Genomic DNA, 70,985 nt, shown 5'->3' with positions numbered 1-70,985 from the left:
ACTGCGCACCGACCTCTAACTCTGAGCCAAACCAACAACTAACCCGATTAGGAACTAATTCCAAACTCTCACTCATTAGGTCTAGGGGTAGACCACTAACCAACCCATTAATAACCTGAAACCTATTGGGCTCACCCAAAGCCCACTCTCAAAACTAAATGGCAAGCCCAACTCAAGGGCCTAAGCACAAATATATATATGTATATATATATATATATATATATATATATATATATATATATATTCCTCTGGTCCAATACTCTATTGCAACAAGCCAAAACTCCAGGCCCAACACTCAAGGCCCAAAATGAGACTTAGCCCAAAAGTCCACAGTGAGGTTACGCGGGGCGTACCTCCCTTGGTACGCTCAGCATACTCACAATCCAGGTTGGCCATCGGGGACACTGGCACAGTACGAGGAGCGTAAAAGAATTACGCTCAGCGTACTCCCCAGATTCACTCTTTCTACTCACTTGGTCTTAATCGGTTAAGACATTACCTCAAACCCCAGATCTGGACTCCCTAATGGCTCTTACTCCATAAATTTAGTGACTTTAAGCCTTTGCATGGCTGGAAAGGTCACAAACACCCAAAACATTCACTCCCTTAACTCAAAAAGCTCATAACTCATGCATGGCTTGGTTCCAACGACCAAGATTGGATTTTTATGACATTACACTACTAATCACACTCAAAGGGGTTGATCATAGACTCTGGAGCTCACTATCTCATAAATTCTCCACCTTTTGGGACAAAAACCCTAAAAATACTCTAATATGATGCTCAAAACAAAAGAGTGAGAAAGGTTGAAGCTTTATACCTCTATATGAAGCTTCCAACTCAGATATGCTCAGATCCAAGGCCTGGACTTCTCATCCTTCATCTCCAAAGCTCCTTCTTTACTCCAAGAACACACCAAAATCACTTAAGGCTCTCAAATGCACTCACAAGCTCCATGAATGAAGGATTAGGGTTTTAGAGGGTTTATTGACTGAGGATGGTGGCCAGGAATGAGGCCATCTCATTCTATATATAGGGACACATTCAAAGTTAGGGTTTCCACTCTGTGCCTAGTACACCCAGCGTACCTTCTTGTACGCCCAACGTACTAGGTGGCTCCGCTTGAAAATCACGCACATGAGTACGCTAAGCATACACATATGTACGCCCATCGCACTCAGCTGCCATCTTTCTCAAATAAGGGACTTATCCTGTCACAACTTCAAACTTCCATCGCTTCCTCGATATAACCCCGATTCCCATGAACCTCATACCTAAGGAAAGGTGACGAGATGCCCTATGTTTCTAGCAACTCGTCGCAACCCCGAGACCTCCTCATGCCCAGTTTGCAGCCCACGAACCCTAATCATGGACGATCCAAAACAGGATGTTACAAATTACTACATGGAACATAACCTCTTGTCTAGTTTTCGTATCCAAGCATTCTTTGAGGAATTGGGAAGTAATATGCTTATTTGGTGTCATAATTAGTGTTTAAATGAATTGTTAATGTCCACTGAATTGTTGAGTTGTGGTATTAAGTTATATTTAAAGTTTAAAGCTTTCATAACACTTTTTCCTCATAAAAATGGTTTTGACATGTGTTGGTATATGTAGAATCAAATGAATTAGTCTAATGAAGATTTAATTCATTTTTGGAGGTTAAGTTCTCATTGATAGTTTATTATTCGGACGCCCTTAATGAATTAAGGACATGTTTTGAGAAATGGATTTACTTGTAGGGTTTAAACTTATTCTTTAGTGTTATGAGTATAATTTCCTCTTTGTTTCTCATTGAAATTATTGTGAATATACATCCCTTATTATTGGTATTAGGTTTTGAAACTGTTTAACATATACTTAATTGCTAGGTGTCCATATTTGAATTATTTGTGCATTCATGAAACTATATTTTCATAAATGCTTTTAGTTTATATAGAGCTAAAATGCTTATTTTGAGAAAAGAGATTTTGCCATCCTGCTTGTTTCATACATGTATATCATGTTAGGATGGGTGTGACTTTGTGGTCTCAGGTGCCCAAATGGATAATTGTTGTTGCTTATTATTTGTTTGTGAGTAGATTTTTATATAATCCTCATGAGCACGAGTAGAGGCTCACTACCCCTCGTGTGGCCTACGTTGGATTGCCCCTAGTGTCTGGTTTGTTGGTGTAAGGGCGACTCGGTAATTTCATATGGCGTACGTTCTTCACAGCTGACCATCATTATTTCGTTGTCAAATGTGAGTACAAAAGTTGGATGTTCGTCATGAGTTTTTCGCATCCGACAATTGTTGTGAGTTGGACTTTGAGATTGACATGGGTTAGGATAAATGCATGCATTGCATTATCCATTTGGATTGTTTCTTCCTACAAAATATATATATATATATATATATATATATATATATATATATATATATATATATATATATATATATATATATGGAAAAGTATCAAGTTTTATACACTTATTTGTTGATCAGATTTATCGTTTCTAAGTGTTTTGTAACTCGTATAAGTATTATGGGATCTATATGATCTTGTTTGGATTTTGATATTCGAGAAGCTTCTACTTGATGTATATTTACCTTATATTGTTTGTTCATTTGTGAAGTTTATATGAGATTTGTCAAAAATGACAATGTACTTTGACTAATGTAATATTTTACCCCCAAGCTTACTTTTGATGTTGATTTTCTTGTTTTGAAAAGGTACAGGTGTTTACATTGGTGTATAAACCATAATTTTCATTCATACACCGTCCATAATGTCTAACCCTGGGATCATACTCACTAGGATCCACATAGCGTAACCCACTTGTTGATAAATTGTGGCAAGTTAGTAGATATTGTTAGAAGCTTAGGATGCCCATAAACTTGGATGTTTAGAAGAATTTTGGTTTGGATGTCTTCTTAAACCTTTGTTTTGATATATGTTGTAGCACTCTCGCATGAAATGTCGTATTACACCACTAAATGTTTTGGGAAATTTTAATTGGGACCGCTATTCGCGTTTCAACTCTATAAAATATTTTGAATTATACTTTGGGATGGTTTTCCCTCAAACTAAAACTCTGATATTATTTTAAAAGATTTTATTAAAGGCTATTTCAAATAGGCCCTTTGCGATGGGTGTTACAAAATCATAAAGATACTATACGTATCCTATATAGCTTAAGAGGATTTTCGTTGATTTGTCGCAATGAGCACGTTTATAGGATATGTATAGTATCCTATACATATCTAATGGAGCACGTTTTATAGGCCACATGATGTATCTAATGGAGCTCTATTTGATAATAATAACCTCTGGTAAAACTTCATTTTCCAACGTGTCGTTATATTTGGTAGGTTGTAGTTATGAGTTATATTTCGTTGCTTAATGACAATCTTTCATCTTCCATCTCCCATTGTAACCGATCTTCTTGCATGTATAAATAAGATATCATATAGTTGTTACATGAATATAGTTGTCATTTATGTTACCTTTATTGTTGAATTTTCAAGTATTATGTATTAATACGGTGGCTTAGGTGTGAAGAATGACAATGAAATGAGTTTCAACTTTTTAAAAAATGATCAAGTGAATGTCAAGTTGTTCTATAATACATAATTTAAATGTCAACACAGTTAAATAGTTTCAAAGAACGTTATAAGAGCTATGATACTTATAAAAACACATACTAAATACACTTTACTAAAAACAATTTTACTTGGTTTCTTTTTTTATATCTAATTACCACTCAAATTTTTATTACTACAAATCTATTATATTATAGATACTAATTATCGGCTATTTGACACGTTAACCCGAATGTCATATCAAAAGTATAACATACTTGGGTAATCGGATTTTTGTTTATTTGATTAAGTATAACATACTTGTGGGTGGAGATTATAGTGGTAAAAATTAAAAGGATGTAAGTTGTGAAACCTAAAACCTTTGGTATATTGAGCAAGGAAGGGTGAAATGTGTAATAACCACAAAATATGGGAAAGTATATGCAAAAAAAGTATTGAAATAGAACAATGTTTGAAAAAGTATTGAAATAGAACAATGATGGAACAGGAAGGGACCAAATTGACAATTAAACATACTTGTGGGTGGATATTGTAATGGTAAAAATTAAAGAGATGTAAGCTGTGAAACCACTCAAATTCTAAAATTTACTATCGAAACTTGTCATGCGCTTTAATATATATATATATATATATATATATATATATATATATATATATATATATATATATATATATATACACACACACTAGGCGAATGCCCGCGCATTGCGCAGAAGCATCTATATAACTGAAATATTTACATGTTTTTTTAAAATATAACAATAATGTTATTGTTAAATTTGATATAATAAATCATATACTAAGGAGATATAATATATTGATTATTTTGAAGAGTAAATTACACGAATGGTCCCTATGGTTTGGGTGATTTGCGTGCTTGGTCCCTAACTTATTTTTTTAACTCAAAAGGACACTGCTATTTGTTTTTGTTATGCGCTTTGTCCATACTGTTTGTTTTTGTTATGCGTTTGGTCTCTGTCTTACCTAAAAAGACTATTATTTTAATAGGGAAAAATTATAGGGTATGTAATGTAAGGTGAATGGGTGGGTTTGGGGTGTGTTTATTTAAATAAATTAGAAAATCAAGGGAAAAAATAGTCTTTTTAGATAACACTGGGACCAAGTGCGTAACAAAAACAAATAGTAGGAACCTTCCGAGTTAAAAAAAAGTCAGGGACAAAACATGCAAATTACTCTAAACCATAGGGACCATTCATATAATTTACTCTATTTTGAATTATATGATAATATATGCATCTATTAAAACTGCATAATCTCAATCTTTTGAATGACCTCTACCCAAGGGTTACTCATGAATAAAATAAAATATAATATATAGTTTAATGTTATTTATAACTGTAGTTATTATTAATTAATTTTTTAAAATTTATTTGTTTAACTTTTTAATTTCTATCATTGTAATTATCTAAAACAGCAAACAAATTTTTTTTTTTGTTTTTAAAGGTAAAAATATAATCATTTATATAGAATTATTTTTAACTATTGTTATTGTAAGTTATTTTTATCTAATTATTTGAAAACTTTTAACGTTTATAAAAATATTTTTAGGAAATATTTTAGTTAAATTGATATTAAAATTTAGTTTTTACATTTAGCACTACAATTTATCATTTTTAACTATTCACAAAATATTCTTTGGGTTTTTTAAGTGTAACTGAAATTTATATTGAAGTTGACCCTATAATGTTATATTTAAATTAACAATTTAAGTATTTTGTCAATACATGTTCAAAAGTTATGGCTTTAAATTGATAATGGTTTACATACAACAACATATTAAATCAAATAAATTAAGTATAATATGTTAAAAGTTAAAGACATAACTTTATAAGTAGAAGTAAAAATATTATTTTAATATTGAAATTTAATTTATTTATAATCACAGTTTAGGTTTGATACTTATTTAACCGTATTAATCAACTTATAACCATTATTAGAAATACACTACAATTTATCACTTTTAACTATTTACAAAATATTCTTTCGATTGTTTAAGTTGAACAAAAATTTATATTTAAGTTTATCCTGTAAAGTTATATTTAAATTAACAATTTAAGTATTTTATACAAATTGTTCAAAAGTTGTAGCTTTAAAATGATAATGGTTCACATACAACAACATATTAGACTTAATAAATTAAATATAATATGTTAAAAGTTAAAAACATAACTTTATAAATAGAAGAAAATATATTCTTTTAATATTGAAATTTAGTTTATATATGATTACACTTTAGGTTTTATATTTATTTAACCTTATTACCCAACTTATAATCATTATTAGAAAGAAACTGAAAAGTCATGGGAGTTTCAAATGAATGTGGTGAAAGAAAAAATGCTAGCTTTATAAGTATACTAGGCGAATGCCCGCGCGTTGCGCAGAAACATCTATATAGCTGAAATCTGTACAAATATATGTTTTTCTAAATATGACAATTATGTTGTTAAATTTGATATAATAATTTGTATACTAAATTGATATAACATATTGATTATTTTGATTTATATGATAATATATAAATCTATTAAAACTGCATAATCGCAATATTTTGAATGACCTCTACCCGTGAGTTGCTCATGAATAAAATTTAATATAGTATATGGTTTAATGTTATTTATAGTTATTGTTATTGTTAATTAATTTTTTAAAATTTATTTATTTAACGTTTTAATTTCTATTATTGTAATTATTTATATATATTATTTTTAAATATTGTTATTGTAAGTTATTTTAAACTACTTATTTTAAAACTTTTAATGATTATAAAAATATCTTTAGGAAATATTTTAGTTAAATTGATATTACAATTTAGTTTTTGCATTTAGCACTACAATTTATCACTTTTAACTATTCACAAAATATTTCTTGGGCTTTTTAAGGTGAACTGAAATTTATATTGAAGTTGACATTATAATGTTATATTTAAATTAATAATTTAAGTATTTTGTCAAAACTGTTCAAAAATTATAGGTTTATACTGATAATGGTTTACATAAAACAACATATTAAATTTAATAAATTAAGTATAATATGTTAAAAGTTAAAGACATAGCTTTATAAGTAGAAGTAAAAATATTATGTTAATATTGAAATTTAGTTTATTTATGATTACACTTTAGGTTTGATACTTATTTAGTCTTATTAACCAACTTATAATCATTATTAAAAAGACACTATAATTTATCATTTTTAACTATTTACAAAATAATTTTTCGGTTGTTTAAGTTAAACTAAAATTTATGTTTAAGTTGATCTTGTATGGTTGTATTTAAATTAACAATTTAAGTATTTTATACAAAATTTTCAACAGTTGTAGCTTTAAAATGATAATGGTTTACATACAACAACATGTTAAACCTAATAAATTAAGTATAATATGTTAAAAGTTAAAAACATAACTTTATAAGTATAAGAAAATATATTCTTTTAATATTGAAATTTAGTTTATATATGATTACATTTTAGGTTTGATATTTATTTAACCTCATTAACCAAATTATAAGAAAGAATTTGAAAAGTCATGAAGGTTTCAAATGAATGTGGTGAAAGAGAAAATGTTTCATTTATAAGTATATATATATATATATATATATATATATATATATATATATATATATATTAAAACGCATTTTATATAATATATAGTAACATTATCTTTTTTTCTCCATACACAACAATTGATGTTTTAAAATTTTGTATTGTACAACTATATAATATATAAATTGTTATGTATGATAAAAAACTGTTGTGTACAAATCACTTCCCTTTTATATTACACTACTAGGTGTGAGACCCATGTATTACATGAGTTTATTTAAAAAAAATTAAATATAAAATTTTAACAATTTGAAAACTTTAAATTTATAAGAAAAATAAGAAATTTTTTGAATTATTAAAATTAATAAGACTTTAATGCATTAGATACATTGCATATATAAACCATTTTCTAATAAATACCTTACATATATATTACCTTATATATTAAATGTGGATTTTAATTTAATAAAATCAAAAATACAATAAAATGACAAGTGGAAAATAGAAAAATTTAAAATTTCTAGAAAATGCCATGTGTCCAAATGAATGAGAAGAGTACATGTGGCAAAGTCATTTTCATTTATTAGGGTAGATTCTTAACATCACATGTTATTTGAAAATGATGTTGATTGAATTAAATTACACCAAAAAGGATTTTCGGCTGAAGAATGCCCTATGAGTATAACTTTTACCAAACCGACAATAATGGAAAAGGCTGATTTTGTAAAGCATTTTTTTTCTTGTGAACAGAAAATAAAGAGACAATAGTGGAAGGACCATTCCTGCAACTTACCTCTCGAATGTGTTTACGTGGCAGAAAACCCCCAATTTCCATCGAAAGGCGCGTCTACAAAAACATAAAAACCACATAAACAATGCCTTTAAGCTGATGCAGAAAGAACAGTTCATCGTCTTTGGTCAATCGCAAACACAAGCGCGTGACTCTTCCCAAATTCACAATCCCCCACTAACGCTTCATCAGCAAGAGAGCAGAGTTCGGATCGATTACTCCCTTCTGAATCGTTGTTTGATTTTCGGTTCCCCAAGAACTCCAAACCCTAATTTTTAATTTTTTTTCTAATGTTCTAATTTTCTATTTTATTTTAATTTTTTTAAATTTTTTTTGATTTTCTTTTCCCTCTTTCGTTCCAGATTAGGTAGATCATCATACCCGTTGAAAACCCTAGTTCCGTACCGATTTTGATCTCTGTTTTCCATTGAATCGAACGATTTTGTCCCAGATCTGATGTTATGGTCGGATTTTTTGGAATTCTAGGGCTTGAATTTAGAAGGTTTGAAATTCTAGTGTTTGATTAAATCATAATCCCGTTTCTTCGTCGGTTTGAACCCTAGCCTCGTTGATCGGATTCGATTTCTTCGTTTCTGAAGAAATCGGATTTAAATTTTTCTGAATTTTCTTTTTCGATTGCGATTTTTGTTATAGCGTTCTCCGGGGCGGCCGGCGGGGGTGTTCGTATATGTATGGCTTCAGGGATATTAGATGCGGACAAGATAAGCAAAGGAAAGAGTAAGTGGGGAGAGGGTAATAAAGTCTACACGAGAAGATTCAAAAGGATCGCGAAGAACACCACCGCCGCTGCCCCCTCCTCCCCAACCACAACCGACACCGTCGCCGCTACATCTCCGCCTACTACCAGAACCAACACATCCAATCCAACTTCTCCACCCACTGCCTCAAACAACGAGCAAAATCTAGCTACTGAAGACGCGAATTCGGAACATCAACATACTCTATCGCCGGTAGTAGAGGTATCAGATGATCATTCGGTTCAAATTGCCGCTTCCCCAAATCAGCCCACCGGGAACGGTGTGATAAAACCGGTTGTTGTTATTGTCGGCGATCGGGTTAGGATTAATTTAAAAGCGGCGAAGGCTAAGAATGAGATTATCGAGCTTAGAGAGAAGCTGAGAGCCGAGCTTAATCAAGTCCGACGTGTATCTCAGAAACTTGAAGATAAAGAAGCTGAGCTAACCACCTTCTCCGCTGTTCTTGCTGTTCCTGCCGACGTTGAAGCTTACAGTCATTCACAGTATTCAGGTAATGATATCATCGAGAGGAGAGCTTTGCTCAGAGTGAATTCAGAAATGGGTACTGATTTTGTGGACAGGAGAGCCTTGATGAGACTGAATTCTGATATGGGTTCGGCTCCCAATACCGACATGAGGCCTTTTAGGCAACTCAATGTATCAGTTGTGGATAACAACCATGGAGTCGGTGAGTTTGTTGAAAAAGAAAAAAGGACACCAAAGGCTAATCAGTATTACAGGAATTCAGATTTCCTTCTTGGAAAAGACAGATTACCACCTGAAACCAACAAGAGGCAGAAAGCTAATGGTGGAAGAAAACACAGCAAGGAATCAGATTATTCTTCTGGACATGAAAGACACAGGAATCAAATGTTCAAGAACTGCAACAATTTGCTTCAGAGGCTGATGAAGCACAAACATGGTTGGGTGTTTAACGAACCTGTTAATGCAAAGCTTCTTGGACTCCATGATTACCATGACATAATCAAACACCCGATGGATTTTGGCACAATTAAGAGTCGACTTGCTCAAAACTTCTACAAGTCTCCCATGGAGTTTGCAGAGGATGTGAGGCTGACTTTTTACAACGCCATGACATATAATCCAAAAGGACAAGATGTACATGTTATGGCAGAACAATTATCAAATATTTTTGAAGAAAGGTGGTCAGTGATTGAATCTGAATCAAACCCAGATTGGAGATATGGAATGATTTATGATGCAAACACTCCAACTCCAACAAGTAGAACACCCACTTCAAGAAAAGCTCCTCATTTTGCACATGCTCCATCAAGAACACTGTACAGGTCAGAATCCATGTCTTTACCTTTCATGAATCGTCCAAAACCCAAAATTGCCCCTCCAAGTAGGACACCAGCACCCAAGAAACCCAAAGCTAAAGATCCCAACAAGAGGAACATGACATATGAAGAGAAGCAAAAACTGAGTACAAATCTTCAAAGCCTACCTTCCGAAAAGCTCGACAACATTGTCCAAATCATCAAAAAGAAGAACACTTCACTTTCTCAACATGATGATGAGATTGAAGTTGATATCGATAGTGTTGATATAGAAACTCTATGGGAACTCGATCGGTTTGTCACAAATTACAAGAAGAGTTTGAGTAAACACAGAAGGAGAGCTGAACTTGCTCAACAAGCTAATCGAACTGTGTTACAAGTAAGATTATATCATTATACTACTGTCTCTTTTTCTTTTTATCCTCCAAATTTTACATTTTAAGATGTAAATGCAGAACCCGAACCCTATGACATCCACTATGGAGGCCCCAAAAGAAAATAATAAAACAAGTAAGATTATCTTTATCTATCTAAGAATGAATGATGTTATTGATTTGATATTAAATTGTGAATGTTTGTTAATGGTGTTGAAGGAGGTGAGAAGAGCATTGCTGGAAGTGGTGGTGGTGAAGGAGGAGATAATGGGGTTGGCAGTAGTAGGTCTAGTAGTTCAAGCAGTTCTAGTAGTGATTCTGGATCATCTTCAAGTGGTAAGTTTTTATATTTAATTTGATTCTTAAGTTGTAATAATCAACATTTTGAGTAGTTTAGTTTTGTTGTAATGTATTTGTTTGATAAATGATTATGCAGATTCAGATAGTGATAGTTCATCTGAAGATGGATCGGATGCAGATGCAGATGCAGCTCATTCACCTACAAGTTGAATGGCATAGATTGAGTAAGGTAAGCCAAACAATGAATTATATGTAGTTTTACCCTTTCAAAACTGATTTTAAAAATTCAAAAAAAAAAAAAAAAAAAAAAAAAAAGATATTGCATTTAGTATATAAGAAAATATATAAAGTTGGAAATATTCATTTCCGACGGTTTTATGTGCAATTACGACGGGGTGAGAATCGGAATCGGAATCGGAATCGGAATTCTTTGAGTTCATTTTTCAGTAACTGGGTATTTAATTATTAATTTAATATGATATCTTTGATGGCAGATTTTCATCAACAACTCAACTGACAGGTGTCCTAAGTCCTAACAAAGAAAAAGAAAAATGGAAAGAAGGTGTTGCTCGCTTTTTGACATGAATGAGGATGATGATTGATTTGTAATTAAAGATGGTGCCTTGCCTTTTTTTTTTTATTAGCAAGTAGAAAGTAGTAAGCAGGGTGTATGATATAAGAGTGTTGGGTTGTGGGCCATGAGATCAAAAACCCATTGACAAAATATATATATATATATATATATATAGGTTTTGAATTTGGATGGGGTAGACTTGGAAAACCACAAATGAAATTGTGCTTTTTGCTCATATTCTTTGTGTATTATCTCCCTTCCTTTCTCTCGTAAGTTGTTAAGTTGGAGGAAAATCAAAACTGTAGCAGGAGCAGCTAGTCATGACATGTATAGTTTTGGGTTTTGCTTGTTAGTAGTTAAATAGATGTTCTGTTGTTCTTTCTTTCACTTGTTTAAGCATAATTAGTTAGAGTTTCAATAAGTTTAAAGATTTTGATATTATGCTTAAATCCCATATTTGCCAAAGACTTCTTTGTTAAACATGCAAATTTAATGAGGTTTGAAACCTCTTTTTGCTTTAGAACAAGGGGTATTTGCTATAAAAGCCCTTATATTTACATGTATGATTATGTCCTAATTTTGTTTTTATGTTTATTAATGCTTCTATTTACTTATGTTTTTTTTTTATTTCAACCGTTCATCAAATTTTGCATCCTCTTAGTCGGTCATTATTGTCGTAGAAACTCTCATATTTACGCATCATCACCACCATCATCTGCTACCAACAACACTGTCTACTACCACTAGCACCACCATAACAACCACCCCAACATATCTTGAGATCAAAAGACTACTATTTGACACCATGTTGACCACCATGGGAGAAATCTACACACACAAACCACCACCACTGCCAATGTCTGTCCATCCACCACCCAACTCCACCTTTATTCCTCCATCACAACAACTATTCACCATCTTCGTGATCAGCCATCATCTTCTTCACCCCATAACCCCACATTACAACCTAATCTTTACCACCCGGAAACCACCACCATCCCTATATCCGCCACCCTCTAACACCCTTTCAAAGACCATAACCCAATAACAATAGAAGCCATTACACAAACACCTTAACATCACCCTTAACCTCCTTTAAAGCAACTGTTCACCCACCTCCATAAACCTTTGATAATCAACATTCTAGTTGCCATCATCTTCTCCTTGTGTGAACAGATTTACTATAGCCTAATCTGGATCGAAGAGGTTGTGGTGCAATTTGAATAAGAAAAAGAAGATGAAGGGCGTGAAACGGAAAAAAAAAAAAAAAAAAAAAAAAAAAAAAAAAAAAAAAAAAAAAAAAAGAGACGAGAAGGGGGTACGCTCTACTGTTGTTACATACGTGAGGGAGAAAAAAAATATGAGCACAAACCATGAAATCGACACACTCCATATCATTCAGAGCTTCCTTCAACGTCAGAGTTCTTCTTTTGATAAAAGCGGCTAGGGTTTCATCCGAGGGGATGGTGGTGAAGGCAGAGAGGGTGTTGGAGACAGCTCCTCCTAAAGGTGGTAGTGGTGGTGGTCAACTACCCACATGTGATGGTGGTTACTTTATGTTTAGATGTCCAGGTGACCTACTATCCACATTTAACCTGACAAAAAACCATAAGTGACAAAAAAATATCCAAAATATAAGGTATTAATGGACATTAATTTGAACTTAGGACATAACCACAGATTTTATGTAAATATAAGAGTTTTTATGGCAATAACCTTTTAAAAAAACATGAAAACTTCAAATGTTTTGTTTGCGCATGTCCTATCTAGGTGTGGTGTTAGGATCAAATCTAGACGTCAATTTGTTAAACATTTAATATTGATAGATATGACTGGTTGTTTCTTTTCTATTTCATCCAACCTTTCTAATTAAAATTGATGAATATTATGAAATTTGTTTTTTTTTTTTTTTTGGAAAGTGAAGGTAACTTGTCATTTATATTGTGAAATAGCCCTAATTATATTCATTCTAGAAAAGAAAGACTGGCTTGTGCTTGTTCTACAACATTATAGTCTTTAAGTTATAGGGAGTGTTTGAGATATGCTTATTTAAAACAAGTTAGTTTTTTTTTTTAAGTGTTAGTTAGCAACTTGGGTTAAAACGGAATTTAAAAATTGTTATGATTAACTTATCGGGTACCGAAATGTAATAACAAGTTATTTTTAGTATATGATAATGTCTATTTAATTTAATGTTTAATTGAATATAAATATCAAAAACACTTTATTTAAATCAATAAGAATGAAGTAAGTTGTCAAAAACCAAATGAATAAATGGTTTTGATATTCTTGTATCTAACCATTTAAAATAGTATATTACAGATGACAAATTGTAATAAATCAATAACTACTTCCACTAAATAAGGGCTCGCACATGTTCTACAGTATCCTTTGTAAATTAACATTCCACGGGTATGAAAAGTTCTTGATGTTCTACAGTATCCTTACTTGTTTTGACTAACAATTGCATTTCTTGGACAGACGATTTGAATCTTTCTTCTTTTTAAGATATCAGACGCAAAATTGACAAAATCACAAATCCAGATAAAACTAATAGCTGCAATAACATAATTTAGATAAATCCACATATCCATAAATAAATAGGTTCATAACTAAATGCAGCATAAATAGACCCATCATGATTGTCACTAAGCTATACAATATACCATAAGCTCGATGATACCTCAAGTTTGTGACAAAAACCTTTTGAACCAAACTACCATTTCTCATTAACTAAACCACAACCAAAACACACTTTGTAACCGGAATGGAATCAGCCATTCCCATTATTAATAGTTGGCTGCAGGGGGCATAGGCATGTCTCTCCCAGGTACATCCTGATTCTGGTATGGATTCCCACCACCTACATTCTGTGGAGGAGGAGGAGGAGGAGGATAATTACTATTTTGCCCTTGATACCCTGGTCCTCCATTGTTCTGTGCATTCCATCCTCCCTGCTGCTGGTAATTAGGAGGCGGGGGCCTCATTCCTCCTCCCATGTTTGGCGGCCCTCCATTGTAAGGTGGTGGTGGTCCATTCCAGTTGTTGGACTGAGGACCTCCATACCCCATGTTACTGGGTGGTGGACCTCCTCCCATGTTATTGGGTGGTGGGCCACCTCCCATATTGGGTGGTGGTCCGCCCATGTTGTTGGGTGGTGGACCACCCAAGTAGTTAGGTGGTGGTGGTGGGCCGCCCATGGGTGGTGGTGGACCGCCCATAACTGGTGGTCCACGGTTGCTCTGCATGTTCTCTCTTCTTCTTTCGAAATTTCTTGACCGGTCAAAGTTGCGAGGCCTGTCATTCCTCCTGTTCCTCTCATTGGCACGAGCATTGTTTCTAATCCACTCCTCATGGTACTTTGGATCATAGGGAACAGCCTTTCCATCAATAAATGGTTCACCTAAAATGATAAAAAATCCAACATTATAACTCAAAATTCAAAGTGAAGAATGTAACTGTTAAGAGAATTACCTCCATAATCTTTGTTCTTAACATCCAAGTAAGAATCAGGAAGAACCCAACGAACTCCAGGTAACTCTGATATATATAATGAGAATTTGATCAGTCAGTATATACAATTTAGCAAATTATATGATTTGAGGATTCTAAGTTTTGAAAGATTTGATTACCTTTAATCTTGTAAGAAACTTCTTCCGACACAAGGGCTCCAAAAGCATAGTAGCATCTTGTTGAAACTGAGTAGATCTTCATTCTTGCTTCATCGTAACTAAAAAAACAAATAATGGAGTTTAATCGAAGCATATAACTCCAACCAGTTGTTTAAAAGAATACAGAAACATCCAAAAACAGATGTGACTATTGACTACTACACAATCTAAAGTTTCAACCTTGATCCTTGTCATAATGAAAAAGAAAACCATCGAGCAATTTGTATAAAGAAATTATAATCATGTTTTAAAACTAAACGGATTCCCTTCGAATGTTTTCAAGTTTACAATTAACAGATTCGGTTAATAAAAAATAGGGAAAAAACTATAATCATTCTTACCTGCCAACAACCTTGGCTAGGGTATTGATATACGAATCAATTATCTCATCTCTAGTCGGTTCGCCTTCGGGTTTCTCCACCACGACAAGCCAGTGCTCAAAATCGCAGCCATCGAGAAGAATTGTCTCCTTTGGGGGACGATTTGACCAATTAGGGTTCGAATCATTCAGAGAAGATGTGGTGAGTCGGGTAGAGAAAGCACGGGTATTGGTAGCCGCAAGTGAGGAGTGACGGATATTAGCGGCGGCGATAGTGACAATAGGGCGTAAACGTTGAAGATAAGCAGATGTTGTGAATGAACGAGGGATTAGGGTTTGATTGACGGAGGAGAGAAGGGTGCGAAGGAGAACGCGAGTCGCCATTTTTAGCGATTTTCGAGTGTCTTTGGGGTTCTGGGCGTTTAAAACCCTAGTTATCGATGAGGGTTTAGGTTCTCTTCATAGACGATGAGGTGCAATGTCGAAATTGCCCTTTGAGCGAGTCGGTAGAAATATCTTCAAGCGAATTGCGTGAATGGTCCATAAAATATTCTCTAACTTACATTTTCGCTACAACTTTTTAACAAGGTTACATAAAGGATAAAACATGTCAAAAATAAATAAATAAATTAGGTTTAGTTTCTTAAGTTTTCTTTAATCCAATTGAACTTGTTTGGATTCATTATGTCTTTACGACAGTTGGCGTAGGTAACATAGTTTAGGTTTTATTTAAATTTAGTCTCATAAGTTTTTTGTCTGTATATTACCATTAAATTTGTTTGGATTGTACGCATTACATTTTTATAAACTTGTTTGGATTATTCATATTACATTCTTATTATCTGACAGCTCCATTTGTCCTCTATTTGACAACTAAATTGTATTTTTATTAGCTTGTATGAGAGGATTTTCAGTTTGAGCTCGATCGTACAATCCTACTTAATCTTTCATCATCTTTAAACTCCCATAATTTTTTCGTTTGAAGTCAAAATGATATGTTTTTTTTATGTTTTTTTTCAACAACTAGTATAATATTTATACTTCGTTCTAGTTAAATGGTTATAATATGATTATCGATTCTCATTATTGGTCTAAACCGGCTCTGATTCCATTCCAAACTAGGACGGACTGATGCTCGCCCTAGTTTCAGCTAAGCATCATTGGTTTGGTCGGTCTTTACTGAGCAACTACCTAATATTATGTGGGCCAATCCAATATTCGTGTTTTTGCTAATAAATTATAAAACATTTTTGAAGAAAAAAAATATACGTGTTTTCATGTTTAATCATGATCCATGTAGTATATCTAAAATTACAAGTTATGTCTATTTTTAGGTTAATAGCTTATAAGGGTACCATAGTTTAACTTTATTTCAGGGTTACCCCTTATGTTCTTTTTCCCACATATTACCATTGAACTGACTAAACCTACACCAACTAGTTATAAAAATATAATGTGAACAGTCCAAGCAAGTTCAATGATGTTCACGAGGTATATATTTTAACTTTATAGTCTTGAAGGAGCATGTTTATTTCTTTTTTAATGGCTTTTTTTATCATTTCTATCAAGCTACTAAAGGAGGATAAGGTTGACAAGAAATGGTGAATTTAAAGGTGACACAATGATGATGAAGCTCCAATTTACTTGGTAGACTCCTTAAAAATGTGGTAGAAGTTTTTTTTAGATGTTCCCCCATCAAATATTTCAATACATGTTCTAAAACTTAATTTATTTATTTGAAAATGATTGGGAATAACTTGAACAAGTATGTTGATCATCAAATACTCAAACCTAGAATAAGTCATTATCTTCATTTTTTACAACTGTAATACGTGAAATATCTTTATGTTCCGGATTCATTATAGAATGATACTGCTAGATAATATATGATCCTAAAGTGTCACACTAACAACAACTTGATATAAATATATTATTTATAAGAATTTGATTATTTATATAACTCAAGTGTTTTGTCTTTCAATTGAAAAATTATATCCAATGATTTTATGAAAAGTTTGATTGAGTTATGACATGTTATTCTTTTATCTTTTATTCTATTAGTTTTCATTTAGAAATTAGTAGGGTTGATTAAATTGTCACAACTTTTAATGCTTTAACTTCTTAGACACAATGAAGAAAAAGAACATAAATTTGATCGATTTAATAAGTCACGTGATCAAGGAAGAATAGTAAAAGATATATCATAATTACTTTGGATATAAATGGATCAAAACTACATTGTTTGGAGGGTTCTATATATAAGTTTAGGTACATGACAATCATATATTCCATGAGCCAAATATATATATATATATATATATATATATATATATATATATATATATATATATATATGTGTGTGTATATTGTAATTAATTGGAAATTATTTATTTCATAGAAATATTAATTTTCAATGTTAAGTATCATAACACATCATGATATATCATAAGGTAAGATTTATTGTGTTATGTATATTCTTTTGGACTATAAATACTTTTGTCTTTTAGCTAATTAGATAAAGGTTTATAAGTTATAAAAGAATGATCTCTTTCTTTTTTATAAGCAAAATCATAAGTTGTATGGAGGGGGACAAGTTAAGGGCTTTTGATTATTATATTAAGGCATGCATGCTTGTAAGGTGTGTCCTGGCATAATGATAAAGCATGGGTCTTAAAGTGCTAAGGCCCATGGGATAAAGACTTAAAGTAAAGAGTATAATAAGCTAGTCATTCTCTTCTTTCTCTTCTTTCTTGATGGATGAAATTTGAATTCTTCCTTTCTCTCTCTCTCTCTCTCACACACACACACTCACTCTTTTCTCATTTCACTTAAAGGGTTAAGTCATTTGTAGAGAAAAGCTTTGATACTTGAACTCTCTTTTAGAAAGAAAAAAAAAGCTATATTTTTTGTTTTTAAAAGCTTAAGAGTTTTGTTATTACAAGAAGAAGACTAACATCTTATCAAGTTGAAGAATTATTGGTGATTCTAGCTAAGATGGAATTCTACTCTATATTCTTCATCAACTTTCAATCTTCCATGAGAATCAAAGTCTTCAAATGTATTCTTTTTTCCTATGGTTGTGTTTTAATATTTCTAAGCTTTGCAAAATAATCATTGGTGGTTAAAATGATTTTAGTTTATTCAAATTTATAAAATGTTTTTGTTTGTTAATTACATTGAATTTGTTACTATAATGAGATTATTTTATACTAAAAACCCAACAATTTGTATTAGAGTCATTTTTGCAACTTTGTTAGATTATTTGATAAGTTGATATTATCTTTATTTTTGGAAAACAATGATATTTTCTTTTTGTAAGAAAATCCAAATCGATATAATAAAAAAACTATTTTTTTTTCTCTTTAAAATATCAGTTCATATTTACATTATGAATCTAAAATATGTCATTTTTTTATCGAAAATAATTCACATGTAAATATTCATTATACTTATTTTTTTTTCAGCAATTGATGATTATTCACAAATTAATCGTTAACATATAATTTTTTTTTTTATAATTAATATTCAATGTGAATGATCGTTATGTATAATAATCGTATAATATCTACCGATTTTTTAGTATACATGACTGTGATTCACTTGTGAATGATGAATATTAATTATAAATATTTATGTAAATTATAGTGAATCTAAACCATGGTTCCAAAAGGCGTGTCATTGTGTGCCATAGCGTGAAACATGGTGTAGTCATCTCGAAAACGTCAAATACGAGTTTGTTAAGCATGCACGTCACTCAAATAACGTGTCATGGTACCCCTTATCGTGTTATGACGCGAGTTTTTTTTTTCATGGTGCAAGTTTTTGTTTGTTTTTTTATCGGACATGAAACAATTGAATTTTTGTTAACTTTTTTATATTAAGTGTTAATATAACACTTTTAAAAACTTGATATATTTAATATAATTCTATAATTATGTGATTGTAATGTATATAAAATTGTCGCCTTTTGAAAAACTTCATGGTTTGCCCATTCTCACCATGACTTGAAGTTTGACATTGTCATCACATCATGTTTCACACCATTTAGAACATTTGATTTGTTTTACTATTTCGATTTTTTGATCATACACAAATGAATTACTCAAGATAAAAAATAAAAAATAAAAAATAAAAAAATTTAAGTGTAATGGTCATTTGCATATGAAATAATGTGTACAAATTGGATACAATTCAAATTCACAATTCACGAACCATAGTGAACCTGGAGTTTGATTGATCTGAAATTTCTCTCTCTCTCTCTCTCTCTCTCTCTCTCTCTATATATATATATATATATATATATATATATATATATATATATATATATATATTCAAACTTATGATACATTGTTTTCTTTTAAGAAAACAAATGACTATTTACAAAAGAATAAGGGATAATGTTACTGTAGCACAATGAAGTTTTGAGTTTCGTTCGATTTAATCAATTATGCTATTTTTTATGCAATAGGTCATCTAATTTTTATTGTACATGTTAATTAAGTCATTATCGTTAGTTTTTAACCATTCATCCGTTAAGCAGTTATTATAATTATACAAGAACCCTTATGATTTAAATTTATTTCGTAGTTGATCCCTTACTAGTTATAGTTTAAATTACACAACCAAATCTGCCACATTTATAAAATTATGGGGACCATAGTGTAACATTGTCGTTGTCTTTCCCATTAAATCTGGTTGAAACATACTAGGCAAAAATTACGATTTCGAGTTTATCAGATTCAACCCATACCAAAAAAAATTCTTTAAATTGATTAAAGATTAACGGTTCATCAGGTTCAATTCGATACACATTGCATTATATTTTGTATATAATGGTTATGACTGGACTATCTCCATTACAGTAGAAGAAAGAATATGCAAAATCAAATCTATAGGGTAATAACTTTGACAGATTACAATACATAAGCTAGAAATTCTAAAGTTTAGAAAAAACTTGGAAAGAACACTAGTTACACACCAGTTTCAAACAAACGACTCCCTTTAATCATATGAACACACATAAACAAAAGAAATTTTGGCTTAGTGAAGATTAATAAAACATGGATCTTGATCGTCGTCTTTGGAGAGAACTCTACGGTAAACAGATCCGAATATCTGACTTAAATCATGAGAAAATAAATCACAGATTAAGAAACCATATCTTTCTCGAAGAGGGAGGTTTCCATCGTAGAATTGGAGTCGGAATTTCATATCGTAGACGAGATCAAGGAGTTGTGATGATTAATTCTAGGAAATCGTTGATCGTTGAGATGTTTGTTTCCATATAGATTTGAATTTCTGATTGTAAAAACGTTACGATGATCGATCTACAATCCTTCAGGTCTCAAGAAACTATATTTGTCGATAGGAGCAGATTTCATAGCTGGAGAGACGAAGTGATGGGGTCAGCGATAAACTGTGGGTTTCTTAAAAGTTATATTAGTTAAGCTAATTAGTAATTATTAGGAAATGTTACACTTTGGTCCCCATATTTTCATAAAATGTGGTCGTTTTGGTCATCTAATTTAAACCATAGATGGTAAGGGACTAAGTACGAAAGAATTAAAACCATAGGGGCTATTTGTGTAATTTAGAATAACAGGTTAACGGATGAATGGTTAAAAACTAACGATAGTGGCTTAATTGACATGTACAGTAAAAATTAGGTGACCTATTGCGCAAAAAAAAAAAAAAACATAACTGGTCAAATCAGACCAAACCCAAAACTTCATTGTGCTACAGTGATATTATCTCAAAGAATAACATATATTAAGAGAATATGAGGGAAACATTATCATTTTTAGGGTTATTTATATCATAAAAATATAGCTTGCATCTCATTTTCTCGGAGAAAACGACCCCATAATATAGTTAGAATATATTACAATAATATGTGATTACTTATGAAATACCTAAAATACCCTTGTTTAGAGAAGTCCAAACCAAAAGATTGTTTGATGACATGATACTACACATTCATATACACCATCAAACAAAGGAATTCAACTTTCCTTTCTTCAAAACTATCCAAATAATGTTATCACATACATTACTTATCTACAAAAAAAATAAAATAAAATAAATAACACATCAACAATCCTCCACCAATCTTAGCATGTCTTAATGGCAAAGTCATAATTACTAATAAATTTTGTTTCCAAAAAATTTACAACTATAAAAAGACAAAAAAAAATGGTGTATTGTGAAATCATCGATCATTAATTGTGGTAAAACTCATAGTGGCAAACGATGATGTTGAGTGTCCATACAATGAGGAATCCTTATCCTCCTGTTTTCCTGAGTTACTAGATGATGTGTTGTTACCTGATGTGTTGGTAGTTTTATTGGATTTAAAGTTTTTCAACTCTGAAATTAACCCTGGATCAGATAAATCTTTTTCATCAAGGTCCATTTCGTCATTTAACATCATCATCACACTAGACATTGATGGTCTGTTTTTTGGAAGACTTTGGGTGCAAAGTAACCCAATTTTTAAGTACCTACAAGCTTCATCTTTATCATAATCCTCATCATTATCTTCCATTGAAGTGTCAACCAACCTTTCTAGCTCCCCTTCCCTATATAGTTCCCATACCTGAAAAAAAATATATTAAAATAAATAAATAAATATAACTACATTGCTATAATGAGTGAAGAATTATAAATACATTGCTATCATGTGTAGTGAAATGTAAGTATTTGGTATTATGGGCAAAAACTTAAGTATATTTCGAGTTTCATGTTAAATATTGCCACTATCGGTTAAAAAATGTAAGTAAATTGCTATAAAGAATAAAGAATTATAAGTACGTTGCTATAAAGAATAAGGAGCTGTTTGTTTGTTTTTTTAAAAACCACTTCTGATCACTTCTGGCTGCGCCACACAAAACACGTGCAACATTTGGCCTTTCGCAGTTGTTTGTTTTTTAAAAGACTCTTGACTTAAAAACTGTTGCGCATGTGCTGCATCGCGCAACACTGGACCCTCCTCGTCAAAGCCACTTCCCACCTTTAAGTTATATTATTCAATATAAATTTGTTTTAAATTTTCAACATGTTTATTAATTTAATAATATTATGAAGTATATTATAAACAATGCAAATATATACTTTACATAATTTCAAAACCGTTTGGTAAATTTTATATAACATTTTTGTTGTGTTACATTGTCTATAACCAAATAAATTAAAAAGTTATTCACTAAAATTACCAAATCTATTGAAGGTACCAAAGAAATAACCATCGTTTTGGAAAATTTAACAAAATGAAGATGTTGTTTGCTAAATTAATAATTTTATTTATTGTTATTTAGCAATTATTATGTTTAGTTATTTTATACAAACGTCTTTACAAATCATATCATCATAATGATCTTTATATTCGATTTGCATATGATTAAAACTAAATAAATATTTGATTTAGATTTTTTTTTTAACTATTGTATGGTTAATTTCTTTTTATTTCAGCAGCCTGTAGACGTTAAAAAAACAAACAAACTTCTTATTGTAGTTTGTAGACGTTTGGTCCACCACTTCGCTGCAAAGGGTTGCAGATGTGGTCCGCAGACTACAGACATTTTAGCTTCGAAAAACAAATATCACCTAAATGTGTAAAGAAATGTAAGTATGTTGTTGTTATGGGTAAAAAATAAATACATTTCACGAATTTCATATTACATATTACTACTATCGGGAAATAATATAAGTGCATTGCTATTATAGATTAAAAAAAATGAAGTATATTGCATATAATTATGAAAAGAGTGAAGTGCATTTTTATTTCCTACAATGTACCTATTAGATGTATTTATGTTGTATATTCTAGCAACAAGTGCAATTTTTTTTCCACTTTTAGTAATTTTTAGTAGGTGATGGATCTCGAATTCCTGTTACTCACTCGGGTAACACTAACCTTGGTCACGATCCCTAAAAAACGTTCTCATAACCCCTTAACTAATTAAAAATCTCATTTATGTCGGAAAATTTACTCGTGATAATAAATGTACTATTGAATTTGATGAATTTGGTTTTCATAATGACACAATAAAAGAATCTTGTGGACCCAAATCAATATCAACAATTCTTTGTTCCCTTTGTGAATATTGTGTGTATGCTAAAGATAGGTGTGAAAGTTTCATGCTAATAGCAATTACTTAAATGAGAAATTTCATGTTGTAGTAGGAAAGTAAATAAAACATTGCATACCCTTTCAAGAAGATATTGTTCTTCAACTGGTAACCGTTTGTTTTGATTGGGTCTTCCGGTAACAATTTCCAAAAGCAAAATACCAAAACTGTAAATATCTGCTTTCCTTGTCAATTGGCCTCTTATTGCATATTCAGGAGCCAAATAGCCTCTACAATAAGTCATTACCAAAACATTAGTGGAAATGTTTAATAATATCTGGAAGTGATATTATGTTTTTAAGATGTAAATAAAGCTTACTGAGTTCCAGCAATACGTGTGCTAACATGAGTCAAATGAGATGGGAAAAGCTTTGCAAGACCAAAATCCGAAATCTTTGGTGTAAAATCTTCATCGAGTAAAATATTGCTTGCTTTAATATCTCTATGAATGACATGAGGTTGCACTTCTTCATGAAGATAAGTAAGCCCTTTTGCAACACCTATACAAATCTTCCTTCGAATTTCCCATGTGAATTTAATGCTACAATGATTCCCCCCTATAACAAAAAACCAAAATCATTTAAAAAAAAAATACAAAGGATGAAAAAAGATGTGTCGAATTTCAATTACCAAGTAGGGTTTGATCTAGACTACTGTTTTTGAGATACCCATAAACCAAGATTCTATGATCTTTCTCCACACAATAACCATGTAACTTTACCAAATTTTCATGTTGTATATCTGAAATAATAGTTATTTCAGTCAAGAATTCTCGCAAACCCTGTCTTGATTCAGCAGAAAGAACCTTTATAGCAACTATTTTTCCATCTTTTAGTAATCCCTAGAGATTAACAAATTTATATTTAAGGTATTAGTAAGTAGTTTAATGATAATCTAAACACATGAAGGAAAATGATTAGAAAATTTTGAAATTTACCTTGTAAACAGAACCAAAACCCCCTTGCCCTATCTTATTTTCAGGTTTAAAATCTCCAGTAGCGATTTGCAAATCTTTGTATTTATACAATCTCATATTTTCAACATCCAAAAGTTCTGCATTCAAATAAGTATATGTGATGTAAAGTGTAAAGTCACAACAATTCTTATGAAACCAAAACCAAGGTTTTTGCCAATGATCTTTTAGAGGTGGTCTTACCTACACTAAGATCAATGTTGCTTCCCCCATTGTTTGCTGAGAATTTTCAAGAAAATGATTAGCATTGAACAAGAATATGTAAGTGGAAAAAAGGAGTTATGAAACTCTCAAGTTAAGATTTTACCATGAACACCATTTTTGGGGGGAGCTGCCTTCCAAAAACAACAACTGAATTTATCCATAACAAGGAGTTCTCTATGCTGACTAGTAGATTCTATCAATTGCCTGAGACGCCAAAATGAATCTGTATACACAAAACAATTCTAATGTATCACTGAAGATGAAAATATAAATCATAAGCAGAAGATTTATCACAGATCATCAACCTTAAGTACTAATTTATCTCATCATGCCACGAAAATTCAAATTCAGGGCAACAACAACATAAACGGAATGAAATTCATCTCAAAATTAGGGCAATTACATCAAGTTCAGGATCCTGGATGGATTTAAAACCAAAAGGGCGATATATCACTTCTCGACAAGCTCCGTACAGTTCAAAACCGGATTGCGCTCAAAGTCTGCAAAATTCTCTAGACAATAAGCTCTGTAAATGAATCACAAGATATAGTTCATCCGTTGTAGGGTAGATACATACACATGAGAGAAGTAGAAGTATGAAATCGATGGAGCTAAATTTGTTATGAATTTGAATACAGAAAAAGGAAAGGAATATAAAATCGATTAAAGAAGCATATGAACAACAGAACTGACCAAAGGAATGTTATCAAGTTCATCGGCGTGTGAAGAAGAGAAATGTCAATAAAGGAGATGGAAGAATGATAGAAGACTTTGAACACGAAAGCTTGCTTTGACTTTTTGCGAACAGGTAGACCAGTAGCTCGCAGGGTGTGCGTTGAAGAACAGGTCCCACGCTCCTCAGGATTACAGTAGACGACTAGTACGACCACAATAATGTTTCGATCATGATTTCTCCTTTCCTTTTTATTTTATTTGGGTTTTAGGCTATTTATTTATTATTGTTTTTTTTCTAATCCTCAACATTCGATCATATATAAAATAAAATGAAATTCAAACGATTCCCATTATGATTTCTCCTTTCCTTTTTATTTTATTTGGGTTTTTGGGTTGTTATTATTATTATTTTTTTCTAATTCTCAACATTCGATCCTATGATCAAATGAAATCAAACGATTCCCATCATGATTTCTCCTTTCAATTTTATTTCATTTGGGCTATTGGGTTATTATTTATTATTTTTTTTTTCTAATTCTCACGTGTCAACTAGGAATATTTTATGAGCGGCCATATAAATCCTTGTCATGAATTTCACCGTATCACCAAATGGGGAATATATTGTAAACTCTATGAGGCGATTAATTTACTCTAAATTAATCTATTAGGCTAAAGGGAGTGGTCGCCACTCCCTCGCTAAGCTTATGTGGCATCCTCACTACTACATCCGAAGAGTTCGCTAAACCCATTTGTTAAATCATGTGCGTCATACCCTTGACGAGAAGAAAGAGTACATGATGAGGAAAAAAAATGGTCTCATCTCACCTTTTCATTATTCCAGCTTTAGATGCATGTACTTCCAGCTTAGCAACTTGTATTTTATTTTAAAGTTTATGTTATTTAAATATTTAAATAAACATTTATTTAATTAAAGAAAAAAAGGAATTACCTTTTAAACACATCACCACTCCATATCATCATGTTATGCTTAGTGTCCAAAAAAATATGACTTGGCAATCTTTTAGCACATGCTATCAAAAAAAAATTATTTTTGACAAAAGTAAACACCAAGTCCGGAATTAACATTCCGGTTAGAGAAAAAAATATTTGACAAAATTGCAAAGATGGTCCCTGTGCTTGTCAAAATTATGTAGTTTTTGTCTAAAAAGATTTGGTGATGCATCAGTGGTCCAATTTTGAATACCTTGTGTGGCTTTAGTCCTTATAGTTGGTATTTTTTGTATTTTTGGTCCACACCAACCTAAAATGACTAATATGCCCTTTAAATAATTATTTTTCAATTTATTTATTTATTTTCTTTATTCTTGTAATTTAAAAAAACACAAACAAAATAAATCTCTCTTTCTCTCTCTATCTCTCTCTTGGACGTTATCTCCCCAATTGGAACCACTGCCACCAAAAACAAAGTCAACCCCACACCGCCACCACCAAATCTTCAGCTGGAACCCTGGCTTCCCCGCTGTCGAGTTCGTTGGAGCAACCTTTTTCGATTGAGATTTTTCTAGTGCATACATTTTCATCTCCTACGCCTTCAAGACGGTTGCCATCCCAAACCTCCATCTTCACCCATTTCCTTCTTCGCCTACATTGACCTCTACCCAATCGATAGGGTTGTTGATGGTTGAGTCGTTTCACCACAACGGTGCTTTCTGATGAACTTAAATCTGAAAATTAAAGTCCACATCGAAATGAAACATCCCAAAAATTTCAATAAATTTAAACCTTTAAAAAATAACCCCTTTATTAATAAAAGTGTCTAGAAACTATTATCCAAAACATTATTTAAAATTGGAATCGTTTACAACATAGTTTTCAAAACATTTTCATTGTCAGAGTTTTCCAGAAATCATAAGTTCTAAAAACACGAGGATATATACAATCACGCCTTCTCCTTGTCACAGACCACTGAAGTACCTGAAACCATAAACCAAAACCGTAAGCACGAAGCTTAGGGAGTTTCCCCAAAGTACCAACATACCATCAAATAGCACACATAATATAACAACATGTATTGGGTTCACAGCTAAAAGACTGGATTACCCTTGAGCCCACAATATGAGTCTGGCTTGCCTATCGGGCCCACAACTCGTATCTAGCTTGCTCTTGAGCCTACAACATAAGTTTGGCTTGCCCTTGGGCCCACAGATTATGTCTGGCTTGCTCCCTAGCCCAATCAGTCATTAGACTGGCATCCAATGTTCAACCCGCAGTACGAGTCTGGCATACCAACCAACCCTCAGCTCGTATCTGGAATGCTACTGAGCCCTCAGTATGAGTCTGGCATGCTCTACCCGACCCGACCCTTAGCTCATATCTAGATTTCTCCAATACCCTCAAGCCCTCAGTACGAGTCTGGCATACCACCGGGTCCTCAGCTCGTATTTGGTACTCAGCATATCAACAATATCAAGTTATCAAACCAATGGGCCGACCTTGGTGCATTCGACCCGAAAGTATAGCGAGGAAAACTCACCTCTTGATTTGCTCTATAGCTGATAAGGTCCCGACTCCAAATCTCATCTCCAATCAATACCTATCCATCCAAGTGACCAATAACCATCAAAATCCCAAAATACCCTGAATGCCCCTCAAGGTCAAAATTGGTCAAAGTCAAAAGTCAAAGTCAATATTCCATGTTGACTCCAAAATGTTGTGTTGCCTTGCAAACACATCGTGTTCCTTCCGCATCCAAACAGTCGGGAAAACCCCATCCAACATGCGTGTTGACTTGCAAGCACACCGTGTCTGCCAAAGTTCCAGCAGCTTAATCCATTAACCTATTTCCTTTGATTCACAAAGCTCCAAAGCTCAAATCTAAACCAAAATAATATGAAGGAGGATAAAGTTTCCAACTTTATTCTCTAGGACTACTCCAAAGGGACCAAAACCCATCTATGAGGCTAGAAGGTGCAATGACTTAACCAATAAGCACTCAATCCTTAAAGTTGATGCCCAATACTTTCCAGAAGAGGTTCTAGCACTAAAACCATCCAGAGGTCGGTGCGTTATAGACATGCATGTCCGATGCATGTCTTGAACCCATATCAGGTCAATAATGAGAATTATTAACTAATCTCAATGCATGACATCAAAACTCAATTATAAGCCATATCCAATACTCTACAAGGTCACCTTGACCTGGGGATTCCAAAATGTTGCAAACTTTATGAGATCTAACCCTTCCAACTCTCAAGAATAAGAAGCTAAGGGACAAAACCCAAGATCTAGCAACATGGAATGATAAAAATCGGATATTGGAAGCTTACAAAGGTCCAGAAGGGTGCCAAGTTGAAAGATGAGGGACTTGCTTGCTGGATCTTGCCTTCCTTCTTCCAATATCTTCCTTCCTTGGCTCCAAAACACTACACTAGCTCACAAATGAGAGGGAATGATGATTAGAATTTCCTTCAAGGCTTGAGGGTTGAGGGTGAACAAACCCTAGCCATCTCATTCCTTTAAATAGAGAGCAAACCCGAAAGATTAGGGTTTCATTTCCAACGACCAGCACATTGTGTTCCAGGAGGCAACACACCGTGTTGCTCTTAATGAGACCCGTGTATTTTCTTATCTCGACACGTCGTGTTGGTGCCTCCAACACGCCGTGTCCAATCCCCAAAAGTTGATTTATATCCAAAGTTGCTCCTCAAATTCTGGGTGTTACACGAAATTTCCACTAAAATCAAATCTTAAAATCGTTTTCGATTTGGTTTCTGGATCCAAAATCAAAAGTCGGTAGCGGAGTAAAGAAAGAGAGGAAAGAGAACGAGGGGGTTCATAGATTTTATAGGAAGTAGCTTGTAGTGGTGGAGGATACGGTGGTGACGGATGACTTTACTGAAATCATTGGAGTTGTAGGAAAAGAAAGGGATAATGTTCTTTTGGCTTGCCTGTTACATAAATTAAGGAAGAAAATGATGAAGATTAAGTCTTGAATCGGTTGCTTATCGGTAGAGATAGAGTTGGGTATTTGATTTGATTTCATCAATGATTTATGAGGTTAATTTCTGGGTTTGTTTTGGGCATGATGTTTGGTTTTAATTTGTAGGTTTGAGCACCCCTTGCATTACTAGGTTTAGATATGGGAGGGGAGCGGGTGGTGTTGGTTTCCGGCTTGTTGTCGGTGTTTTCCGGTGTGGGTGTTCTTGAGTTGGTGAGCATGTGTTCTTGAGACCGTGTGTTAGTGTTTGTTTTGAAAAAGATAGAAAGAAGTAAAGTTAAGTGGTGTCATGCGGAGAGAGATAAGTGGGTGGTGGTCGTGAACCGGGTAACTCCGGTGAGAATGGAAGCCGCCGACGGTGGTTACAGACACCGGTGATGGAGAGAGGTGGTGATGATTGGGATTCTCTCATCCTCAATACTATGAGAGGGATGAGATGGTGGGTTAAGTTTTTATTTTTATTTTATTTAATTAAATGAAAGAAAATTTAATTTATTTAAAGCATTTTAGCACTTAAAGAAAATAGAAAATATAAATTATAAGGGCATAAAAGTAATTTCAAGTGTATAGGGACCAAAATCACTAAAAGGATCCAAGATTGGACCACTCATGCACCAACAAACGTTTTTGGACCAAACCATATAATTTTGACAAACATATGGACCATTTTTGCAATTTTGTCAAAATATTTTTTTTGAGAATTGAAAAAATAGTCTTTGTAGTAGTTTTTGTCCAAAAAAGTTTAGTGATGCATAAATGGTCCAATTTCAGATCTTTTCAGTGAATTTAGTCCTTTTGCACTTAAATTGACTTTTTTGCCCTTATGATTTCTTTTTTCCTATTTTAATGTTTTTAATCAATTAAAAATAAAAAAGGCTCTCTCTCTCTCTCAGTTGTTTAAAAGTGGGAAAAATACTTCAATCGAATTCCAGTATCTTCACCATGCACCAAAATAGAAACAAAGTTGATTATCGGCCAAACTAGAGCATACTCCTTGTCATTGTTTGATGAAACTTAACCATCGGCCACTCACACCACCGTTCCTTATCTTTCTGCCAGATTCCACCTCTGTACATAATATTTGCACCACCATGTACAACTCCCTCTCTCAGTGACTAAGGATTTGGTCAACTTTTAGCATAAATTGAAGTAGTTTGTGACCGTAATGCTTTCACATCTATACAAAGATTTGTTTGGAAATGGTGGAATAGAGCTTCAAAACATGGAAATCTGGATAGAAATGGCGGAGTGTCTAAATGTGAATATAGACGATTTTCACAATGTGAATCTAACAATCTAACACTTAAAAATACTATAAGCAAGACACAGTTTAACATTCACATATTAAGTGAATATGAGGCCAAAAAAATCAACAATCCTCCACCACTCTTGGCATGATGTCTAAATGGCAAACTTGTAATTACTATTCATTTTTTTTCATTTTCTTTATAAAGAATTAGTTTATAACCCGTGAGAACCACGGTTATAAAATTAATTAAACTTTTATATTAAAAAATCAAAATTAATAATCAATTATTTCAAATAAATTATTACTTAAGAGATATTTTTTTAATTATATAGAATTATAATTGTTGATTTAAACAAATATGTAAAGTTATATCACCTTATAGTCTGTATTGATTTTATTTTATTTTTTTAATTTAATGTTATTAATTTAATATAATTAGAATGAAAAATTTTAAAATTTGAAATTTAAAATGGAGAATCAATTATTAATTAATTTAATGTAATTAGAGTGGAAAATTTAAATTTGAAATTTGAAATTGATAATTAATAATTTGACAAGTGGCATGATATGTTACATATAGTTATTAATGAGAAATTCTAATAGTATAATACTTGTCAATAGAAGAATAAACATATTCATTTATTAGAATAGGAAGATTTATTACCATACAAAAGACATAATAATGGTGTATCGTACAATCATCGACCAATAATTGTGGTAAAATTCATAGTAGCGTACGATGATGTTGTGTCTCCATACAATGAGGAATCCTTATCCTCTTGTTTTCCCGAGTGGCTAGATGATGTAGCAGTACCTGATGTGTTATTTTTATTGGATTTAAACTTTGTTAACTCTGAAATTAACCCCGGATCAGATAAATCTTTTTCATCAAGGTCCTTTTCATCATTTAACATCATCATCACATTAGACATTGATGGTCTGTTTTTTTGAAGTCTTTGGGTGCAAAGTAAGCCGATTTTTAAGTACCTACAAGCTTCATCTTTATCAAAATCATCATCATTGTCTCCCATTAAAGTGTCAACCAACCTTTTTAGCTCCCCTTCCCTATATAGTTCCCATACCTGAAAAAAAATATTAAATTAAAATAAATAAATAAATATAACTACATCGCTACAATTTAAATAAAAAATTCCATACCCTTTCAAGAAGATATTGTTCTTCAACTGGTAACTGTTTGTTTTGATTGGATTTTCCACTAACAATTTCCAAAAGCAAAACACCAAAACTGTAAATATCTGCTTTCCTTGTCAATTGGCCTCTTATTGCATATTCAGGAGCCAAATAGCCTCTAAAATAAGCCATTGCCATTAATAGAAAAATATTAATAATAATAGTGGAAATGATATTATATTATATTTTTTAATATGTAACGCTTACAGAGTTCCAGCAATACGTGTGCTAATATGAGTTAAATGAGATGGAAAAAGCTTTGCAAGACCAAAATCCGAAATCTTTGGTGTAAAATCTTCATCGAGTAAAATATTGCTTGCTTTAATGTCTCTATGAATAACATGAGGTTGCACTTCTTCATGAAGATAAGTAAGCCCTTTTGCAACACCTATACAAATCTTCCTTCGAATTTCCCATGTGAATTTAATGCTACAATGATTCCCCCCTATAACAAAAAACCAAAATCATTTAAAAAAAAAATACAAAGGATGAAAAAAGATGTGTCGAATTTCAATTACCAAGTAGGGTTTGATCTAGACTACTGTTTTTGAGATACCCATAAACCAAGATTCTATGATCTTTCTCCACACAATAACCATGTAACTTTACCAAATTTTCATGTTGTATATCTGAAATAATAGTTATTTCAGTCAAGAATTCTCGCAAACCCTGTCTTGATTCAGCAGAAAGAACCTTTATAGCAACTATTTTTCCATCTTTTAGTAATCCCTAGAGATTAACAAATTTATATTTAAGGTATTAGTAAGTAGTTTAATGATAATCTAAACACATGAAGATAAATGATCAGAAAATTTTGAAATTTACCTTGTAAACAGAACCAAAACCCCCTTGCCCTATCTTATTTTCGGGTTTAAAATCTCCTGTAGCGATTTGCAAATCTTTGTATGTATACAATCTCATATTCTCAACATCCAAAAGTTCTGCATTCAAATAATTAGATATCGTGTAAGTTAAGACTTAAGACACACGAATTGTTATTAAACCAAAACCAATGTTTTTGTCAATGATCTTAGATGTAGTCTTACCTGTTGCTTCCCCCATTGTTTGCTGAAAATATTCGAGAAAATTACTAGCATTGAATAGGCATATATATATGTAAGTGGAATTGTGGAAAAAGAGTTAGATTTTAACCATGTACCTCTATGAACAAGAACACCGTTTGTTGGGGAAGCTACCTTCCCAAAACAACAACTGAATTTAGTCATAACAATGAGTTCTGTATGTTGACTAGTAGATTATGTCAATTGCCCTGTGCTGTGATGCCAAAATGAATCTGTAAGAGTAAATCGATGTAATGTGTCATTGAAGATGAAAATAGAAATCATAATCAGAAGATTCATGGCAGATTGTCAACCTTAATCACTAATTTATCACATCATGATTCGAAAATTCAAAATTAGGGCAACAACAACATGAACGAAACGAAATTCTATCTCAAAATTAGGCCAGTTACATCAAGATCAGGATCCTGGAAGAATTTGAAACCAAAAAGTCAAGAGAAATGTCAATAATGGAGATAGAAGAATGATAGGAAAGCTTCCTTTTGACTTTTTGTGGATAGGTAGACGAGTAGCTAGCAGAGGTGTGCAGTGAAGAACAGGTCCCATGGTCCCATGACGTCATCGTGACGGTAGACGACTAGTTCGCACACGATAATGGTCATTTTTTTTATTTGGGATTTTGGGATTTATTTATTTATTATTATTATTATTTATAGTTCTCAACATTCGATCCTTAATGAAACGAAATTCAAATATAAACGATTTTCATCATGTGTGAACTAGGAATATCTTTTGAAAACATACAAGCATTAAAGAAAATTTGACCAAAATTAGCCACAATTTTTAGACATTTTTAAAGTGGTAAGCAAAAATAAACTTTTTTTTTTCTTTCTAAACTATAACCACACACTTTTGTTGGCATTAACAACCAACTTATCAATGTTATTCCAGATTTGTCCCAAATAACTTATATACCAACCAACTTATCAATATTGATCAAAAAGTTTTGAAATGTAGACCGAACCGACCATCTTATCGGTTTGATGGTTCAATTGGTCAAACCGATTGGGACCGGTCTATAAAAATGAAAAAACCGAATGATGTCATAATTATATTATTATTAATTTTAATTATATAAAAATTACAAAAAATACAATAAATAAATAAATAGTTTTACAACTCCTAGTTTTTACCGGTTCAACCAGACCGGTTTTTACCCGTTCACATAACAAGTGTTTTTTTGGCCTATAAGAACGGGTTTCGTGACCGGTTTCCGATTGAACTGGCCGGTCCAATTTGGTTTTCAAAACATGGTCAAAAAGTGTCTCAAATAACAATATATATCAAACACTATACACCATGTTCTTATTAGTGAGTATTACAATGAAATGAACATTTTCATTGACAAACACTTTCTGATGACAGACAATTTGTAATGACATCTAAGAAACAAACATTTATATTAATCTTGATTAGATTTAGTATTGCAATACCTACATAAGGCAAACCCTAACATTTGAAGTAAGAAAATAAATGTTTAACCAAAAATCAATTGATAATTCTAATCCACACAACTAAAAACACAACCGATAATCCTAAAACTTACAACAAATAAGCATTTATGGTTAAGAACAAAACTCAACTACAAACTAAGCATACATTCAAGTTCCTATTTTAGGTTTCAAGCTCCTTCTTACCAACCCTGTGAAAATTATCACAGAATAATGACAAACATTTTCATCATCAACCTACCAAATAAACCCGCACTATGGTCCGTATGAAATTCAGAAATAGTGGATTACGGTTAGCAATTGAAAAACTAAAACAATATAGAAGATAAGAAGAGGGAAAATGAAAACTAGGGTACCTTTTTTTGACAATCGTAAAATCATCTTCCAGGGTTGTTGTTGGTCCTCTAGGTTCTTATAATCACTTCACTTTCACTACAACAAACCGTCATTTGATTGATTTAATTGGATAATGTTAATACAAAGGGTGTAAATGGAGATAATGGACACGAACTTGAAGAATAAAGGAATGAAGAAGGGTCATATGTTTTTCAAACGACATGTATAGAAGGTGGAGACAGTAGACAAGAACTTCCACAATCATAATATGTTATTTGCTTTATTTTATATACTTTATATAGAGGTTTGAATATAGTGATAAATGATTTATGAGGTGTATCTCTATTGAAATGACAACTCATAATAAATGTATGGAATTTCAAACACTTTGACTAGAATTTCTTACACATTTAACTACGAATTCCAGACACTTTAAATACAAATCCAGATATTGTGACTGTGAATTAACACCTTTTTACTGTAAATTCTAAAATTTTGAGTGATTCCTAACACTTTGAATATAATTCCAGACACTTTAACTACGAATTTTGACACTTTGACTATGAATGACTGAATTCTAACATGTTGATTGTGAATTTTAACATTTTGACTGCAATAAAAAAACATTATGATTGAACATATTAGCATTTAGAAAGCTATGATGACTATAAATTTGTTTGTTGTAATCTATTTTAACACATTCCTCTTTCAACTTGCTCAAATTATATAAACATATTTGAAAATGAGTTCATGAGGTTGTGTGCATGAAGAAAGCTTTTCTAACCTTCATGTTTACCTTCATGCACAAAGAAAGCTTTTCTAACCTTCCTATTTACCTTCATAATTTTCATATAGCAAACCTGAAAACCTTCACAAACATCAAGAAAGATAGGTGAGACTGTTTTGAGTTCTATATTATAGCTCTAAACTGTATGGTAAGAATGTAAGATTCTTTTGTAATATATCAATTGTTTATATCTAATTATAATTTAATTAATATTGATACCACTGATCTTGCAAAAAGCTATAGATTCATATATTTACGTTTGTCATCCTACCGATGATGTAACACTTGAAATTGGTAAGTTTCATATTTAATCTCTATTCTAAAAAGTTTGCAAAATTAGTCTTTAAGCTACTACGCAGGGCGTACTAGGTGGTACGCTTAGCGTACTAACCTGATTATGATCACGATGCTCATCCACGTACGTTGGGCGTACGTGGAGTATGTATGGTGTACATGAGAAATTATGAAACCCTAATTTTTAGGGCTTGCACCCTATATAAACCTTATAATAGCCTAATTTGGTCATGTTTACCCAGCCTCCATATCTTGAAAACCTTAGCCTTTGTTTAGGTGTCCTTGAGCTCTGAAAACTTTTGATCAAAATCCTTAAAATGAAAACTTTTATTGGTATTTTCGGGACGTTACACCAAAATCCTCAAAATTGTATTTAATAAATTAAACTTGGAAAAAGAATTACCTGAAAAATGGGTGTTACATGATAGCCATTAGTAACGCCATAATTACATAAACATTGTTATTAGCAATGTTGTAAAAATCCCAACTAGGTCCCGATTAATATCCAATTAATCCCTAGGCGCTACTCGACCGATTAGAAGGCGCTTAACAATTAATCATTACCTACAAAATGAGTGAAGCAGTAGAAAACGATGAACTTTTAACACTTTGAAGAAATTTTATCTCAATAGAAACCATCTGAGGAATGATTAGTGTTGTATTAATCATATTAATCCATTTTATTATAATATTAGTGATATTTACAAACTTTGTTATGATATTAGTCATATTTAATTTTTGAAAATTCAACGAATTAGAAATTGATGGTCCCCGGTTAATCTCCGCCTAGCCGATTAATTCAAGCGTTTTTTACAACCTTTGTTTTAACTATTTTGGACTCTCAAACTTCATACCCAAAATAGGCTTTATTAGATTCCAAGGTTGTGTAGGTCATATCTTGGGTAAAAGCTATATATGCAAGATCCTTAAAGGATTTGTGAAACATCCGCCTCATACATAACATCAAAAAGAGTGGGAGGAGGAATGAGGCGCATATGTGATAGCGAAAAAGTTGAAAACAACATACCAAGGTCGCGACAATTCTATTGCAACTCGTTGGTTTTAGAAAATAACACTAATAATAGCTAGTTGATTAGAATACGAGGGAAATTCGATACTATAAGCAGTAACACAATCACTACCTTTGCGTAAATATTGCAACTGTTAGACTTCCTATGTCTTGGAGCATAGGGAATAGACCTTTTGTAAGGAAATCCATACAACAACGATAGTTTTACACACAAGGGTTTCAGCCATAGATTCCTCGATCAAGGAATAGTAAAGAAGGTTGTGTGGACAATGATCCTGAGCAACTGATCCTTATTTGCTTTCTATATAACGACATGTATAGATGGATCAGTAAATAAAGATGTCACATGACATGAAAACATATGGATAACCAAATAAGTCTTGAGAAATAAAATAAGTCTCCACCTAATTACGCTATAAGAGATAATTGGCATATATAAGTTTAATGGTGATCATACGAATGTCATATGGTAGAGAGGAATCAAAGTTGACCATGACGAAAAGGTTGTACCAATAGAAACGTAGCAAAAGGGAGAAACGGAAGAGAATGAACATGTATTAGGGTTTGGAGAAATTTTAAAAAACATATGTGAGGGATACCTTCTTATACCATATGAGAATTAAGAGAGAATCACCTTTGCTTACGTGATTGAATAATTTCATATAAATAGAAAAACTATTTAGTTGCAATAGATAAATACATGGGCCTAGTGTACATGGGCTAAAACTCAAGCACAATTGTACATATATAAATGATTATGGGCTAACACATGATGCTATCCACTTTGACCCAAAAAAAAAACTTACACTTTAATATCATACACACCACTCTATTTTAAATCTCACTAGAATATTACCACATTAACCCATCTAAAAACATAGATCCAACCATGAAGGTCACTTGGTTTAAGAGGTTCCTTGTCTCCATGCAATGATGCACGATGTGATTCAAGATAATATTAAAATTTTGACCCTTTTTCGTTTTGCTTGGGCACATTTTTTTGTACGTCGTGACTCAATGACATTTCCATACCATCTTGCTAGATGAGGATTTAACTTGATGTTGTTTAAGAAGACTAGAAGAGCTAACGGATGCTTGACATATAGACACGAATTTAACAAAGCTATTTGTTTCGGTATACATGATGAAGATTTTTACTTTCCATTTATGTTGTTAAATTTTTCTATAATAATAAAAAATAATTGATTAAAATTTACATTATACATTATAAAATTAGACATCACGGACTGGTGTTTTTGTATTAAAATATGGAAAAACATTTTTAAAACCAAATCTAGGAAACAATGAAGGATTCAAAATGTTGCTGAAATATTAAAAAGTGCAACAATAATTGTCATCATACACACAGCAACACCAATACCAACACCACCACCGCCAATGATTTTGTTTTGAAGAAAATGATGATCAGGATGACGCCATCGTTGTTGCCATCTCGTGTGCTATCGGAATCTCCATAGCCTAATCCTTCACTCACTTCTGCCGACTTACTTGTGAGAAGCGAGACGCGTGTGAGACGATTCAGAAATGCTCCCGTTTGTTTGAGCTGCTTAGTTTCTCTGCATCAGTGCATCGTCAAGCCCTAGTTTCGTTTGAGACGGAAAATGCAGTCCACAGGTTTGATTATCTTCTGATTTATGTATTTCTCTGTTTTTTTCTAGCTGAATGTTACCGGAAATCTTCGAATTGAGGAATTTAGCGGTGGAATATTGTTTTTGTAGTTTAAGTATAATGTCTTTAAGTTCGATTGATGTTATTATCTGCATAAGTTTGATAAGATTCCTTGATTCTTCTGTTGTTTATTTGCTTTGGATCGCCTTTTGAGGTGTTCAGAAGTGCAGCTCGGTGATTCTCCGCGGTTTTGTTGAGAGTTCTATAACTACTTCTTGTACATCTACCTTCGTTTAAATTAGACGCCTTGTGTTATTACAGATGGCGTGATGTTCATAGGTTGGTCTTAAAAAGCACAGATTGTCACATCCTGTTAAGATCTGTATTTTTGTTAAATTCGTGTTCTGAAGTTCATTAAATCAAGGAAGCAAAAGAGATCTTTCAAATGAAGGGGCACTGCATCAGGTCCTTGAAGATGTTGTTAAGCTGTAACATCGAGAGCTTACATGATGATTGTTTCGAGGGTTCAACGGATGAAAACTACATTTTTAGAGATGTGTTCTTTGGTCATGGAGATGGTAGAGGAACTAAAAGCTGTCTTGTAACTGGAGCAATCACTTTTGAAAATGACGAAAGGAGCCCTAAAAACATCTCATTTCGTTCAGACAGTGACAATTCAGTCATGACAAGTCAGCTGGATTCTATACAGTGTAGCACCTCTGAAGAGTTTGCTTCATTAACAAGAAATGGCCCTGATATTGAAGTTAAAAGAAGAAAAGTGTCATCTGAAGGACATTCTGTTACTAAACCTGTTAAACCTTCTAAGCCAAGATGGAAAGATTCTTCATTTATTGAACTTGATAAAGATGAACTACTATTTGTCACCCCTAAAGATTCCACCATGGATCCTAAACCTCTTTTGCGCTATTACACCTATTCCTTACTTAAATCAGCAGGTTGGTTAATTGGGAGGAGAAACAGAATCACACACTGTAAAGGGCGTGGAGAATACGTCTTCAAATCTCCAGAAGGAAGGCCAATTCGGGAATTTTACAGAGCTTGGAACATGTGTGGACACGAGTTAGTTCAAGATTCAAAATATGATTGTGTACGTGATGACATAAAGTGGACAAATTTCCCTCAATTTCAATCTGATCTTTCCAATGCATTGACCAAAGTCAAAGAGTTGATAAATTCAAAAACAGTGACTGATTTAGCTCATTGTTGGTACTTACTTGATCCCTTTGCAAAAATGGTGTTTATTGACAAGAGTTTGACTTGTCTAAAAGAAGGGAAAGAAGTCAAAGGAAAGAGAAGTTTGGTCAATGTTTCGTATTTGAAAAAACAGAAAGCAAAAATGAAGAAAAAAGGGAATTGTCATATAAAGGATGACGACCTTTTACTCTCGGCTATATTCAGTAATCGTTCCACTCCTACAAAAAAGAACTCCCGTGTTCCAAAAGTTGTGAGAAAGTACAATACTACCCTTGGTGTAAGAACAGTATTGTCTTGGTTGATAAATCTTGGAGTTATTCATATCAATGAAGTGATCCAGTACAGGAACCCACAGGATGATACAGTGATGAAGCATGGTTTAGTAACACAAAATGGTATTTTGTGTAGGTGCTGTAAAAAAGTATTTTGTGTTTCTGAATTCAAGAATCATGTTGGTTTTAGCATGGATAACAACACCACATGTTTGAATCTTTTTATGGAATCTGGAAAGTCTTTCACTTTATGCCAGCTGGAAGCTTGGTCAACCGAATACAAACTTAGGAAAAACGCCACACGGGATGTACAGGTGGCGGTTGACCAAAGTGATGATACTTGTGGACTTTGTGGTGATGGAGGTGAGTTGATATGTTGTGATAACTGCCCTTCAACTTTTCATCAAACGTGCTTGTCTACACAGGTTGGTTAAGTTTCCTCCATTTATATTATTTTGAATCAAAACTACGTAGTTTTGATGATTGTGGTTTTCCAGGAGCTACCTGAAGGCAATTGGTATTGTTCAACTTGCTGTTGTTGGAGTTGTGGGAATGTAATCAATCATATTGAGTCTTCAGTCTTTAAAGCTCTGAAATGTTTGCAGTGTGAACGTAAATGTACGATTCTGCCCTTATCAACTAGATTACAAGCTTGTTTCTTATCAATGTCTTTAATCACATCATTGTTTATTGTCAACCAGATCATTGGGAATGCGTCCAAGGGAATGAAATCGAGGGAGATTTGGTGGGTCCCACCTGGTTCTGTGGAGAAACCTGTAAAATGGTAAATACACATTAATGAAGGATGGAATTGAATTTCCTCCTTTTAGCAACCAAACACACCATGGAATGGAATCTTGGATTCCAATTCCACCAGAATCCACAACCCAAAAATAAGAATTTAAAGAAATCTGATGGAATTGAATTTGATTCATTTGGCAACCAAACATGCAACGGAATGGAATCTCGAATTCTAATTCCATTGGAATCCACAACCCAAACATGCATTTAATCTTATTAATTTGATCTGTATATCTTCTACAGATACACTCAAGTCTTCATTCCCTGATTGGATGTCGGAATCCAATTTCCGATGGTTTCTCATGGACCCTTTTAAGGTGCATTCATGGCGACCAAAAGGTTCATTCCACTCCGACTTTTGTTGCTTTGAAAGCGGAATGCAATCTAAAACTAGCAGTTGCTCTTACAATCATGGAGGAATGCTTTCTTCCTATGGTGGACACAAGAACCGGAATCTACATGATTCCCCATGTATTATACAACTGGGGGTAACTTTATTAATCCATTTTCATCACTCTTTAAAAGATTTTGCTTTATAGAGTAAATTACATATTTGGTCCCCGAGTATAGATGATTTTTGCAATTTTCGTCCCAAAAAGTTATAAACCCTATTTTTTACCCCAGTTTGAAGCTTGTGAGTTCAAACATGAGACCACACCATTTTTGGCTTTTCTTAGTTATAAACCTTAACTAAAAAATAAGAGAAAATTACAAATTTGGTTCCCCTCGACTGTTATACTTTTTTTTTTTTGGTCCAAGGGCAAAATGGTCATTTAAAAAAAATTTAACACCTATATCGTTAACGTAGACGGCACAAGGACCAAAATCGTTAGGAAACTTCAAAAATAAGGACCAAATTGCAAGAGAAAACTTATCGGGACCAAAATTGCAAAAAGAGCTATACCCAGGGCCAAAAATGTAATCAACTCTAAATGGTGTAACAATTTTGCTAAACGATTGTTGTGTTTAACTTTTTGCAGATCGGAATTTGTTCGTCTCAACTATGAGGGATTTTATACAGTGGTCCTTGAGAAAGATGACGTTTTACTCTGTGTCGCATCCATAAGGTCCTTTTAAGTTTTAATACATCTTACAAATATTTTTCTTTATAAAAAACGTTACAAAAACCTGAAATAAGGTCCAAAATTGAAAAAACGAAAATTCAGGGACCAAAACTGTAATATGGTTATATTGTTTGTTTAGGATCCATGGGACAACGGTTGCAGAGCTGCCCCTGATTGCAACATGCAATAAATATAGGCGGCAAGGAATGTGCAGGCGCCTCATGAATGCTATTGAAGAGGTAACCAACTAACGGACTGACTAACAAACTAGGAAGAAAGTGAAATGACGAAAATGACCTTGATCTTGATGATGTGTTTTTGTGTTTGTTGTCAGATGCTGAAGTGGTTTAAAGTTGAGAAGCTAGTGGTGTCTGCAATCCCTAGTTTAGTTGACACGTGGACAAAGGGATTTGGTTTTTTAGGTTTGGAAGGTGATGAGAAAAAAAGGCTGGAAAAAAGTAATCTCATGGTGTTCCCGGGAACTGTATGGCTGGAGAAGCCCATGTACCAGAAACCAGAAGGAATTAATTTCCATTAGAACATGATTTTTGGTGTTAATTAGAATGATTGAAAATTTTGTATGCTAAAATAGTATAATACAAATGGAACAGGAAATCATGTTGTTGCTTTTAGTATCAAAAAAAAAAAAAAAAGTATATAAAACTTTGAAGTCTACAAAAAAATCATTTGTTTGGTTCAACCAATATGTAAGAACAAAATTAATGGAATTTTCTAAATAACATAAAAATTATATTATAATATCTAATCAAATCCTTTGTTAGATGATAAATTACTTGATTGGGTTAGGCTGGAGGGAGTGGTGCCATCGAAACCGCACTTCTTCCCTCGTCATATAAGCGCCACGTCATTTTTTACCACACAAATGTGGTCTTTTGCCACACAAAGGGAGTGGTATCACATTTTTATTTTCTTTTTTCTTTTTTGTTTTTTTAACTATTTTAATTTAATAAAACTTCTTTTTTAAATAAAAAACATAATTTTAAAAAGATAATATTTCATTAATTAAAAATATAAATACCATACATTAATTAAAAAACCCTAAAAAATTAGAAAAGCAAATTAGAGACATAAAACCTACAACTTAAAAAAAAAAACCCAAACGATTAAAAACTTAAAAAAAGAAATAGAAATTAGCCACGACTTATGTAGCGTTTTCTCACTTCCTCCTTCATTGCCAAAGCCACTTCAAGCTCCGCACCGGTCATATTTGACGTGTCCGTCGATAATATTCGCATGTCGCTCTCCCTTTGTTTCCGAAGCTCTCTTTCAGAAGCAAGTTGTAAAATCTTGTCCATTCTGTCTTTTATACCCTTCATGTCGGCCCCCATTTCTTTCAAGTCGTCTGATTCCGACGCTTTGTCTTTGCCTTTGCTTTTTGTTCTGTCTCTTCCCATTGGTCGGGAAGGTGGTGAAACTGGAACAGGTTCATCTTCGTTCAGATCAAATTGGACACGAGCATCTGATGTAGTGTGGTTGGACCCAGATGTTCTGCTGCGGTTTGAACCACTGTCGATATGCTCATCTGATGTTTTGCTACTCAGCCATTTCTTGTTATCTTTCAAAAAATTCCAAACTTCAAGAAACTTGAAAACCTTCAGATTTTCTTTTTGATACACTTTCAATGCTTTCTTCATAATTACTTCATCGCTTTCTCCACTTTTCCATTGACGTTTCATGTTGTTCCACTAGTCATTAAACAACATGACTTCCTTGTTCATCTTCCCCCATTTGGAGTACACTTAATGTTTTGAACGGTATTCTCCACGGTTCATTCCTTTATGGAACCTGTGTAAAACGCGAATCCAAAAGCGGTCATGCTTTTGGTCTTTTCCAACAGTCACATCTTCTGAAATATCGATCCAAGATTATGCCAACACTAACGCTTCCAAAGGCTCCTAACATCTAGCCTCCGTCTTCTCTTTTCTTTTAGTTGCTGCTCGAGTGGGCTGAGTTTCTGTAACGAATTCCGGTTCAGAATAAAAAACGACCGTTTCTGGTTGTGTTTGTGTTTATTGAACAAACTCGGGTTGAGACAAAAAATCAAATGGATTAAAATCCGGGTCGGGTTGTGGTAGTGGTGGTGTTTGTGGTAGTAGTTGCGTTGGTCGTTGTGGAAAATACGGAAGCATACCGCCGTAGTAGTAATACGGAGGTGAGAAAATCGGTTGATCAAATGTAGGTATTGAGATATTGGTGTTTCCGACTGGTGTTTTTTCTTTGCTAGGACTTTTGGAAGAAGACATTTTTCAAAAAAAAAAATTGGATGAAAAGATTGTGTAAATATTTGTGTAAAGGTGGTGTGAATGTAGTGTAAATGGTTATATATATATATATATATATATATATATATATATATATATATATATATATATATATATATATATATATATAGTAATGGTTAAAAAAAAAGAAATTACACGAATCTTGACCGTTCAACAGTCAAACATGGAAGAAAGCACAATCAGATTACGCGGTCTTCTATAGCCGCACCTTGGGGGCGGTGTTCGCGGCCCGCGTGGCTGCATCGCGGTTCCAAACCGCACCCCACACCGTATAGCCTTATAATCTTCTATATATTTAGAGACATTTCACACATTTTTAGGTTATAATCAGTTTTTCTCTATATAAAATAATTTATGTTTTAAATATTATATTATATAATTCTATAAAACAGAAATGGTTATGTATGAAAAAACCAATTGTTAACAAATCAGCTAGAGAGTAAACGGGCAGAAACCAAATAAACCGTCATAACGAACCTAATTTCACCTCCTTCCTGCCTAACCTACAGATCTCTGTGAATCATACACTTTACTTCTATCAATTTCCCTCTGTCAATGATCTCAAATCACAATTCTCGATCTCCAAATCAAAAACCCTAGATTCATTACAATTTCTAGGGTTTCTAACAATGCCGATGCCATCATCCAGGAAGTTCTTCCATGCTCGTCATCCATCTAACATAGGTCGTAGATCAGTCGTGCTAACTCTCTGTTCCTTGATTGGATTGTTATTCATCGGCATTGTCGTTCTGAGACAAGATATCACTGGAGTATATAAATGTAAACATAGTAAACCTATTTCGGTGTCTGTGGTTTGGGATAGAAGTGGTGGTTCTAGCGATTTGGTTTCTGAAGGAGATCAGAATAGGCATAAGGTGATGGGTTTTGTTGGAATTCAAACAGGTTTTGCATCGGCTGGTAGACGGCGATCATTACGGAAGACTTGGATGCCTTCCGATCATCAAGGCCTTCAACGGTAAGAGTTTTAGATTTGGTTTCCGTATTTCAATCTCAGAAGTAGCCGGAGTTTACATTACATGTATTATGCATATCAGTTGTTCGATAATCATTAGATCAGGAAGGAATTCCAGTTTATTGCTTTAATGGAGCAACCTTATGCAGCTTGGAAGAAGCAACTGGCCTGGCCTTCAGGTTCATCATTGGTAAAACTAAGGATTCATCAAAAATGGCAGAGCTGAGGAGAGAGGTGGAGGAATACGACGACTTCTTGCTTTTAGACATTGAAGAGGAGTACAGTAAGCTCCCATACAAAACGTTAGTTCTCTAATGGCAGATCCAAATAACCCAATCCTCTTCACTATCTAAACTTCATACTAATTTCTATCTCCATTACAGCTTAGCTTTCTTCAAAGCTGCATATGCACTTTATGATTCTGATTTTTATGTTAAAGCTGATGATGACATATACCTACGACCAGGTAACTAGTTAACTTTTCCAAATCGTAACATTAAAGAGTGCAAATGTGTAAAAAGCTTCTCATGTTCTTGTTACATTTATTGCTAGATCGCCTCTCACTGCTTCTGGCTAAAGAACGCCATCACACACAGACGTATCTTGGATGCATGAAGAAAGGTCCTGTGTTCACTGACCCAAAGCTCAAATGGTAACCTTTTTTCGCAATTTTGGTTTTTATTTGATGTTTTTATAATTCCTTTTCCTTTTCCTATGTATGTAGGCATGAGCCACTAGGGTATATGCTTGGGAAAGAATACTTTCTCCATGCTTATGGTCCAATATATGCTCTTTCTGCAGACGTTGTTGCAAGCTTGGTTGCTTTAAGAAATAACAGGCAAGTAACAAGTTTCTTCTTCTTCTTCTTCTTCTTCTTCTTCTTCTTCTTTTTCTTTTTCATTTTTATAAAAAATAAAATTTTATTTTTATTTTTTCAGTTTTCGGTTGTTTAGCAATGAGGATGTTACAATTGGTGCATGGATGCTTGCAATGAATGTGAATCATGAGAATAATCGTCAACTTTGTCAACCAGAATGCACCACTACATCTATTGCTGTTTGGGATATTCCCAAGTGTTCAGGTCTCTTTCTTTTCTTTTCTTTTCTACCTTCTGAGTGAGAGTGAGTAAAATGACCGTTTTACCCTTTGGATATCACAGGACTGTGTAACCCTGAAAAGAAGATGTTGGAACTTCATCAAATGAGCATGTGCTCAAACACTCCAACTTTGGTATCAAATGAGTGAGATGAGAATTTTTCAGAGTTTATAGTTGGTTCACTCTTTGTATTAGTTAGTATATACCAAAATTAACAAACACAGTTGTATCAGAAAACTCCTTTGTTTTTAGGGCATTTATCCAGGATGTAGTAGTAGTAGTAATAGTATTCACAATGTTTGTTGATAGAATGTTTTTGGGAGGAATGAAATTTGTCATAGAAACTGGAATTGGAATATCAAGGATAATCATAATTTTGTCATGCGTTTCGTTGGTAGAAACTGGAATTGAATTCAATAAAAATTAAAATTCTATTTTACTTTTATAAATATTTTTGTTTATTGTAAAGGAAAAACTCCATAAAAGTCCTTATATGTTTTTTATTCAATTAAGTTTCAAAAACCAGCAATTGTATTCATTTTGACCCTTTTACCTAGTTATCCAACTTTTAAAATTTACACTTTTGTATCAGATTTTAACTTTTATTACAAATTTGGTCTAAATTTTACACTTTTGGCCTAGATTTCAAAATTTTGTTACAAATTCATCATAAATTTAGTTTTTGTTTTTTTTTTTTTTTACATCTTTTTCAAAATTTTATTTTGAATATGTTTTTCTTGTTGTATAAAATCATATGTATATAAAAAAAACATATATAAAATAATAATTGTTTGGAGTTATTATTTGTTGGTAGCAATTTTGGGCGATGGTTGCAAAATTTATTTGGACATTTTTTAAGTAGGCACAAAATTGAAAACATGCAAAAACAATCGTGGCATTTTGGTGTTTTGGCATTTTAACAACCACTAAGTTTAGAAACAGTCTTGGCATTTTGACAACCACTAAGTTTAGATAAAAAGGACGAATCTCAACAGAAAACATGCAAAAACAAGCTAATTAAGCGTAAATTGAGAAGGAAGATTTTGGTCCTTGCATTTTTAAAAGGTGGATAAACTATAAAGACTTTATAACCAATCTTGACCATACCTAATTGTTTAATTAGACAATAAAGTGGCATATCAATCATACTGATAATGAAACCTCCATGGCATACTTGTAAATAATTAAAGCTAGTATGTAACTATTAATTTGTCCTTAACTTTATATTTTAATGTTGTGAAACATAAGGGGGAAATTACAATATCATATATGTTTGACTTCACTGGATATAGTTATTGAAGTTAAGCTAGATCTAGAAGTTGCCCTAAATCTATCTCTAACCATATGGTGCAAATGATTACGATTTTTGGTGTGAAATTGACAAAATCATTTGTAAACGGAACTATGCAGTATATGGAATGAAGTTCAAAATAGATGTGTGATTCGAAAAGTAGATCATAATGATCAAGGATATCAAAGAGAAAATGCATTGAGGTTTATGGGAATCATGTAACGACCCAAATTTTCACGTCTAAAAATTTCGTTTTTAAATCAATGCCTTGGAAAACATTTGTAAATAAAACATTGTCTGATCAAGCCATTTCATAACATATATCGTGTCTGAAACCAAAATACGAAAACAACCAAACATCAGAGTACAAATCCCAGAACAAGATTGTAAAGTGGAAAACAGTATGTGTGTATGATGTGCCGCTACCGCGCCAGCTCCTTCCCCTTCGATGAAGAGGTACCTAAAACCAAAACCATAAACTGTAAGCACGAAGCTTAGTGAGTTCCCCCACTGTACCACATACCATAATCACATAACGAACATATATTGTCAGGCATATCTGGGTGCCCGACCTATCCCTTCGGTCCTCTCGACCGGATAATGGCTAGCATATCTGGGTGCTGGTCTCCCCTTCGGTCCTCTCGACCGGACACTGACTAGCATATCTGGGTGCTGGTCTCCCCTTCGGTCCTCTCGACCGGATACTGGGGACCATTTCACCCCCTACTACTACTACTACTACCACATTACACATATCACATAATATATCTAGCATGGCTAGGCATTACTACCCCTTCGGCCCTATCGACCGGTAATCTGGGGACTATCTCCCCTACTGTCACTAGCACATAGCATCATATCATACTAGCACATAACATATCAGATAGTAGCAAACCTAGATGAATATCACAGAGACAATCATCTAATCATACCACTTCTACTGATGGGTCGACATTGTGGCCGTAGACCCACCGCTACTAGAAGGTAACTCACCTCGAAAGGTAGTTGCTGAAAATCTGCTTGCTAGATGTCTGACCGCTGCATCGGTAATCCTCCGGTTATAAATCCATAAACATAGATTAGTCACTCATAAATACTTTTAGGTCAAATGACTGACCTACCCCTGGTCCAAGGTCAACTCCTTGGTCAAAGTCAACTTCCAGTTGACTGGACTCGCCGAGTCATGGCACAGACTCGACGAGTCCCTCTCCTACTATCCCAGTACTAACTCATCAAGTCCCTCTTCCCACTCACTGAGTCACCCTTAACTCACTTCTTGGGACGAATAGACCGGCTCGCGATCCGACTCGCCAAGTCCCACGAGCAGATCTCCTACTCGCTTCCAAATCCTCACCAGAGCATCCATCTTGAGGATTTGAGTTTCTGGGACTATTGCTACACGTTAAATTGCTAACTCTGCGTGCAGCTACGAAGGGTTGGACCTTCTACACTTAACCCTTCTTAACTCAGTAACAATTCATATGACTCGCCGAGTTTGAAGAACAACTCGTTGAGTTCCAGGCAATCTTCATAGGACTCGCCGAGTCGTTCATCCAACTCGTCAAGTCTAAGACCATCTTTATAGAACTCGCCGAGTCCACTTTGGAACTCGCCGAGTCCCTTCAACCTTCCTCCCATACAGACCAAATCTGAGACATGCAACGGTTCCAAACCATAGATCTAAGCTCCTAGGGCATGCTTATCACATAAAGTTGCAAACTTTACGTGCATGCATGGCCCTATGTGCTCCAAAAGGCAATTCCAAGCTCTTTATGAGGTCATGCACTCAATAGGGACCTCAATCACTTCAACCACATAAACTTTACACTTCTAAGATGTCCATAAGGTCCAGATCTGAAGTCCTTTCAGAACATAGAGCATAACACATGGAGTTTGAGGTTTTAGGGCTTGAAAACCACCAATTAGGGACAAAAAGGGGATCTAATAAACTAGTGATCAAGGTAGGAACTTTTCTACTTGAATGGAAACTCCTCACAGTGTAGATTTCGGATCTACTTCCCCTCCTTGCACTCTTCAACCTCCTCCTCCTTCTTCTATGCTCCAAACTTCCTTCACAAAGCCAAAAATCACTCACAAGAACAATATGGGGGCTAGAGTTTCGCTCTACAGCTCTCTGGAAGTGCTAGGGACAAGGGAGGTCGAGTTAGAGTGTTTAAATAGGGTGCAAACACCCGGGTTAGGGTTTTACTCATCCATCATGGACTCGCCGAGTCTGGGACCAAACTCGCCGAGTCCCTCACTTAAGTCCCGTGCCCAAATTTGCTCCTACTCGGCGAGTCGGGCCTCCAACTCGCCGAGTCCAAGGAAAAATGAGAAAAATACATAAACAAGAATCGTACCAGGAATCCGGTGTTACAAATCACTTGCTAAACAGTTTGGAGAGTTCAAAAACTGATCATCTTTATGAAGAAAAGTTTTCTCCATCTATTATAATATGTGCCCATTTATAATTTTTATTAGGGATATTCGTAAAAAGTATCATTATTTACATAAAATTTAACAAATTTATCAATTTCAGTTTTGTGTCTTAGTTAAAAAATGTCATATCAAATTTGCAACCATCAAAAAATTACTACAAGGGATAATGACTTAAAAGGGTAATATATTTTTTGATTTGTACATATTTAGTCACTGACTTTTTTTTCGTCCACATTTACCCCTTCAAATTGTTAAACTGTACACATTTAGTCCTTATAACCGGCTAGTCCAGGTTAGCCGGTAAAAATGACTTAATAGGGTAATATATTTCTCACTTTGTACACATTTGGTCCTTAATATTTTTGTACACATTTAGTCCTTAATATTTTTTTGTTGCAAAATAAGTCATTTTTTTGTACTCATTCAGTACTTATAAATGATTTCTTTAGTTTTTTCTCACAAAATCTTACGTGGGATAGCCATATGGTGGCGGGATAGGTTGAGGTGGTCCTGTTATATGTTGTAGGCCAAGATACCTGGTGCGGGAAGGCTGTAATTCGTAGGCACGGAGGCTCGAGAAGAGCGGTTGGGTTAAGGCGGCATGCTGACAAACCCTGGGTATTCCAGTCCGATGACTGATTGGACCTGTTGCGTGTTGGCATTCTAGTCGGATGACTGATTGGGCCAAGGTATTCTAATCTGATGAGTGTGGGCCCGTTATGCATGATAATACGTTTGTTGTATCGGGTATTTTGGGGGAAACTCTCTAAACTTTGTGCTTACCCAGTTGTTTATGTTTTCAGGTTTTATTGTTGATTGTGGGAAGGCGAAAGCATGACTGTACACTCATCAACGATATTGAGGATTCTACGTTTCTTATATTACTCTGATTTTCGATAAATATATTTTGGAATAAACGTTTTGTCTTAATAATGGATTTATAATTAGGGAGTTTTGCATTATTAAAAAATGAAAATTTTTGGTTGTGAAAATGAGACGTTGCACATAAACATCAACAACCGCACACACTTCATCAATGATTGTCCCACGTAAGATGTCGTGAGAAAAAACCTAAATAAATCATTCATAAGTACTGAATGAGTACAAAAACAAAAATGACTTATTTTGAAACAAAAAAAATATATTAAGAACTAATTGTGTACAAAAATAGTAAGGATTAAATGTGTACAAAATGAGAAATATATTACCTTATTAAGTCGTTTTCCCAGCTAACGTGGAGTAATCGGTCATATGGACTGAATATGTACAGTTTAACAAGTTGAAGGGGTAAATATGGACGAAAAAAACTCCGTGACCAAATGTGTACAAATTGAAAAATATATTACACTTTTAAGTCATTATCCCCTGTTACAAACAAATAATAACCCTAAGCAATTATTATTTTATATATATTTTTTGTATAAATATGATTTTATATAACAAAAAAATAACATCTTTGAATTTTTTATTTTGAAAAAAAAAAGATGTAGAAAAGTAAATTTATGATGAACTCGTAGCAAAATTTTAAAATATGGACAAAAAATGTAAATTTTAAACCAAATTTGTAATAAATTTTAAACCTGGTCCAAAACTGTAATTTAGAAAATGAGATGATCTGTTGTTCGGGTAAAAATGTCAAAATGAATACAATTACCGATTTTTGAGACTTAATTGAATAAAAAAATCATATAAATATTAAATCAATTATGAGGTCAAAACATAAAAGAATCTTTATGGACTTCTCCCTATTCTAAATATATGTACAATGAAGGTATTTTTGTTTTTTAATAAAAAGAAAAAATATTTTTGTTTTTTAATAAAAAGAAAAAATATTTTTGTTTTTTAATAAAAAGAAAAAATAGAAGATGGAATTGAATTCCATCGACCCTCCCATAGCAATGATGAAATCCATTAACACGGAGTTTGAAATTTAATTTTGTCCATTTGGCAACCTACGGAAGGAATGTAATCTCAAATTCCAAATCTGTCGGATTCCATACAGAATTGAATTCAGTAACAAAATTACATATTTTTAAATATTTATATATAATGATAGTATCTTTTTGGTGTTTTAATGATAGAACAAAATTCCGTCCATCCCATAAGAATAATTAATCCATCAAAAACAAAATTTAACTCTATCTATTTGGCAACATATGGAATGGAATCTCAGATTCCAATTTAGTCAGATTCCATCAGAATCCACGAACAAAACACATCTTTAATTGTTGTATTTCATTTCAATCAGTACAGATCTTAGTTCACCAAACCAATAACAAATTTAAAAAAAAAAAAAAAAAAAAAGCAGAAAATGATGTATTATTATTATACATCTGCAAACAATAATAGATCATCCAACAAGATAGTGGTTCCTATGTGTATATTAACACCTCAAAATTCATCCTCTTACACAACAAAACAACAAACCACAAAAAAAAAAAAATCCATCACTCATCTCCCACTATTTTCTCACTCCCTTCTTTCTCCTCCACATCACCTGCCACGTGGCTGATAATCTCACCAGGTACTACTTTTTCATTATTTTCTTCAATCAATTTAACATCTGCACTTACTGTTCTTGAAGGTCCCAAAACAGGGGACATGGTTGTTTCAGAAGAAACTCCTGAATTCTTTGGTTTATTCAAGGCATGACAATGGGGACAATAGTAAGTAATAAAAGGGAATTCCTCCTTTCTCACAAGTCCTGTTAACATATACACAACTCAATATTACATTTTGAATATTAATTCATTAATATTAAGATGGGGATTTTCATTTACTCACCATTATGCATATGACAATTCCCGCATATAAGTGCATATGATTGAGTTGGGTCTTCTCCCACAAGCATTGCAGCAATTCGAGCAATCCAACCACCATCTTGACCACCTAAAGTTGCAGGATCGTGATGATCAACAACAAGATCACCATGTGAAGATCTCTCAGAAACCCCATCTCCAATTTCTGTTTCTGATTGCTGATTTACTGTATTGCTTCCTTGAGATTTAAGGTTTGATTGATTTCGTTTCCTGAGACCAGTAGTTTGATGTACCTCAACCTCGTTGTTCTTCTTTGTGGCATACGGATTTGGTTGTGATTCGTCTCCAAGAAACATTTTCAGGCCTGAATCTGCACCCAGTTTTGATGCAAGAACAGATGCAGCTGCTGCTTTTGCTGCTGGATCAGGATCATATTTCTGCAACACGGGTTGAAATTTGAAGATGAGAAACAAGAACATGTTTCTATAGGAGGAGAGGTAGAAGAAGATGTGTACAGTGTAGTACCTGAATGAGTTGTTGAGTAATGTAGTAATTAGTCCTTTCTTTAAGTTCATCGATTTTTGCTTGCCTTTCAGCTCGAAGCCTCTCTAATGCTTTCTGATCCCTTCGATCACCTGTAAATCAAGGGAGAAGATAAGACTTTGGGGTTTGTAGGGATGGATGACAAGTATGTAGACTTTACCAAATCTAGTGAAGCTCAAAAGTCCATAATGCAGAGCGAATGATATAGCAGGAAGAAGAAACATCGGTAAGACTCGCAATGATCTCGTTCTCCAGTCCATGTTTACTGTTCTTGTTGTCATGATAGCATAACCAATTGCAACAAACTGTGCCAGAACAAATAGAATTTCAATTTCGACAGATAACTCTTAGATTATGGCAATCGAGCAAGAGATCAGGCATCGATACAAGCTAGGGTTTATGGTAATGAGTAAAGGAATTACCTCAAGGATAACAGAGAAGATGATTATGTTCCTGGCTGTTCGCCTCCATCTCAGAGCTCGCCTCTTCATTCGCGAAAGAAGCGTAGCCTCTTCTTTAGATATATACTGCAGTCTCTTCTCAAAATCATCGCTTCGTGACCTAAACACTGTATTCCAAATTCGAGAGAGAATTCCGGTCTTCTTCTTGCTCTTGCTCTTATTCTTATCATCGGTCTTCTCTCCAACCACTTCCTTCACCTCTTTCTCGTCGGCCATTAGGGTTTATCCAGACAAATCGGAACTAAAACAAAACGAAAATGGCAAGAACAGATCCAGATCAGAATATCAAACAGCTACACTTGCTCAAACATAGAAACTCTAAACAAGTTTATCACATCGAGAGAGACAATCGCGTTGGATCGCGTACCTGGAAATCGAAGAAATGTAAAATATTTTGGGTATTGAATGGTTCGAAACTAATCAGTGGTTTTTGGTCGATCGATAGGCAATCGAAGTAATGGATTAGCCGATTGTGAATCAAAAACCATAAAGAATTAAGAAAAGGGAAGATCGTGAGAGAGAGAAAGGGGGGAGTGATGATGCCCTACGAATGAGGTTATTCTATTATTCAAAGTAGTAGGGTTTGGCTGGAAAGGGTCTGGATGACGCTTCACAACCTGGGAGCAGCAAACACGTATCGCACGCCGTCGTCGACACACTCCCGACGGTTTGATAATATAATAGCGACGGTCAGTTTTTTTCTTGAAAATTTATTCATTATGTAATTTGGTTAATTAAATATAAGATAAAAATAAATTTCTAAAAATGAAAAAGGCCATTCCCAAAATTAAACATTTAAGACCACAAAACCAAAAAAAATAGTTCATTTAACTAATAAATTGTAAAACCAAAAAATCCCCAAAACATGAGAAAATAAATATGTAAAAACGAAAATGTGGAACTTTTAATTAATAAAGAAAGAAACAAATAAATTAAAAAGGTAATAAAAATATAGTAACTAGTTGAACTAGCCACTAGGGATGAGCATATGGACCGGGAAACCGACCGGAATCGGTACCGGAACCGGAACCCGATGGAACCGGTCGGGCCGGGACCGGGACGTTATTTTTATGGATTTTTGGAACTGGAAACCGGTAGGAACCGGAACCGATATAACCGAAACCAGTAGAACCGGCAAAAACCGGAACCGTATGATGCTATTTTTCGAGGACCGGTTCCAACATTTGAAGACACGACAAGAACCGGTAGGAACTCGGAACTGGTAGAACCGTCAGGCCAGTTCGGTTCTTGATTTTGGCCGAAGCCGGTTCCCGGTTCCGGGCCGGTTCGGTCCTTTTGCTCATCCCTACTAGCCACCAAACAGTCTATCGGTCCCTATAGCAAATCGGACCCAATCTTTATCCCTATAAATTGGCATTGTTGTGATTAGGGATGAAAGTGGGTCCAAACCCGGACCCGATGGACCCGGACCCGGAAAACCCGAAACCGGTTAATGAGATTTTATAGAACCGGAAACCGGACCGGTATATAGGAACCGGTTCCGGGTAAAGTGGGTCTAGAACTGGAAAACCCGGAAACATCAAAGTGGGTAGGTTGGAACCAGATAAAGTGGGTTTAGACCCGGAAAACCCGAAAAAACCGGAATTTTTGGTAATTACTTACAACTTAGTGGGTTGAACTTTGAAAATTTTCATATTGATATCCCCACTTTGGGGGGCTGTAACTTATTGAATACGAAACCACAATTAACAAAATTAGAGTCTAAAATCATGTATAAACTCTAAAATACACTCTGGAAAAACCCGCATGTCAATCCGAATTTAAACGAATGAGATATACTTGTGTTAATATTTTCACATAATACAAAGTACAAAAACAAATAGCTGAAAAGTTGAAAATTTTCAGTTTTGATATCCCGACTTCGGAGGACTGTAAATCATTGAATGTTAAACCAAAAATGACAAAATTATAGTCTAAACTCATGTACAAACTGTAAACTAGAAGTTGGAAAAAACCACATGTCAATTCGACTTCAAACGAATTAGATATGCATGCTTTAAAACTTTCACTGAATACAAAAAAACTAAAAAACTAAAAACTTTCAGCTTTGGTATCTCAACTTTTGAGGACTGTAAGTCAATGAATATAAAACTAAAAATGAAAAATTTATAGTCTAGAATCATGTACAAACTCTAAACTATATGTTGGAAAAAACCGTATGTCAATTGGAGTTGAAACGAATAAGATATCCATCTTGTAAACGTTTCACAAAAAGTGGTTCCGACCCTAAAAGTGGTTCCGGTTCCAAAAACCGGTTCCGAATTTTAGACCCGGTTTACCCAGACCCAATGGACCCAAACCCGGATTACTCGGAACCCGGATAAAGCCAATTTTTAAACCCGGAACCGGACCCGGTTCTAACGGGTCCGGTTTCGGTTCCGGTTCTGGTTTTCCGGTTCTAAATCTCATCCCTAGTTGTGATCGATATGATTGTGAGATTGTCCATGGAACATTTTCGAGTATTCTTTCCACAAGTAAAACACTTCCATAAATTAAATGATACATAATGCAGGAAAAAATATTATTTCATGAAAAAACAAATGAAAAGTATAAACAACATAACAAAATAAGAATAAAATAATAATAAACTTACCGTGGAATTCAACCAACCACACAGATGATCTCATAAATCATATCTTTATACACTAAGAGAGAGTCTATGTTTTATACAAATTGATTGATCATGTGAGAATACAAGTCTCAGGAAGGTCTCATTAGTGTAGAGATGTATTGGTCTAGTAGTTATATGATTTAGCAAAATTTTCAACATTTTTTTTGGGTATTTAAGTTGGCAAATATCATCCTCCATGAAACCAATTATTTTCTAATTTTTAAATCCCCTCAACAACGTTTTCATTGGGCTTGATTGATTTTTAAAATTATATGAGACAGACGTGTCATATGTATAAGACGACAAGTGACGAGAGCTATGTGAAGACGATGCACTTGTGGATGAAGAATCATCACTCTTATATTTGTCGATTTAGTGCTTGTTTACCAGAATCGGGATGTTGTTAACCTCTTCATTCCTATTGGGGTGGAGGTTGCTGTCAGGGTGGAGAAGGTATCGAGATGCCCTCCAAAAACTGAGTACGTTGTATATTCAACTTTGAGCTCCTCCGACGTAGGTATCATATTCCATGGGACATTTTTTTTTAAATTAGAATAGAGCGAAGAGAATATATATATATATATATATATATATATATATATATATATATATATATATATATCATATCATATCATATCATACTATATTATAAAGGAAACATTTTTTCTTTCACCACATTCATTTGAAACTCCTATGACTTTTTAATTTCTTTCTAATAATAATTATAAGTTGGTTAATAAGGTTAAATAAATATCAAAACTTAAAGTGTAATCATATATAAACTAAAATTTAATATTAAAAGAATATCTTTACTTCTACGTTATGTTTTTTAACTTTTAACATATTATAAATAATTTATTAGTTTCAATATATTGTTGGATGTAAACAATTATCATTTTAAAGATACAATTTGGAACAATTTGTATAAAATATTTAAATTATTAATTTAAAGGTAACATTACAAGGTCAAGTTAAATATAAATTTTAGTTTAATTTAAACAAATCAAAGAATATTTTGTTAATAGTTAAAAATGATTAATTGTATTGTCTTTCTAATAATGATTATAAGTTGGTTAATAAGGTTAAATAAATACCAAACCTAAAGTGTAATCATAAATATAATAAATTTCAATTTTAAAATAATATTTTTACTTCTACTTATAATGTTATGTCTTTAAATTTTAACATATTATACTTAATTTATTAGATTTAATATGTTGTTGTATGTAAATCATTATTAGTTTAAAGCTACAACTTTTGAACAGTTTGGACAAAATACTTAAATTGTTAATTTAAATATAACATTACAATGTCAACTTAATTATAAATTTCTGTTCCACTTAAAAAACCAAAGAATATTTTGTAAATAGTTACTGTAATGATAAATGCAAAAACTAAATTGTAATCTCAATTTAACTAAAATATTTCCTAAATATATTTTTATAATCGTTAAAAGTTTTCAAATAAATACCTTAAAATAACTTATAATAACAATAGTTAAAAATAACTCTATATAAATGATTATATTGTTACCTTTAAAATCAAAAAACAATGTTTGATGTTTTATATAATTATAATGATAGAAATTAAAACATTAAGCAAATAAATTTTAAAAAATTAATTAACAATAACAACAACTATAATAACATTAAACCATATATTATATATAATTTTATTCATATATAACATGCAGATGAAAGTCATTCAAACGATTGAAATTATGCAGTTATAATAGATATATATTATCATATAACTCAAAATAATCAATATATTATATCAATTTAGTATACGAATTATTATATCAAATTTAACAACAACGTTATTGTTATATTTAAAAAAACATATATTTATAAAGACTTCAACTATATAGGTATTTCTGCTACTCCTGTGAGTGAAGAAAGCGAAGCAACTATTTTCTCAAGTGAGGACGAGGAAGAAGAGATTACATAGGGCTTGAGAAAGTCAACTTTGGATAAGGAGGATGTCGAAGCTAAGGGGCTAAAAAAAGAAAAAGGAGGACCTGAACTTGTTTCGAAGAATAAAGGGTTGAAACAAAAACACGAGGAAGGCGATTCTAAAATGAAAAAGTAAAATTCTAAGAAACTGTATTTAAGAAGGGTGCAAGCGTACAAGAAAAGGTGGAGGGAATAGAAGGTGCAAATGGAGATCATATCTCCAAAAAATACCACATAGGGCGACATGTAGTCCGGCTCATGACTCCATCAAAAGAAGCGCTTCTCGGGAGGCAACCCGAGCTCGGTTTGCATATTTTTTGTTTTTCTTTTAGTTTTTGCATTTCTATTTGAGTTTTAGGATAAATCATAATCATAGTCATCTTGATTTTTATAAATAGGAAAACAAATCTAATGTGGGGTTCAATTTTAGGAGTAGTTGAATTTTTTTTTTAGAAAAATGGTAAAAAAACCTTGATACCACGACATGGTCAATTAATTTTGCCCGATGATTTTTGGCACATTTTACAACTCACGATGTGAGCTCACAAAGTGAGCTATAAAAACTTGGAGGGAGGGGGACCAGTTTTATATCTGACTTCAAACATTAAACTATCCTTTTCAACTACTTGCACGAACGAACGAAGCATCCTCACGCTTTGATTTTGTACCGAATTTCTTCGATTTTCTCTTGATTTTGTTTTAATATACTATTTGTTAAGATCTCCATATTCTAATCTTGTTAATTTCTTATAATTTTATGCATTTAGGATAGGGTTTGTTCATAACGGACAATGTCGAAATTGGGGTCAATTTTCTGTGAAATTGTTGATGCATGCATGTTTAATAGTCTTAGAATAACAGCCAAAACAAACCCTTATCATTGATTTGAGTTCGGTTTGGCCACATATGGACCGATGGCAGAATGCAGTTCGAACCATTATCACGATATGGTCTTCAACACCACGACGTGAAAACTGGGATTCCAGTTTATTTGTTTCTTTTAATTGCCTGGTGCTTTTGTTGGTTTTGCTTACTGTTAATTTTTTAGGTACCATGAGACCGAGATGTGCATTTCCTGATGAACAAGAACACGTTGATGTTCCTAGTTTACATCCATTATATCGATTCCCACAAAACATTTCGCAGTCAATGTTGAATAACTATTCAAATAAACAGGGGTGGTTATATAATTAGGAATTCGCATTAGCACCCATGATTGATTGGTCTTGGCTTAGTGGGGTTGGAATGGTGACAAAATTGGAGCAATATTGGAGAAAGCTATTTGTAGGAGATGAGTTCACTTTCCAATGCAATGGGTGGCGTAATCTATTTTCTATTCAAGATCCGGTTTTATAGAGAGTTGTCTGTTAAGTTCTTGCCACAATTAATTTTGAAGAACGGACAGTTGATCCAACATTCAACCGGGCCATTGCATTTAGATTGGGAGGCGTCTATCAAGAATGTAGCCTACGTGAATTTGCTTGGCGAATGGGGTTGTAGATAGTAACTGAAACACAATCACCACATTTCATCTTATTTTTACAGGGTTTATGTTCGGGACGTCACTACAAGATTGCTTGATGTGCAATTTTGGAATTCCATTGCCAATCATGAGTATAGTTCACGAAATTCTTGTGAAGGGCATATTCGGTCACCCATCCATAGTTTCTTGCATCGCTTGATCACCTTCACCATAAATCACAAACATCACAGTGACAAGGTGCCATCCCAGAATCTTTTCTAACTTTGGAGCATCATCACACCGGGAGTCTTTTGTGATCTTCCTTATATGCTAGCGAGATTTTTGGGAACAAAGGCGGTAAATTCTTGGGCCAGTAGTCTTATTATGAATGGTCATTTGCTCACACGACTCACGTGTTTATATGGGATTTGGAGTCCAAATTTTGTTTGGAATTTGACGCGTTTCAAGGACTCTGATTTGACGACTCAATTTTTGGGTCTTATGCTAGTTGTGGTAAATGTAGGTAGGGGATATGTCATACCCCCGGAAGATGAAGAAGAACAAATTGGTCAACCAGAGGAGCAACCAAGACAAAGAGGAAGAAGAAACGTGAGATGGAGATATGAGAGAGGTCAACTGATGCAATAAAATGCACCCATGGGAGGAGGACCATCTCGTGATGAGAAAATGGCCGGGTATTTTGACAAAATGAGCGTGAGCATGAATTAGATAGGTGGTACTATGGACAACATGACTCAACACTTTAACATTGAACAACCACCTAATTTGGGAAATCAATACCCAATTTGTCCTTCGTGGAGCGGGTATTGGTCCCGACAAGGGGATGACGTAGGGCCGAGTGGAGCTAGAAATGATGGAGATGATGATTATTGATTTTTATCCTTTTTATTTTTATTTCTAGTTATTTTTGTTTTTTTTTCGTTTATTTTGGTGTGTTTTAATTTGGCATGATTTAAGGACATGTAACGAATGTTTGATGATTGTTTTCTATTTTCCATGAGTGGTTTGTTTTGTTGCAGATCATTAGAGTATCGAGAGAAAAAAGAAAAAATGAGAGAAAAGAGAAAGCGAGAGAAACCATGTGTTTTAGAGTTATGACTTATGAGTCGAAGCCTATACTTTTTAATAAGTTTTGGGTGAATTTCGTGTGCGAAAAAAGATTAAAGAAAGAGAGGGTTCCAGAAACATAAGGGTATTAGAAGAGTCTTATTCCATTAAGAAGTTCAATTGCATCTCACTTGAATAGATGAATTGTTGCAAAGCTGAATTCTGTTACACCAAGTTTTCACGATGTGTGTAACAACGTAAATTTTCAAACCAAAATTTTCATTTCAAACATAAACATCACGTGTCATATTTCCCAAAAATCTTAGTATTAACATTAGTAGAATTTATTTATCAAAAGTTGTTTATCACATAAACCAGGATCCTCCAAAATATATTTTCAAAGCGAGTGTGTGTACAATCAAGTCGGGGCCTTCCCGCGATCATCGGAAGTACTTGAAACACATAACACATAACACGTAAGCACAAAGCTTGGTGAATTTCCCCAAATACCATACACAGCTCATTAGCCACTCTAGGCCATAACTCAATAAGACCCTCTGGTCAATGTGTCTCAGTGGAACCCTCCGGTTCCAACTCAGTAAACTCATAGCAACAATATTCAACAATAATCACAAAACATAATGCAAAATATTACAATACACAGACAAACACATAAAACATCTCAATCACATAAAGATACCACTCTTGGTAAGTATAGTGAGAAAACTCACCTCGTAAGCCTAGTAAAATCGCGTGCTCGAAATCCTCGATCTAACCTCCGCCTATCACAAGGATAGTATCGCTAATTAATATTCTCCTTACACTCAAATACACCATTTAATGATATCTCTTACACTCTTAGTCCTAGAAATGGGTAAAAGACCATTTTACCCATCCCTGACCTCCATTACTCATTTTTGACCAGTCCTTAAAGTCAAAAGAAGTCAACTCTAGTCAACAGTCCAAATTGACCAGACTTGCTGAGTGCAATAGTGCAACTCTTCGAATCCCATCGATTCTCGATACTCTCTTGAAGGTCCAACTCATCGAGTTAACCCCTAACTCGACGAGCTTTCTCCTGATCTAGCTAATCGGGATAACCCTAATCTACTCGCCGAGTTGGCTCATCAACTCTGTGAGTCCGCTCAGACTCGACTCGCATTCAGACAAATCTAAGGCGGGATACTTTCCCAAACTCCATATCCATACTCTCAGGGATCATTTATCACGTAAAGCCGTAGACTTTACGTCCATGCATGGCATTTTAGGCAAGAAATGCCAAGAACACAATCTAAATGGGTTTTTCACTCATAAATTCCATCAAGGTTGAATAAAGTAGGAACCTTTAGATGCTAGGGACCTCCTAAGGTCCAGATCTGGAGTTCAAGCCTCCTTAAGAACCCCAAATCCTCAAAGTACCAAAATATAAAGGAAGGAAGCCCTAATCTTCAAAATGAGAGATCTACACAAAAAAAAGAGAAAGGTTCGAACTTGATACCTCTAACAAAATCCCTTGGACGTATAAGCAGCAGATCTAACAGCCTCTTCACAATCCTTTCTTGGAATCCTCCTTTCCTCTACCAAAATGCACCCACAAATCTCAAATAAGGCTTAAAACTCTCTCAAAAGTTCAATGGGGGTGATTAGGGTTTCTTCTCAGTAAGGTGTGGCCACAAATGATGTGCTATAAGGGCCTTTAAATAGACTCCAAACCCTGGGATCTAGGGTTTCCACTCACAGCGCCTACTCGACGAGTCTACTCTCGTACTTGTCGAGTAGATCATTAAACTCACATGGCCACACCCGCTTCTACTCAGCAAGTTATAGCGCCAACTCGTCGATTAGATCAATGAACTTCAAAAATATATATTTAAAATGATATACCTGGGAATCCGGATGTTACAATGTGACCACTATTATCACGTCATGAGGTCGTTGCCATCACGTTTTCCAGAATAGATATGAACCATTATCATGTCGTGAGCTTCAATTATCACGTAGCGAGTCACTAAAATGGCATTTTTACTCTACTCTTTCAACCTTACAGTGTGGCGTATGCTTTCCCATATCGAGATGATTAGCTTTGAAGATTTGATGCACCACACTTTTTGAAGATGCAATTTTCCGATTCACATTTTTTGGCACATTCACACGTATCAATGAAGTCCAAGTTCCAGTTACATATTCAAGATGTTAGAGTTTTCCACACTTTCAGACTTCGATCTCGCCACTACTACGCCAGGGGAGTCTGTTCATTTTTCTCATTTTTTATTGTTTTATAGTTTTATGCACATAATAAGGGTATTGTATGAAATAAGTGCGGGTACGAGGTCGAAAAATGAAAATTAAAATTGCTAGAAAATTTAAAATTTTCTAATAGATTTGAAATAATAATGTAAAAATTAAATCTAGTAATAATTAAAAACTTAAGTTGCTAATGCGAGCTCAAATGTTTAATTGAGCCAACACATGTTATAGTTTATTTGTGGCTTACTAAGTTTTAGTAAAACGTCATGAGATATGAAAGATAATCTGGTAGTTTGTATGTCATAATAAGTTTTGCAACGTGTACCTGAAATTTATCCTAGAGAGCTTATGTAGTCATTGCACTTAGACTAATACCTCTAACCAATAAAGGTTGAAGTTAAGCTCCATTGCTTAAGTGTGTAGGATTTGAGCAGAAAAAGTGAGATATATATATATATATATATATATATATATATATATATATATATATATATATATATATATATATAAGAGAGAGAGAGAGAGAGAGAGAGAGAGAGAGAGAGAGAGAGAGAATTACAAAAAAGTTGTAAGAATTTTGGAGCTATCAAAGTATGAAAATTATGAAGATCAAAAATTTTGAAGAATCAAAAAGTTGAAGATACAAAAAATCAAACAAAAAGGTAATGAATTCAATGAGATCAAAGAACAAATATCAAAGAAGAGAAGAATTCCAAAGAGCTCCAGTGGTATCAAAGTTGTAATTCTTTCTAGATTATGTATGCTTTGGTAGCTTAACTAAAAATACCTTAAGGTTAAGAAAGATTTCTAAGGATGAATATGAAGGGTTGCAAAAATGAGTGTCGTATAAACTTAGGGGAGAAGGTTTAGAAGGATTGTGAGTATTTAAGATTGGAAAGTTTTTAGGAACCTTAGACACAAATATGTGCATTGAGGTCTTGGTATAATGGCTGAGTTCAAAATGGATTGTCTTATGTGATATTGGTGATGCAAGTTTGACTTAAAAATTAGCGTTGCTTGGGGGCAAACAAAAGATAAGCGTGGGGTATTTTGATATTTCCATATTTATACACATTTTTAGGTAATATTTTAATACATTTTAACTAATATTTTGGTTAATTTCAAAGATATGTGATACTTATTGGATTAATTTACATTTTGCATCCAAATAGGACACTCTTGAAGAATAAGAACCAAAATTAATAAGCATTGGAAATTTGGAGGATTGGAGCTTAAAAGAAGAAGATTTTAGCTGAAAAATCAAGCTCACGGTGTGACAAACCAAGTCCACGACATGAGGAGGAAATACTAGAAGATTACTATAGGGAAGTCAGAATCCTTGTTCGATACAAATAAACACCAAGCTCACGACGTGAGACCCTTATCTCACAATGTGAGCCACATATTTTGGAAAATTATAATTACTCCTTTGCATTATCGATTGAAAGGCTTTTAGAGGATATATATTCTGAGATATTCAAATTGAGAGATCAGAAACCTGCGAAAAACATACCTTGGAAGGAGAAATCATTAGAAGAAGGAGAATTTGAAGATCAAATCATCACATTCGGTTTGCTTATTCGAATCATGTCAATTATTACTAAATTTATGTGTTTAATTTCAGTTATGAGTAGCTAAATTCATTAACTTTCGTTTAGCTAGATGAAACCTTGAATCTATGGCTTAGTTTATTAATTTATGGATTTTATAAGTTGGTTTTGTGCTTGTGTTTGATTATCATTACCTAGCATGTTAAGTTTTGTGACTTTATTGATTAAATTCAAGTTAAGTTTAGCTTAGTGACCATTAAATTAAATGAACTTGTTTACCTAGTGATTTTGTGACTATTAAATTGCTAGAGCTAGGTGTGACGACATCTAGATCAAGTAATAGAAGTAACAAACTTAGCTGTGTTGGAGAACATAATTCTGACCATAATTGTGTTTGCTAATTGCCTAGATAAATCTTACGTAGCTCAATTACAATTAATAACTAGTTCAGTGTTTGCTTATGTATGACCAAACATAGTAGTACATGAATTGGTGAAAATATTAGTTTATTGGACAACAATCGCTAATTATATATAAATTGATAACCAACTTTATTAATCCATAAGTAGTAACTAACCATAGAAAAAATGTGGATTCGAAACTAAACGAAATTCTTTTTAATATATTAATTACAATCGTTTTTAGTTGAGTGTTTAAGTTAGTATGAACTTGAAAAATCAGATACAAACCCTTTTTAATTAGGCTTAATTTTATATTAATTTTTAGTATTTATTTTAATATATTGAATTCGTTCCTGTGTTCGATACCCAACTTACTTTACTATACTATAAACTGACTAGGTACATTGCATATAGGTGCATTAGTAGATAAGTAGTTACATTATAAATTTATAGCCAAATAGGTATATTTCTGTGCATTTCAGCTCCATGGAAGTCTAAGCCACAACCATTAAAAACCTCAATCGAAGATATGAGCATTTGTTTGCTTAATAAGGTGAGTCACTTACCCAAACCTTTAATAGGTTTAACTACTTTGTCAATGATATGCACAGGTTGAGAACAATCAAGCATTTATCTCAGTTGGTTCTAAAGTTTCTCGACTCTCTTGGGAAAGGTTGGGAACATCACGCTGATGTACTAAAGAATAGTGAAAAGATCAACGCTATGGATCTAAACTCCTTGTTTGGAAATTTATAAAATTACAAAGTGCTTCAGAAACACATCATTAAGGAATCAAGCAAGGAATCTATAGCCTTAATTTATCTAAAGGAAGCAATGAAGCATGTTAGTGAATCAGATATCTTATATCAGGGTGAGGAGAGTGATGAAGATCTCAATGATGAACTTGTTGCCAATGCTGCACTTATTGTCAAGCGTTATGAAGAAAGCAGGTGAAATGGGAGCTGAAGAGCTCAGTTTAAGGGAGGAATTCAGCGAGAAGGTCCACTTCAGAAAAGAAAAACCCAAGTAACGGTTTTAATTGTAGAAGCACTGGCCATTTTGTCAGGGACTGCAAAGAGAATAAATAAGCTCAAAGTCTTGAGAATTATGAGGTGATGTACAAGAATCTATTGGCTCATTTGAAGAAGGGAAACATCTCTATGTCAAAAGCCTTCATTGTAGAACAAGAGGATCATGAAGAATGGGTAGAAGAAGAGGATACATCTAAAGATGATGGGATGAATGTTAAAGGTCTAATGGCTCTTATCAATGATTCCCCTGATGGTAATCTTAACATTTGTGACGATGATGATTCTCACGTTGTCCAAGGATCAAGTCTAAATCTAGGACAAACTTGGTACCTAGATAGTGGAAGCTGTAGACACATGACTGGTTTCAAGTTCCTCTTAACTGACTTTGTGAAAGACCCCAACTTTCATATTTCTGAAAGACCCAAACTTTCATACTTCACAATACTATTACTCCAAAACATGCTACTTGCATATTCATAAAAGCAATATTTTACATTGATAAAGAGGTTACAAACTACTAGATACAAACCGACTATTACAAAGTGTTATATATTACATAACTACCCAGGATATTGTAATTTATACAAACATAAACTGAAGTATAAAAGTATTATTACAAACTATTGTAATTCTTTCAACAATATATGATTATACTGGTTACTTATCACCTGCAATTGTTAAACATTGATAGGGTAAGCGGTGACACTTAGTGAGTTCAATAATAGATACAATATAATGTTATGTCATATATATACTTCAATATGGCAGAAGCAAAGAGAAACAAGGAGCAACAAAGGCATATGTAAATCATGTGTTAAGCTTTCCATATCAATCAATGACTTGATTCAAAGGTATACAATCAATGAGACATAACAATTTCCATACTTGATATACATCAGTAAAGCTTCAGCCCAAATGGCACAAAAGACATAAGATTTCTGATTAACATCTTGGTGGATTTCAGGCTTATAGCCCTGTGTAACCATTTTCCAATGCCATAGAATAGAAGTCATTCTCTTACGGAGACATGCTTTACATGGCCAGAGGCTACGTGCCAGTACCAATGTGAATCTAAGTCCTTTCACTGATCACATGGTCAAAGGTATTACTTTTGCTATATAAATAGCGAATAAAATAACACGGGAAAATAACTCGGAATAATAACACTGAAAAGCACATAGAACATATAAAACATAACATAAAATTGTTCCTATATAACCGGGGGTCAAAATAGTAATTTGGGCAGCGCTTCGGCTTTAAATATGACTTTCTATGTTGAAAACCGGGAGCTTAATTGAAAACCGGGCTCTGCGAAGGTAGGGCTTCAAAACCGAAAAGATAAATTTTTCGGGGTCTTTGGGCACTTCGGGGCGTGTTTTGGGTGTTAAAAATAATACCGGGGCTTCGGGGGAAGTCAAAATACTAAAAATATTAAATTTGAGGTGAAAAGTGGCAATTTCTCAAAATTACCCGGTAAATCTCGCAACCCTCCCTTTTATAGGGCGAGATCCGAAGTCGGCCGAGAGGGAGTCAACAGCGAGGGATGACACGCGGCTGCTGGAGCGAAGGCCGCGAAGCGAGAGGAGGGAAAGAGCTGGCGTGCATGCGAGGCAGTGCGGTGGAGGGGCGAGGTTCGGACACGAGTACGAGGCGCGTCGGAAGCTGGTTGGGCCGCGGCTTCAGACGAATCGGAAGGCAACACGCATCGGATCCGGGTAGAGCGGCTACTGTTCATGTGAGGTGACGTGGTTGAGTGCTGACCATGTGAAAATTTCCGAGATTATCCACTTATTTCTCGGTTTTTGAGCCAAAATCTTCTAAAATCCATAACTTTCGCATACGGGCTCCGTTTTTTACCTTTTTTATATGCACGCGTAGGTAAAATTACGATCTACAACTTTCGTTTAGACTTCGTCGGCTAATTTTGACTTTAATTTTTATATTATTATTTTTAACAGACCGGGACAGGTAAATCCGTTAAAAATTCATAACTTCTTCATCCGACATCCGTTTTCGTCAGACTTTTTACCGTTGTACTACTATTGATGAGATCTTCAATTCTCGTTTAGGTTGTGTCGGCTAAAAATCACTCGATCTAAAATTCGAGTTTTTAGTTGTCTACTGCTAAGCTGAAACTTGTAAAAATCATAGCTTCCTCATACGAAGTCAGATTTTGGCGTTCTTTTTATCGAACTTCTCGGTTTTACGAATACTACGACTTTCATTTAGATTACTAAGGATAAAAAGTAGTTTATCAAAAACTCACTTTTTACGTCATTCGACGCCGTGCCGGTTTTGTCGTGGATCTTCGATTGGTCATAACTTCTTCGTTATAACTCGGATTTCGATGAGGTTTTCGCCTAAATGTTTCTAACGAGATTATCTAAAACTTTCAATAATAAAATTTTACTTATTTCAAAATTTATATTTTCGCTAAATTTCACTATTTGACATTTGACTGGAATCTCATAAGACTTCCAATACTTTCTAAATGATTCTAAGTATAGTTTTACTTCAATTCTAGTAAAAACTAGATGTTAGAACTCAACATTCAAATTCACATAATATTTCATAATATTATTTACATAAAACTCGATTTCAAAACGTGTATGTTACACTTTGCAGAGAAGGATGGTCCAATGGTGGTCTTTGGTGACAATTGTGAAAGAGCTGTTACGGGTGTTGGAACTTTTGAGTGCAAGACGATCAAGCTAAAAGATGTGTTTTATGTCGCTGGTCTAAAATGAAATTTCATCTCCATCAGTCAACTTTGTGACACTGTGTATAAAGTTATTTTCAATTTCCATGAGGTAAAGGTGTTTATTTTGAGAACAATTTTTGTGCTTACTGCACTTAGGGACAAAAACATTTATATGGTTTGATTTTATTTGTTTATACATTGCTACTTTATTTGTTGATTCACTATTTTCAATTTTCTAAGCATAAGCTGGTATTTTTTATTTACTATAAATTTTTTCTTCAAAATTTCTTTTAAGTTTGATTTTACCAAAAAAGTATACATTGTACATTATTCTATTAACTTATGTATATACATGTTCTTCTCTATCTATAGTAACCTTATTTGATTTGTTCCTTTTGAAAGGATCAACGTGTCATTCCTTGAATTCATCACCTTCCTTGTATAGCTAGTTGATGCTTAATTGACATATTTTCTTCATCACTAACCACTCTCTCCCTGATGCTCATGCTCATGCAGATTAATTAGTTGCATCCTGTTGATGAGACCAGATAAGGGATAATTATGCCACTAAGTGTTCTTCTGGGCACATATCTCTTCCCTACTGAATAACCTATCTCTGTTGAAATTGAATGAAGTGAAGTTAGGTAACAGAGCACATCTATTTTCATAGATTCTCTCACAGCAACACCGAATCCCCTATGAAATCCAGAGGCGTCTTCAACAAGACAATGGTCCTACCTTCTCTTCTTTCAAGGATCACAATGAGTGGAACCTTTGAGTTTTGTCTTGGTGACTCTCATAAATCGAAGGTTACAAAGCTTGGATCCGCTTAACTCGTTGGTTACAAAGATTGGTTCATGGTCTTCTCTTGTTCTTGGTGAACATGAAGCTTGGAATCAATCTAAAAAATCTCAACGATTAAAGGCATTCTCTCTCTCTCTCTTTGTTTACTACGAATTGTGTTTCTTGTTTGATATAATTTATCTTTGCTTGCCTTCTTTTATAGACAGACTTGAAGGGCATATATCTTGGAAAATGGAAGTGTATTTATGGCCATGTAATTCAAAAGATTTGATGGATCGAGTCTTTATAATGCTTCTGAAAAGGCTATAAAAATCGCTTTTTTTTTTTTTTTTTTTTTTTTTTTTTTAATATTTTCTTGTTTGACTAACTCTTTTGTTTGTATATTATTTTGTACTATTTAAAAAAAGGGATCTAACGGTGGCAATTCTAAGCCAAATATGTAACTTTTGACAAATCATCATCCCTAGAAGCATGTTGCTATATGTGACTATATCTCTCTAAGTCTCTCATCAACGAAACCATCTGCTGAGAACATTGAGTCACCCCTCACGCTGATTGTTTAGCATCGTCTAAACTATCTAAGTGAGATTGGGTGGTCCAAATATAAAAATTGATAGAAAGGTTGGGTGTTTATTCTTAGTTAACTGTCATACATGACTCAGTCATTGGAAGCATGCTTGTTGTATACATCAAGTCTCATGTTCTGCTGAAACATTGAGCATAACCTAATGGCTTTCCCTGAATGCATAATCATCAACATAATAGATACTTGTCTGGTCCTTAAATGACAAAGGGTTGTTCATGTCCCTAACCTCCTAGACTAAGGTATGACATGGTACCATTATGAATTGACGGTGAATCTATGATTATAGACTACAACTAAACTCTATGATGCAAGGGTTAAAATCATTTCTTGCTGATGAGTTATATTTGTTAATGATTCACGTTGATTCCACCTCAGCGTGACTGAATCAATCCATTCTTCCCCTTACATTCTTCTTTAAAGCTTTATGATTCAACGCAATGTACCATATGCTGATGAGAGCTTGAAAAATCTATGCTGATGCTTAAGCTAAAACACCAAAGCCTATCACATGCATCAATCCATTATCTCCATATATATATATATATATATATATATATATATATATATATATATATATATATATATATATATTCTTTAGAATTTCATGATTCAGCGTATGATACCAGATACCAATGAGAATTCGAAAGAAGATGTGCCGATAGATATATTATTGTCTGTGATATATTACACACACTTACCCACTCTTTCCCTTTTCTTATAATAATATTGATTAATAAGTCAGCATATGAAACCACACACTGATGAGATCTCACAATACTATGTCAGTGAATGATAGTTTAAACCCACACTATCAGGAGACATCACAAACTTACTAAATTTCAAGCTACAATTCTTATATACTGATTGCGTCCGCTGATGACCATTGTCACTGATGCTATGTCTTACTGATGTATCATTCTCATCTCAACGGTAACTTTTTGGATGAAGATTAAAAGATCTATCAATATCTTGGGATATGAGATTTTTACGACGCAGATCTCTTCAATCATGATTATGTACAATTGAAGAAATGTTTTGGTATAAATTGGGAATACTCCTTTATAAGTTACTTTTACAAGCTATTCAAGCAATATAGTCTCTCTTTTCTTTTTTGAAAA

General features: G+C 33.6%; 7 protein-coding genes across 18 annotated transcripts; 3 read left to right on the top strand and 4 right to left on the bottom strand.

The window, feature by feature from the left end:
- Positions 1-8,002: 8,002 nt before the first annotated feature.
- On the top strand, positions 8,003-11,836 carry LOC111913599 (transcription factor GTE4). Its single transcript, XM_023909328.3, has 5 exons — positions 8,003-10,369; positions 10,446-10,500; positions 10,584-10,700; positions 10,801-10,893; positions 11,159-11,836. Exons 1-4 carry the CDS (start codon positions 8,624-8,626, stop codon positions 10,872-10,874), a joined length of 1,992 nt encoding a protein of 663 aa, XP_023765096.1. The 5' UTR covers positions 8,003-8,623; the 3' UTR covers positions 10,875-10,893; positions 11,159-11,836.
- A 1,941-nt stretch (positions 11,837-13,777) lies between these two features.
- On the bottom strand, positions 13,778-15,677 carry LOC111913613 (multiple organellar RNA editing factor 8, chloroplastic/mitochondrial). Its single transcript, XM_023909342.3, has 4 exons — positions 15,251-15,677; positions 14,871-14,968; positions 14,713-14,778; positions 13,778-14,641 (listed from the first exon to the last, which is right to left on the bottom strand). Exons 1-4 carry the CDS (start codon positions 15,610-15,612, stop codon positions 14,028-14,030), a joined length of 1,140 nt encoding a protein of 379 aa, XP_023765110.1. The 5' UTR covers positions 15,613-15,677; the 3' UTR covers positions 13,778-14,027.
- A 5,532-nt stretch (positions 15,678-21,209) lies between these two features.
- LOC111913625 (cold-responsive protein kinase 1) lies at positions 21,210-25,437 on the bottom strand. Of its 8 annotated transcripts, none has more exons than XM_052765403.1 (9): positions 25,109-25,437; positions 24,837-25,031; positions 24,635-24,754; positions 24,511-24,546; positions 24,292-24,407; positions 23,985-24,195; positions 23,674-23,911; positions 23,434-23,584; positions 21,210-21,823 (listed from the first exon to the last, which is right to left on the bottom strand). In XM_052765403.1, the coding sequence occupies exons 3-9, from the start codon at positions 24,690-24,692 to the stop codon at positions 21,437-21,439; spliced, it is 1,197 nt and encodes a 398-aa protein (XP_052621363.1). In that variant the 5' UTR covers positions 24,693-24,754; positions 24,837-25,031; positions 25,109-25,437; the 3' UTR covers positions 21,210-21,436. The 8 variants fall into 8 exon arrangements, with proteins under 8 accessions (XP_052621363.1, XP_052621362.1, XP_052621364.1 ...); XM_052765402.1 differs by having other exon boundaries at positions 24,837-25,057; positions 25,225-25,437; XM_052765404.1 differs by having other exon boundaries at positions 24,837-25,043; positions 25,225-25,437.
- A 5,594-nt stretch (positions 25,438-31,031) lies between these two features.
- Positions 31,032-33,197, bottom strand: LOC111913648 (cold-responsive protein kinase 1). 3 transcript variants are annotated; one of them, XM_023909371.2, is made up of 7 exons: positions 32,980-33,197; positions 32,764-32,898; positions 32,430-32,545; positions 32,123-32,333; positions 31,812-32,049; positions 31,572-31,722; positions 31,032-31,495 (listed from the first exon to the last, which is right to left on the bottom strand). In XM_023909371.2, exons 2-7 carry the CDS (start codon positions 32,828-32,830, stop codon positions 31,112-31,114), a joined length of 1,167 nt encoding a protein of 388 aa, XP_023765139.1. In that variant the 5' UTR covers positions 32,831-32,898; positions 32,980-33,197; the 3' UTR covers positions 31,032-31,111. The 3 variants fall into 3 exon arrangements, with proteins under 3 accessions (XP_023765139.1, XP_023765147.1, XP_042752205.1); XM_023909379.2 differs by having other exon boundaries at positions 32,764-32,879; XM_042896271.1 differs by lacking the exon at positions 32,980-33,197 and adding an exon at positions 32,651-32,672 and having other exon boundaries at positions 32,764-32,903.
- Positions 33,198-37,889: 4,692 nt separating this feature from the next.
- Positions 37,890-42,146, top strand: LOC111913664 (increased DNA methylation 1). Of its 3 annotated transcripts, none has more exons than XM_023909387.3 (8): positions 37,890-38,219; positions 38,535-40,125; positions 40,198-40,318; positions 40,402-40,484; positions 40,745-40,989; positions 41,482-41,568; positions 41,705-41,804; positions 41,900-42,146. In XM_023909387.3, exons 2-8 carry the CDS (start codon positions 38,659-38,661, stop codon positions 42,101-42,103), a joined length of 2,307 nt encoding a protein of 768 aa, XP_023765155.1. In that variant the 5' UTR covers positions 37,890-38,219; positions 38,535-38,658; the 3' UTR covers positions 42,104-42,146. The 3 variants fall into 3 exon arrangements, with proteins under 3 accessions (XP_023765155.1, XP_023765166.1, XP_023765162.1); XM_023909398.3 differs by having other exon boundaries at positions 38,436-40,125; XM_023909394.3 differs by having other exon boundaries at positions 37,890-40,125.
- Positions 42,147-44,292: 2,146 nt separating this feature from the next.
- LOC111913690 (probable beta-1,3-galactosyltransferase 14) lies at positions 44,293-46,319 on the top strand. The gene is made up of 7 exons (XM_023909407.3): positions 44,293-44,844; positions 44,991-45,143; positions 45,225-45,307; positions 45,394-45,493; positions 45,566-45,679; positions 45,780-45,922; positions 46,001-46,319. The coding sequence occupies exons 1-7, from the start codon at positions 44,498-44,500 to the stop codon at positions 46,084-46,086; spliced, it is 1,026 nt and encodes a 341-aa protein (XP_023765175.1). The 5' UTR covers positions 44,293-44,497; the 3' UTR covers positions 46,087-46,319.
- A 5,651-nt stretch (positions 46,320-51,970) lies between these two features.
- Positions 51,971-54,063, bottom strand: LOC111913697 (uncharacterized protein At2g24330). Its single transcript, XM_023909415.3, has 6 exons — positions 53,798-54,063; positions 53,392-53,671; positions 53,130-53,274; positions 52,952-53,061; positions 52,452-52,863; positions 51,971-52,371 (listed from the first exon to the last, which is right to left on the bottom strand). The coding sequence occupies exons 2-6, from the start codon at positions 53,644-53,646 to the stop codon at positions 52,115-52,117; spliced, it is 1,179 nt and encodes a 392-aa protein (XP_023765183.1). The 5' UTR covers positions 53,647-53,671; positions 53,798-54,063; the 3' UTR covers positions 51,971-52,114.
- Positions 54,064-70,985: the final 16,922 nt, after the last annotated feature.

The sequence above is a fragment of the Lactuca sativa genome, chromosome 7, assembly GCF_002870075.4.
Source record: "Lactuca sativa cultivar Salinas chromosome 7, Lsat_Salinas_v11, whole genome shotgun sequence".
NCBI classification, from domain to species: Eukaryota; Viridiplantae; Streptophyta; class Magnoliopsida; order Asterales; family Asteraceae; genus Lactuca; species Lactuca sativa.
Note: the sequence above shows the minus strand (reverse complement) of the source record. Positions and strands in the feature narration are given on the sequence as shown.

Coding starts and splice junctions, on each gene's coding strand:
- LOC111913690 (XM_023909407.3), top strand. CDS start 44,498: ATGCCGATGCCATCATCCAGGAAGTTCTTCCATGCTCGTCATCCATCT. Junction 45,308..45,393: donor TGACATATACCTACGACCAG/GTAACTAGTTAA, acceptor ATTTATTGCTAG/ATCGCCTCTCACTGCTTCTG. Junction 45,680..45,779: donor GTTGCTTTAAGAAATAACAG/GCAAGTAACAAG, acceptor TTATTTTTTCAG/TTTTCGGTTGTTTAGCAATG.
- LOC111913625 (XM_052765403.1), bottom strand. CDS start 24,692: ATGGATAAATTCAGTTGTTGTTTTTGGAAGGCAGCTCCCCCCAAAAAT. Junction 24,408..24,510: donor CAACATTGATCTTAGTGTAG/GTAAGACCACCT, acceptor ATTTGAATGCAG/AACTTTTGGATGTTGAAAAT. Junction 24,196..24,291: donor GTTTTGGTTCTGTTTACAAG/GTAAATTTCAAA, acceptor GTTAATCTCTAG/GGATTACTAAAAGATGGAAA.
- LOC111913613 (XM_023909342.3), bottom strand. CDS start 15,612: ATGGCGACTCGCGTTCTCCTTCGCACCCTTCTCTCCTCCGTCAATCAA. Junction 14,969..15,250: donor CTAGCCAAGGTTGTTGGCAG/GTAAGAATGATT, acceptor TTGTTTTTTTAG/TTACGATGAAGCAAGAATGA. Junction 14,779..14,870: donor AGTTTCTTACAAGATTAAAG/GTAATCAAATCT, acceptor TATATATATCAG/AGTTACCTGGAGTTCGTTGG.
- LOC111913599 (XM_023909328.3), top strand. CDS start 8,624: ATGGCTTCAGGGATATTAGATGCGGACAAGATAAGCAAAGGAAAGAGT. Junction 10,370..10,445: donor CTAATCGAACTGTGTTACAA/GTAAGATTATAT, acceptor ATGTAAATGCAG/AACCCGAACCCTATGACATC. Junction 10,501..10,583: donor AAAAGAAAATAATAAAACAA/GTAAGATTATCT, acceptor ATGGTGTTGAAG/GAGGTGAGAAGAGCATTGCT.
- LOC111913648 (XM_023909371.2), bottom strand. CDS start 32,830: ATGACTAAATTCAGTTGTTGTTTTGGGAAGGTAGCTTCCCCAACAAAC. Junction 32,546..32,763: donor CGGTGTTCTTGTTCATAGAG/GTACATGGTTAA, acceptor ATTTGAATGCAG/AACTTTTGGATGTTGAGAAT. Junction 31,496..31,571: donor AACAATATCTTCTTGAAAGG/GTATGGAATTTT, acceptor ATTTTTTTTCAG/GTATGGGAACTATATAGGGA.
- LOC111913664 (XM_023909387.3), top strand. CDS start 38,659: ATGAAGGGGCACTGCATCAGGTCCTTGAAGATGTTGTTAAGCTGTAAC. Junction 40,319..40,401: donor TTTGCAGTGTGAACGTAAAT/GTACGATTCTGC, acceptor ATTGTCAACCAG/ATCATTGGGAATGCGTCCAA. Junction 41,569..41,704: donor CTCTGTGTCGCATCCATAAG/GTCCTTTTAAGT, acceptor TTGTTTGTTTAG/GATCCATGGGACAACGGTTG.
- LOC111913697 (XM_023909415.3), bottom strand. CDS start 53,646: ATGGCCGACGAGAAAGAGGTGAAGGAAGTGGTTGGAGAGAAGACCGAT. Junction 52,864..52,951: donor TTACTCAACAACTCATTCAG/GTACTACACTGT, acceptor CCCGTGTTGCAG/AAATATGATCCTGATCCAGC. Junction 52,372..52,451: donor GAATTGTCATATGCATAATG/GTGAGTAAATGA, acceptor ATATGTTAACAG/GACTTGTGAGAAAGGAGGAA.